Source organism: Anomaloglossus baeobatrachus, chromosome 3 (genome assembly GCF_048569485.1).
Source record: "Anomaloglossus baeobatrachus isolate aAnoBae1 chromosome 3, aAnoBae1.hap1, whole genome shotgun sequence".
Classification (NCBI taxonomy): domain Eukaryota; kingdom Metazoa; phylum Chordata; class Amphibia; order Anura; family Aromobatidae; genus Anomaloglossus; species Anomaloglossus baeobatrachus.
The window spans coordinates 683,592,961-683,644,805 of record NC_134355.1 but is presented as its reverse complement, the minus strand read 5'-3'; the positions used below and the strand labels follow the sequence as shown (position 1 = coordinate 683,644,805).

General features: G+C 45.2%; 1 protein-coding gene across 1 annotated transcript; it reads left to right on the top strand.

Moving 5' to 3' along the window:
- Positions 1 to 35,985: 35,985 nt before the first annotated feature.
- LOC142297423 (taste receptor type 2 member 7-like) lies at positions 35,986 to 49,007 on the top strand. The gene is made up of 3 exons (XM_075341651.1): positions 35,986 to 36,858; positions 46,777 to 46,922; positions 48,737 to 49,007. Exons 1-3 carry the CDS (start codon positions 35,986 to 35,988, stop codon positions 49,005 to 49,007), a joined length of 1,290 nt encoding a protein of 429 aa, XP_075197766.1.
- The last annotated feature ends 2,838 nt before the right edge of the window (positions 49,008 to 51,845 follow it).

The following is a 51,845-nucleotide window of genomic DNA, read 5'->3' as shown; positions in this document are numbered from 1 at the left end:
GATCTTGTCGGACCAAGGCTCCCAGTTTATGTCAGAGTTGGTCCAGTGTCTGTGGCGCACCTGTGGAGTACGAGCGATCTGAACGACCCCGTATCATCCCCAAACAAATGGACTTTGTGAACGATTCAACGGCACTCTGAAGAATATGCTGAGGGCCTTCACGGACCGAGATTCAGACTGGGAGAAGTACCTACCCCATCTCTTGTTTGCCTATCGGGAAGTTCCCCAGGAGTCCACTGGGTTCTCCCTCTTTGAACTACTCTATGGAAGAAAGGTCCGAGGACCCTTAACCCTGCTCAAGGAATACTGGGAGGGGCAAGTTGAAGATACAGGAACCCCTGTTGTCCCTTATGTCCTAAAGCTGCGAGAAACCCTGGCCCAACTTGCTAGTTTTGCCCAGAGTCATTTGCGTATGGCTCAAACCAGACAGAAGACATGGTATGACCGTAAAGCACGCTATTGGGAGTTTGTAGAAGGACAACAAGTCTTAATGATTGTTCCCCATCGGCAGAATAAACTGCAGACCACATGGGAGGGTCCCTTCTGGGTTCTCAAAAAACTGAATGATACCAATTACCTTCTTGCTTTAGATGATCAGGGGCTAAGGCAAAAGACTGTCCATGTGAATATGATTAAGGAGTACCATGACCGGAACATTCCAATGATAGCAAGCTGTCGGTTGGCTTCAGAAGATGGTCAAGAGGATGAGGACTCTCTACCTGATCTCGTGGAAGCAGCGAAAGCCCCATCCACTGTGGAACAGGTTCCCCTGGGAGATTACATGGACTCCTTACAGAAAATCCAGATGCTGGAAGTGCTTCAACAGAGACGGGCTGCTTTCTCATCCCAACCAGGTCGAACCACCGTCACCCAACATCATGTGGACACTCAGGGCATCCGTCCCATACAACTGGCTCCTTACCGGGTACCTGAATCAGTTCGAAACACCATGCAGCACGAACTGGAGGAGATGTTACAGCTTGGGGTAATCCAGGCCTCCCATAGCCCTTGGGCCTCCCCTGTGGTGTTAGTACCCAAGAAGGATGGGAGAACTCGATTTTGTGTGGACTATCGGCGACTAAACGACCATACCGTCAGCGATCCTTACCCAATGCTTCGTATTGACGAACTTCTAGACCGACTGGCTGGGTCCCGATATGTCACTACCTTGGATCTCAGTAAGGGATACTGGCAGATCCCTCTAACGGATGAAGGGAGAGAACGGTCCGCTTTTATAACCCCCTTTGGTCTGTATGAATTTCTAAGCATGCCTTTTGGAATGAAAAATGCCCCGGCCACCTTCCAGAGAATGGTGGACCAGATCCTCCGGGGATGTGGTGACTTTGCTTGTGCCTACTTGGATGATATCGCCATCTTCAGCCACACATGGGAGGAACATCTGAATCAAGTAGCCATTATTTTGGACCTGATTCTTGCAGCTGGCCTAACTATTCGACCCGATAAATGCCAATTGGGGATGGGGGAAGTCCAGTACCTAGGGCATAGAGTGGGAGGAGGGAAGCTCCGTCCTGAGCCTGCCAAAATTCAGGCTATTAGAGACTGGCCTGTACCCCAAACTAAGAAACAAGTTATGGCTTTTCTGGGCACTGCCAGTTATTACCGAAAATTTGTTTCTAATTTCAGTACTGTGGCCAAGCCTCTTACCGACCTGACCAAGAAAACAATGCCCCGGCTGGTGATCTGGACTCCAGCCTGTGATGAGGCTTTTAACCGGCTGAAGGACGCTCTGGTCTGCGATCCTGTCCTGGCTGCTCCAGACTACAAGCGGAGATTTATTGTGCAAACGGACGCCTCTGCTTATGGACTGGGAGCTGTCCTCAGCCAGGTGAATGCAGCCGGGGAGGAGCACCCCATTGCCTACCTCAGCAGGAAACTGCTGGACCGAGAAGTGGCCTATGCAACTGTTGAAAAAGAATGTCTGGCTGTAGTGTGGGCCCTTAGGAAACTAAGGCCGTATCTGTATGGACGGGAATTCACTGTGGTTACTGATCACAATCTCCTCACCTGGCTGAACAGTGTCTCTGGGGACAATGGACGATTACTGCGATGGAGCCTGGCTCTGCAGCCCTATAACTTTACCATACAATATAGAAGGGGCAGCCAACACCAAAATGCAGATGGACTGTCCAGGCAAGAGGAGCCTTGAGTCCTGTCAGCCATGCCTGCGTGTACTTAACCAGCGACCTGTAGAGGTCCCTAGTACGTACACAAGTTGGGAGGGGAAGGAATTGTCATGATGTATTTTACCTTCTCACTGTATTTGCTGTAATATACCTTCCCCCCATCTCCTGTGTCTCTGGGCCCATAATGCAATTATCTCTTGTCCACACAGCCAGGGGAACTTCTCATTGTTTCGTAAGCAGTGGATAACGTCAACTACACAAACCTGTAGACATCTCGGAGCCAACCTTCTAGAATCTTCTAGTGGGCCCAACCATTGCATAGACCCCTACCCTTGAGGGGCGGGCCCACGAGCTCAGACAATTCACTCCTGTTTCTAAATGCAGTTGGGAGCTGAGTTTTGAAGAGGAAGGGAGCGAGATCTGATTCTGCGGACAGATCTCGCCATCCAGTGGATTGTGTGGGATTTCTGGGACTCTGAAGAGGACTATTTCGTCGTGATCTGGCACTTTGGATTATCGAGAGGTGCCCCCGAATCTGTTTTATTTGGACTTGTCGTGTGCTGTTCCTGTATTCCTGTTAGTAAACCTGTTGGATCATCCTCGGCCTGTTGTCTCTCTTTGCTCTGATGTACACCCCGTCAAAAATAGAAACTATGCAAAACATGATCATGGGGGAAAGCAAAAAAGGTCTGTGGCGCCTCTGTTAGGCGTGTCGACACAGAAAATAGCCAGCTATCCCTCCGGGAAGGACCTAGCCGAGGAGTGGCTCTTTTTAAGGAGACCACCATAACCACCATATTAGGTGGCCCTTTAAGTCACTCTCCAACTCTTTGATGAGTTTAAAGATATGACAATGGAAATACCAAGGCCAGGTATCCATCCACAGACAGCTGTTTCGGGGTATTGACCCTCATCAGTGTGGAGTAGGATTCTGGCTAGGTGGGAGCCTAGTAGACCAGCAAGACAAAACAATCACTGATCTCGGGGATACCAGCCAGGGAAAATACTGCCGGCAGCCAGTAAAGGCGCTCAACACAGTGAAATGCTAGGTGCATTGCTCCCTGCGTGCATTGCTCCCTGTGTTGAGCGCTATTGCTGGCTGCTGGCAGTGTTTTCTCTGGCTGGTCTCCCCGAGATCAGTGATTGTTTTGTCTTGCTGGTCTACTAGGCATTGCTCCCACCTAGCCAGAATCCTACTCCACACTGATGAGGGGCAATACCCCAAAACAGTTGTCTGTGGATGGATACCTGGCCTTGGTATTTCCCTTGTCATATCTTTAAACTCGTCAAAGAGTTGGATATTGACTAAAAGGGCCACTTAATATGGTGGATATGGTGGTCTCCTTAAAAAGAGCCACTCCTTGGCTAGGTCTTTCCCGGAGGGATATCTGGCTATTTTCTGTGTCAAGACTCCTAACAGAGGCTCCACGGACCTTTTTTGAGTTGCATACTTCCCAGGGGGCAATGCACCTAGGTTTTTACTGTGTTGAGCGCCTTTACTGGCTGCTGGCAGTGTTTTCTCTGGCTGGTCTCCCCGTGATGATCATGAAGGAGACAGAGAACAGGTGCTATGTAATAGAGAAGTTTTTCTTCATTATTAAATGTCAGATATTATTATTATAGCATCACTAGCCAAAAATTATACATCCCTTAGATAGATCCTGTATTCAATTTTATCTTTAACAATGATATCAGAATTGTTTCTAGAGAGATGTTCACACCGGCCTAATATATTTTACTCTGTTTAATTCACTTGCTCAGTTTTTCTCTTAAAAAATATGATTGTTTACCATAGGATATTTCATATGTGGAAACCGCCGCCCCCCTTTTGTTTTCTTTTGATAAAAGGAAAAGGAAGGAATAAGAAAAGAAAAAGGAGAAGGGGAAGAAAGAAAAGGAAAAGAAAAAGGAAGGGGGGGAAGCCGCCAAACACCTCATTGATGTTTAGCAATGCAGTACAATTTTGAGTGTTTGTCATAGAAACCATTTATTAGACATGGATCAGGTGCCACGTAATAGAGGAAAACTATAAAAAAAAATTAGATATCTTTTGTACTAGACTTTGAGAGTGAGGGGTTTTGTTTTTTTTGTTTTCTTTTTCTGTTTTCTCCCTCTTTTCTCTCTTCACCTAAAGCCCGGTGTTATCATTCAGATTTTGTACCATTTTTTTTTGTTATTTCCATATATTCCGTCTATACTAAATGTTTTTAACATTGTTTTTTAACCTTGTACTTATTGATCTACTAACACATATGTTTTCGTGTTCAAACAATTTTTATTAAAGAATTTTTAATACAAACAATGAAACAAAACAAACAGTAACATTATACAGGGTACTCAATACATAGCAATATAGGTAAACAATAACGTATCAAATGAGTAAACCATCTTACCTAAGGGAAAGGGTGGGGAGTTGGGATGAGCGAGTAGTGAAATACTTGGACTCGCTATACTCGTAACGAGTAGGTCTTAATACTCGGGCACTCTATACAAGTAGCGAGTCATATGCAAGTCAATGGGAAATGCGAGTAATTGTCCGCTGGACCCTACAAAGCGGTCTGGGGACTGAGTAAAAGGCTGAAATGGATGCATGATTGTTTAAAAGCCGGGCAGTAAAAAGCCACCAGCTTTTTTTAAACAATCAGCTGATGCACGCTCCCCGCCCGGGTCCTTCGCTCCCTGGTGCTGCGCTCCGCGCTGCACTGTGCTTCGCTCCCCGCTACCTCGTGCTGCACTCCCCACCCGGTCCTAACTTAAGATCGGGTGGGGACGCGGCAGGGGAGCGAAGCACCAGGCAAAGGGAAGAGAAGCACCAGGCAATGGGAAGAGAAGCACCAGGCAATGGGAAGAGAAGCACCAGGGGGAGCGAGGCAGCGGGGAGCGAAGAACCCGGGCAGGGAGCGTGCATCAGCTGATTGTTTAAAAGCCGGGCGGTAAAAAGCCACTGGCTTTTTTAAACAATCATGCATCTATTTCAGCCTTTTACTCAGCCCCCAGACCGCTTTGTAGGGTCCAGCAGACAATTACTCACATTTCGCATTGGCTTTCATTGGACTCGCTACTCATAACGAGTAATTACAAAGATACTCGCGGAGTAACGAGTAGCCCGAATACCGTACTACTCAGCGAGTACCGAGTAGTAACGAGTATACTCGCTCATCCCTAGTGGGAGGAAGGAAATGAATGGGATGAAGGAAAGAACACTTTATTGGGCAGGAGAGGAAAAGAGGGAAGGGAGTGGGAAAGGGTAAGAAACAATGGAGAACTTTTATAATAATTCAAGTATATATAAAGAAGATAAAATGCTGAATATAAAAAAATCAAATTCCAGGCATACAACAAGTCTCAATTTTTATAGATTGTGAAGTTTAAATATAAGTTTAAGACATATATTTTCAATCATTGTCAAGCAATAACCGTGATTTCATTTTGCTCACACATGTTACTTGCCACAGGTGAGTTTGAATGAGAATAACATGCTTAAAACAAAGTTAATAACCCACAAACTTGGAAAGATACTGACAATTTTGCCCAGCTAATTTTTGGAGTTTTGGGTGAAGTTGTGTGAAGGGACTTTACACGCTGCGACATCGCTAATGCGGAGTCGTTGGGGTCACGGAATTTGTGACGCACATCCAGCCGCATTAGTGATGTTGCTGCGTGTGACACCGATGAGCGATTTTGCATCGTTGCAAAAACGGGCAAAATCGCTCATCGGTGACATGGGGGTCCATTCTCGATTATCGTTACTGCAGCAGTAACGATGTAGTTCGTCACTCCTGCGGCAGCACACATCGCTATGTGTGACGCCGCAGGAACGAGGAACCTCTCTTTACCTGCCTCCCGGCCGCTATGAGGAAGGAAGGAGGTGGGCGGGATGTTCCGGCCACTCATCTCCACCCCTCCACTTCTATTGGGCGGCCGCTCAGTGACGTCGCTGTGACGCCGCACGGACCGCCCCCTTAGAAAGGATGCGGTTCACCGGTCACAGCAACGTCGCCGGGCAGGTAAGTATGTGTGACGGGTCTGCGCGATGTTGTGCGGCACGGGCAGCGATTTGCCCGTGTCGCACAACAGATGGGGGCGGGTACCCACGCTAGCGATATCAGGACCGATATCGCAGCGTGTAGAGTAGCCTTTAGGCCTTGTACGCACGCTGTGGTTTTTTTCCATGTTGTTCCACATTTTTTTCGGGTGCAGTTTTGCTCCCAAAACTGCATGCATTTCCTTCTCCAGAAAAGTCTATGAAATTAAATTTTTGCTGTGTGCACGTTGCAGTTTTTATTGACTGCATCTTTGCCGTAACCACAAGGATGCAGGCTGTCAGTTCTTTTGGAGTTTTGTCCCTGCATTTCGGAGGACTCTCAGATCAATCCCTCGCTGACTCGGGATTGTCAGGGAATTGATCCCTGGTATCTGACTAAATGCCGGGTACCATAATCTGACGCAAAGGGATAGGGTCAAGAGCTTCATACTCACGGTTTAGCGGGTCGGCTGTCACACTGCTCCTGCTGCCTCACATTCTTCTTCCCGGGTCACTCATTAGGGTCATACATACTCCCTGCTGATCCTCCTGGATCTCTCTGCTGCATTCGATACTGTAGATCACCAGCTCCTCCTCACTATGCTCCGCTCTATCGGGCTCAAGGACACCGTTCTTTCCTGGTTCTCCTCTTACCTCTCTAACCGCTCATTCACTGTATCCTTTGCCGACTCCTCTTCCTCTCCTCTTCCCCTTACGGTCAGGGTTCCTAAGGGTTCAGTCCTAGGCCCCCTTCTGTTCTCTCTATACACAGCCACTATTGGACAAATGATCAGCAGATTTGTTTTCCAGTACCATCTCTATGCTGATGACACCCAACTGTACACATCTTTTCCTGAGATCACCTCTGCACTGTTACAAAATGCTACCGATTGTCTGTCCGCTGTCTCCAACATCATGTCCTCCCTCTATCTAAAACTGAACCTGTCAAAAACTGAACTTCTCCTGTTTCCTCCCTCTCCTAACCTTCCGAAACCCAATATTACCATTTCTGTGTGTGGCTCTACCATTACGCCCCAGCAGCACGCCCGCTGTCTTGGGGTTATATTTGACTCTGATCTTTCCTTCACTCCCCACATTCATTCACTTGCTCATTCTTGTCAATTCCACCTCAAAAACATCTCAAGAATTCAACCTTTTCTTAGCTTTGACTCTGCAAAACTCTTACTGTCGCTCTCATTCATTCTCGCCTGGATTATTGTAATTCTTTACTAATTGGTCTCCCTGTTACCAAACTCTCTCCTCTCCAATCCATTCTGAATGCCGCAGCCAGGATCATTTTCCTCTGCAACCGCTTCACTGATGCCTCTGCTCTGTGCCAGTCATTGCACTGGTTGCCTATCCGTTACAGAATCCAATATAAAGTTATAACTCTCACTTACAAAGATCTCCACGGTTCCGCACTCCCCTACATTTCCTCCCTCATCTCCGTTTATCACCCCACCCGTGCCCTCCGCTCTGCTAATGACTTAAGACTGACATCCTCAACAATTCGAACCTCCCACTCCTGTCTTCAAGATTTCTCACGAGCTGCGCCTATGCTCTGGAACACACTACCAAGAGCAATCCGATTAATTCCCAACATCCACACCTTTAAGCGGACCCAAAAAACGCATTTCTTTAGACTAGCCTATCACCTCACTGCCCTGATCTAATCTAGTCCCTTTCTGCCCTTCAAAAAATTTACCTCCAGTTCTCGTCCCCTGTACCAGTATAAATTCTCAACGAAGGGTTCATGCAGCTGCTTTTGAATACCCTATTAAATCGATGGCTGGACCATATATGACAAGCTTTTCTCCCCCCCATTCACCTTTTGTGTCTCCCCTATTTCCTCATAGAATGTAAGCTTACGAGCAGGGCCCTCACTCCTCCTGGTATCCTAATTTTGTTATTTTGTATTGTCACATATTGTCTGTACATGTCCCCTCTTAATTGTAAAGCACTGCGGAATATGTTGGCGCTATAGAAATAAAATTTATTATTATTATTATCATTATTATTACTGCTTATCCGGTGATTTTTTTGCTGTCATTGGTTGCAGTCAGATGAGCTCCCAGCCTGAATAAAAGCATGTTTGAGGCTTCTAATCACAGACACTAGTGGGCGGGTCTATATCGTATAGTAAAATAAATAAATAAAAAAATTGGCATAGGATCTCCCTATTTTATGATACCAGAACAAGTGAAGCCCAAAAGCTGGAAGATGGCATTCTCAGGCTGGGGATACCCATAGTTATTAGGCATCCTGAGCCTAAAAATATCAGCCAGCAGCCACCTGGAATTGTTTCATCTATTAGATTTGATAGTCTCGGCACTTTACCCAGCTCTTCCCGATTGCCCTGGTGCACTGGCAATCAGGGTAAACTAATGAGAGAGTTAATGGAAGCCTACAGCAGCCACTAAGTCCTAGTGACTCGCCCACCCCAGGGCTATGGGACACCCGGTGCCGGGCTGGACTAGTCCGGGGGTCGTCAGTGGTGGCGGGGCTCGACTCCATGACCCTGGCGGGAGTCAATTAATATGGTTTCAATGGGGGTGATTAAAGTTTATATTCGTGACGCCACCGGTGGTTTGCGGCTATTAAGCCGCCGCTGCTGTATGGGGCCTCTGGGGCTGGTGGAATGGCAGCTTGGATGGTCCTGCTCCCCACAGGTGGAACGGTACCCCGGGGCAACAGTTGGTGCTTGTAAGTGTCGATGTAGTGATGGAAGTCTATGCCGTGCAGATGAAATAACAGAGGCAACATCAGGGGTGCAGTTTCAAGTTGTTTAGTCACAATTCCTGGTTTATGGCGCACTGTGCCTTTGGACGGCTGGATCCCAATGTCAGGGACCTCCGCTGATCCCAGGTAGCTCTAGGAATAAAAGCCGGTGCACCCTTCTATTGTGTTCCTCTCTTCAGCTGACTTCTAAGCCTTGCCTTTCCTGGATGAACCTGGCTTGGCCTCCACTACAGCCTCCGGATAAGGGGCTAGCCTAGCTGGAACTTCACCCTTTTCCCAGAGGTTCTGCAGTGGGCTGTGGCCCTGGGCGCTTGCAGCCACCCTGGACCTCGGTTTTTACTTTTGGAATTGACTTCTCTTCCTCCAGTTTCTAGGGACCGTCCCCTGTCTGCAGCTTGATCCCTCCACCGAATGACTTTGTGGAACAGGCCACCAGCTTAAAAGCTTTACAGTGGCCCGGGAATCCCTTCTGCATTTCTCGGTCGTGGTGTCACCTGGACCTAACTGGGTCCCAGGGTCTTCACTAGGAGGCGTCACTTTCTCTGCTGTTTCTCTTCTCACTTCTACTCCTCTCAACTCACTCCGTCTCCTCTGCCTCCCGCAGACTAACTCACTTCAACTCCAAACTCTGTCTGACTTGACCTTCCTTGTTCTACTCTACTCTCGGTTCGCTCCTCCCACCTACCCAGTTGCTAAGCTCCCTCCCTATGGGAGCAGGAATGGGTCTTACGGCCCCCCAGCATGCAGCCTGGGGGGGTTGCTGCCACTGTCCCTGGTCCCTGTGTGTGCCTAGCAATGGGTGTAGTGCAGATTTGCTTGTGGACCGGCGTTTACTCCCTTCCTTACCCAAGATGGGACATCACACCGCTGGCTTGGGTGCAATGTTCCTGTGGCAACGGAAGCCTCAGGGGCGCCACACTAGATTAGTGATGGCAGGTGTCTATAAGAGACCCCATCACTAATCTGTAAGTGAAAGTAAATAAACACAAACAACGAAAAAATCCTTTATGTGAAATAACAGACAAAAAAAACACCATCTCTTACCACTTTATTAACCCCCCAAAACACCCCTGCAGGTCCTACGTAATCCACATGAGGTCCCATGACACTTTCACCACTGCTACATGTGAAGCTCGCAGCGAGTGCCATACAACACAACTGCCTGCTGTGAGCTTCATGCAGCAACTGATGGAGATGGAGGACTCTAGCTGTTCATGTTTCTCACTTCAGTTGTTGCGTGGAGCTCACAGTGGGCAATCATGTACTATGGTGCTTACTGTGACCTTCAGATGTAGCGTTTTTGCCATGGGTGTTTTTTTTTGGCCAAAAATGTGCATTTTTGTTGCCACCACAAAGATGTAACATGCGCACATAGCCTTACATTGCCTCTTTTTCTGTGCGCTCTTCCAATATCCAGATTTGTCTTTAAACCATATCCATGGAAGCATGAATTTGTTGTGAGGTTGTAGTTGTATCCTTTTTGCCATTAAGCCCATCATACTTTAGACTCTACATCATTATCAGTTAATGTTAGAAAGTAGTTGGATCACCTACATATATAATTATCTATCACCTGTCATTTTCAAATAATCACACTTGATATACAGTAGTTGCAAAGCATTATGGGAAAGCCTACACGGTCATGCTTGACATCATTACCCTTCTCTGAGTCTTCATCAGTGCATGAAATGAAGATGGGCAATTTTTTTTGGGATCACTGAAATTCCAACCACAAACTTAAGGCAATTCGACTCAATGTTGATCCTCAGCAGATTAAGTCACTGGTCTCATGTGGGAAGGCTGACTGTGTCTTATTGATGTGCCATTGAATCACAGACAGACAAGTCCTGGGACAAGAGAGTCAGTAAGGGTCAAATACCAGGAGAGCACGTAAAAGGTAAAAGGCAAAAGGGTAAGGTAATAGAATGGTCAGAGGACACAGTCTGGGGTCAGGAAGCAAAAGTCAGAATATGACAATGGCAAAGGTGCAATCCAAACAGTTAGGGGTACTTTGCACACTACGACATCGCAGCTGCGATGTCGGTGGGGTCAAATTGAAAGTGACGCACATCCGGCATCGCAGGCGACATCGTAGTGTGTAATGCCTAGATGATACGATTAACGAGCGCAAAAGCGTCGTAATCATATCATCGGCGTAATCCATAATTACGCTGACGTGACGGTCCGATGTTGTTCCTCGTTCCTGCGGCAGCACACATCGCTGTGTGTGAAGCCACAGGAGCGAGGAACATCTCCTACCGGCGTCACCACGGCTCCCGTAGGATGTGCGGAAGGAAGGAGGTGGGCGGGATGTTTACATCCCGCTCATCTCCACCCCTCCGCTCCTATTGGCCACCTGCCGTGTGACGTCGCAGTGACGCCGTACGACCCGCCCCCTGAATAAGGAGGCGGGTCGCCGGCCAGAGTGACGTCCCAGGACAGGTGAGTCCATGTGAAGCTGCCGTAGCAATAATGTTCGCTACGGCAGCTATCACAAGGACATCGCAGCTGCGACGGGGGCGGGGACTATCGCGTGGGACATCACAGCATCGGCTTGCGATGTTGCAACGTGCAAAGCCCACCTTAGTCAAAAAGCAAACTTTGAGGTCAGGTAACAAAGAACAGAGTAGCAGAACACTAAGCACAAGGCACAGACACCACCGAGCAAAGCTGTGACTTGCAATGTCTGACCATTGTCAGCCAGCTAAATAGCTAAGTAATCACTATGAATAGGTGACACATGGAGGAAACCTAGCAGACCCATAACACATATGAGTTCATAACAGAATCAAATTCCTACTGAGTGAATCTGCCTGAAACAACTTTTGGAATAGTCAATGATACCCAAATAATATTAAGTAAGTTGATCAGGGCAGTTTAGGACTGAATTATTTGAAGCAATCGTAGGAATTAATTCTGAGGACCCTATTTTCCTCTTTACAAAAACATTGCTTGTTCAGATTTGGCTATTCATTTTCTCAACCCCTAGCCTACGAATTTGCTGAGGCTCTCTAAAGTGCAATTCTCCTTTTATTCTGCCCCCATATTTAACCTCTTTGCTCAAAATTATGTTCAAATACTAAATGTTAGCAGGGGTGGAGTAAGAGCAGCGGAAGGAGCTTAGCTGGCCGGCTGCTATACACCAATCTCCGACATCTGAATTGAACTTTTGCAGGTGCATAAATGCACCAGATCCCATTGACAATCTGAAACATTATCATGGGGCAACGATGAAATACCTTGGCAGCCAGGGACCTGCTGAAGACCCTGTCATTACCCTATTGCTATTCCTATGAAGGCGAGCTTCAGGCTGAGCTTCAAAGGACACCTCAATTTTCACTATATTCTAAACAACTACGGCATTGTAGTATATAGTATAAGTGATTGAACAATTTCAGGTTCAAGTTTCCTAAAGAGACTAAAAAAGGTAAAAGTAAAAATAATAAAAAAAAGTTTTAAAAATATTAACATTTAAATCACCTCCCTTTACCTTACTAAAAATAAAGTTAAAAAAGTATCCTAGGTATTGCTGTTTTCACAAAAAAAGTGGTTTATCAAAATAAATAATCAATTCATTTATACAATAAACGCTATCAAGTGAAAAAAACAAACTCCAGAATTGTGATTTTTCAATCTCCATTAAGGATGAGTGGACCCCTGCATGTTTGAGTTTGTTGAGTTTGGCCAAACTGTAGTTAAAAGTTTGCTTCAATACCTGAATTTGACCCAATGGTCAATAAGTAACCAAACTTTGTTGATGTAAATGCTATAAAATGGTTATGGTAAGGGCTAGCAAACTGCAAAAGGAAGCTAATATAGGACTAAAGGGTGCTTTACACGCTGCGACATCGCTAACGATATATTTTCGGGGTCACGTTGTTAGTGACGCACATCCGGCGCCGTTAGCGACATCGCAGCATGTGACACCAAGGAGCGTCGATCAACAATCGCAAAAACGTCAAAACTCGTTGATCGTTGACACGTCGCTTCCTTTCATAATATCGTTGGTGGGGCATGCCGCTGGTTGTTCGTGGTTTCTGCGGCGTCACACATCACTATGTGTGACACCGCAGTAACGACGAACATCTCCTTACCTTTGTCCACCGGCAATGAGGAAGGAAGGAGGTGGGCGGGATGTTACGGCCATTCATCTCCGCCCCTCCTCTGCTATTGGGTGTCCACTTAGTGATGCCGCAGTGACGTCGCTATGATGCCGAACGCACCTTCCCCTTAAAGAACGGATCGGCGGTCACAGCGACGTCGTTGAAAAGGTATGTGCGTGTGACGCTGCCGTAGCGATAATGTTTGCTACGGCAGCGATCACCAAATGTCGCACGAATGACGGGGGCGGGTGCTATCGCTCGCGACATCGCTACCTATTGCTAGCAATGTCGCAGCGTGTAAAGCACCCTTTAGAGCAGGACAAGTGCCCTGCAAATAGAGTTGAGCAAGTACCTAACTATTCATACTCAATATACTCATAACGAGTACTGTAAAATACTTGCGTATTCATTCCGAATAGCATGTGCAATGCAGGTCAAAACTTGCAATGTAAAGAGTAACCCGAATTCCGCACTATTCGCTATTCGCACGAATAGTACGGCATTCAGGTTACTCTTTACATTGCGAGTGTTCCCCATTGTCTTGCACTGCTATTCAGAATAAATACGAGAGTATAAGACAGTACTTGTTATGAGTATAAAAAGTGCGAATAGTTAGCGACTCACTCAACTCTATCTGCAAACAAATGTGGATAGGGAAATGACTTAAATGGGTTCTACCACCATAGTAATCATTAGAGATGAGCGAACCGGTCCCGCTTCGGCTCGAGGTTGGCTCGTCGAACGGAGGTCCCGTTCGAGTTCGGCTCGTCGAACGTTCGACGAACCGAACTCGAACTGCATAGGAAACAATGGCAGGCAATCACAAACACATAAAAACACCTAGAAAACGCCCTCAAAGGTGTCCAAAAGGTGACAAACAACTCACAACACAACACAAACACATGGGAAAGTGACAAGGACATATACTCATGCGAAAACAAAACAGCTGGACAAGGAAAAAGAGGAGGACACACAGATATAGGCATGGCACGCCCTTCTAAAATCATGTAAAACACCGCAAGGTGACTCCAAGCGTAGTCTCCCTTTTTTTCCAAAAATTGGGCCCCACACACACCCACCCATTCAGTGGCAGCAGTTGTGCCCCAGTTGTACAATTCACAGCTAGATTTGCATCAAGCACATTCAAAAATACACCATACTTAACCGTCCCCAGGATGACTCCAGGGTAGGTAGCAAAGTTTTTGCTGAACCATGACTTGTTCATCTTGGCTCCTTTTAAAAAACACAGCAAGCAAGGGTTACTCCAAGTGGAGTCTCCCTTTTTTTCCAAAAATTGTGCCCCACACACACCCACCCCTTCAGTGGCAGCAGTTGTGCCCTAGTTGTGCACTTCACAGCTAGATTTGAATCAAGCACATTCAAAAATACGCCATAATTAACCGTCCCCAGGATGACACCGGGGTAGGTAGCAAAGTCTTTCCTGATCCCAGCTCTGTTCATCTTGGCTTCTTTTAAAAACACAGCAAGCAAGGGTTACTCCAAGCGGAGTCTCCCTTTTTTTCCAAAAATTGTGCCCCACACACACCCACCCATTCAGTGGCAGCACTTGTGCCCCAGTTGTACAATTCACAGCTAGATTTGCATCAAGCACATTCAAAAATACGCCATACTTAACCGTCCCCAGGATGACTCCGGGGTAGGTAGCAAAGTCTTTCCTGATCCCAGCTCTGTTCATCTTGGCTTCTTTTAAAAACACTGTAAGCAAGGGTTACTCCAAGCGGAGTCTCCCTTTTTTCCAAAAATTGGGCCCCACACACACCCACCCATTCAGTGGCAGCACTTGTGCCCTAGTTGTACACTTCACAGCTACATTTGAATCAAGCACATTCAATAATATGCCATAATTAACCGTCCCCAGGATGACACCGGGGTAGGTAGCAAAGTCTTTCCTGATCCCAGCTCTGTTCATCTTGGCTTCTTTTAAAAACACTGTAAGCAAGTTTTACTCCAAGCGGAGTCTCCCTTTTTTCCAAAAATTGGGCCCCACACACACCCACCCCTTCAGTGGCAGCAGTTGTGCCCCAGTTTTACAATTCACAGCTAGATTTGCATCAAGCACATTCAAAAATACGCCATAATTAATCGTCCCCAGGATGACACCGGGGTAAGTAGCAAAGTCTTTCCTGATCCCAGCTCTGTTCATCTTGGCTTCTTTTAAAAACACAGCAAGCAAAGGTTACTCCAAGCGGAGTCTCCCTTTTTTCCAAAAATTGGGCCACACAGACACCCCATCAGTGGCAGCACTTGTGCCCTAGTTGCAAACATGATGTTTTGATTTGCTTCAAGCACATTCCAAATCCACAAGCATTTACTCTCCCCAGGATGACACAGGGGTAGTAAATTCCTTCTGGATCCATGACTTGTTCATTTTGATGAACGTCAGTCTGTCCACATTGTCACTGGACAGACGCGTGCGCTTATCTGTCAGCACACACCCAGCAGCACTGAAGACACGTTCAGAGACAACGCTGGCAGCTGGACACGACAAAATCTCCAAGGCGTAACTGGAGAGCTCTGGCCATTTTTCTAGATTTGAAGCCCATATTGAGCAAGGCTCCATTTGCAAAGTCATGGCATCGATGTTCATTTGGAGATACTCCTGTATCATCCTCTCCAGCCATTGACTATGTGTCAGACTTGTCTCTGGTGGCCTTGCAAAAGAGGGTCTAAAAAAATTATGAAAAGATTCCATAAAATTGCTGTTACCAGCATCAGATACGGTCCTACTGGTACGGGTAGACTGTTGAAGATGACGAGACCGTCCCATGTTTGTCAAGTTACAACTGGGAGATTCACTCCCTGCACCTGCACGGTTGTTTGGTGGAAAAGCCGAGCTAAGATCGAGTAACAGCTTCTGCTGATACTCCTGCAATACGTGCATCCCTTTCTATGGCTGGAATTATGTCACAAAATTTGGACTTGTACCGGGGATCTAATAGTGTGGCAATCCAGTAGTCATCATCACTTCTAATTTTGACAATACGAGGGTCATGTTGGAGGTAGTGCAACAAAAAGGCACTCATGTGTCTTGCGCAGCCATGCGGACCAAGTCCACGCTGTGTTTGTGGCATAGAGGTGCTACCCGTTCTTTCTTCCTCTGACATCTCCCCCCAACCTCTTTCAACTGAAATTTGACCAAGGTCTCCCTCATCCGCTGAGTCTTCCATGTCCATGGACAGTTCGTCCTCCATTTCTTCATGTTCTCCTGCACCTTCCTCAACATTTCGCCTGCTACTATGCGCCCTTGTTGATCCCTGTCAACCATGGTCCCATGCCTGCTGCGTTGGTGATGATGAACGTCTGGACCTTGGTGATGTTGTTGTCCCTTGCGCATATGAATCCTCTTGTAGTTCCTCCCCTTCCTGTTGTCCCACCCCCTGACTCCGAATAGTGTTTAGCGTGTGCTCCAGCATGTAAATGACTGGAATCGTCATGCTGATAATGGCATTGTCAGCGCTAAACATATTCGTCGCCATGTCTAAACTGTGCAGAAGGGTGCATAGGTCCTTGATCTGAGACCACTCCATCAGGGTGATCTGACCCACCTCTGCATCTCGTTGGCCCAGGCTATACGTCATGACGTATTGCACCAGGGCTCGGCGGTGCTGCCACAGTCGCTGTAACATGTGGAGAGTTGAATTCCAGCGTGTCGCCACATCGCATTTCAGGCGATGAACCGGCAGGCCGAAAGACTTCTGGAGCGATGCAAGTCGCTCAGCTGCGGCGCTTGAACGGCGGAAGTGAGCAGACAGTTTTCGTGCCCTGTTCAGAAGGCCATCTAGGCCGGGATAGTGTGTTAAAAATTGCTGGACGACAAGGTTCAACACGTGAGCCATACAAGGTACGTGTGTCACCTTGCCCAGGCGAAGGGCCGCACCCATGTTTGCAGCATTGTCGCACACGGCCTTACCAGGCTGCAGGTTGAGTGGAGACAACCATTTATTAAACTCGGACCGCAGAGCTGACCACAACTCCTCAGCTGTGTGACTCTTATTCCCAAGACATGTCAAGCTAAAGACCGCCTGATGCCGTTGCGCTCTGCTGCCAGCATAGTAATAAGGGGTGCGTGATTCCTTCTGCGCAGTGAGAACGCTGGTGGCCTGACCAGGCAGGCTTGGGGCGGAGGTGGAGGACCCAGATGAGGTGGAGGAGGCAGAAGCAGTGGCGGAACTTGGACAGACAGAGGAAGGATTGACACACAAGTCGTGGGGACGGCAAGACTTGTGCAGCAGACCCTTCACCATCTATCACCATAGTTACCCAGTGCCCAGTCAGCGACATGTAACGTCACTGTCCATGCTTACTGGTCCAAGTATCGGTGGTGAAATGCACCCGTTCACACACAGAGTTTCTCAAGGAAGCGGTGATGTTGTGTGCGACATGCTGGTGTAGCGCGGGCACACCTTTCTTAGAGAAGTAGTGGCGACTAGGCATCTGGTACTGGGGCACAGCGACAGACATAAGGTCTCTAAAATCCTGTGTGTCCACTAGGCGGAATGGCAGCATTTCGGTAGCCAAGAGCTTACAGAGGGATAGAGTCAACCTCTTAGCTTTGTCATGGGTCGCAGGAAATGGCCTTTTATTTGACCACATCTGAGGGACAGAGATCTGGCTGCTGTGTGTAGACGGTGTTGAGTAGGGTGTCCCTGGAAAAATGCAGGTTTGTGAGGAAAGTGCAGGCGGAGACATGATGTTGCCTTCATCCAACGTTGGTGCTATCGATGTCTGAGAGAGCTGTACACACTCACTTGTTTCCCCTCTGCTAGGCCGCATTGCAGCACGGTGAGCTTCCCACTGGGACATATGATATTTATTCATGTGACGATTCATGGAAGAAGTTGTCAAACTGCTGAGGTTTTGCCCTCTACTAACAGAATCACGACAAATTTTACAGATCACATAATTGGGGCGATCTTTTTCTATGTCAAAAAAGGACCAGGCTAGGCAAGGCTTAGAGGCCATGCGACCTGTTGATCCACCCCGAATAATGCTCATAGGCAGAGTGGTGGCTAAGGATGCAGTTGTAGACGTGCTACCAGTGCTCCGACTCTGTCCAGGAAGGCGCAAGGTAACTTCGTCGTCGGTTGCATCCTCCTCCACCGCCTCTGTTGACCTCCTCGAGTGCCTGACTGGGGGTTGACAGTAGGTGGGATCTAGAACTTCATCATCAATTGTTGTGTTTGCACTCCCCTCCCCCTCAGACAGAGCCTCTTCTTGCCCTGACCGAATATTTAAGTTGTCATCCCAATCGGGTATCTGCGTCTCATCTTCATCAGTATGTTCCTCATTGTCTATAACCACAGGTGTTACAGTTTGTGACAAAGGGTCAACATTATGCTCAGAAACTTGGTCCTCACGGCCTGAATCAGAGTCACAAAGGTTCTGGGCATCACTGCAGACCATTTCCTGTTCTGTACTCACTGTAGCTTGGGAGCAGACCTCTGATTCCCAGGCTATAGTGTGACTGAACAGCTCTGCAGACTCAGCCATCTCAGTTCCACCATACTGTGCAGGGCTGATGGAGACTTCAGAGCTGGGAGAAAGCAAGTTTGATTGGGATGACAACTCAGAGGACTGGTGTTTTTTGGATGCGGTACTTGAAGTGGCTGAGAGGGCACTTGTTGGACCACTTGAGATCCATTCAAGCATTTTCCTTTTTTGGCCATCATCTACCTTTGTTCCTGTTGTTCGTGTCCGTAAAAAAGGGAGCACATCGGATTGTCCACAGTAAGTGGTAGACATCTTACTTTTGCTGGTAGATGGTCTATCTTCAGCAGATGATAATGGAGCTTTGCCACCTTCCCCACGGACAAAACCTATTTTACCTTTTCCAACACGCCTCTTCCCCTTTCCACCAGCATCTGTCATTTTGCCACTCATGTTGATTGCGACAAGATTGTGCACTTAAAATGTGGTAGTAAAAATTGAGAGGTGGTGTAGATTGCAGCGGTGGTCTAGCTTTATTAACAGCAGAATAATAAAGAATAAATATCCCTGACAATGCAACTACGGCCCTTAAACTGGCAGCATCAATTGCTAGTATAATGGCTTAGTTATAATGAGTTGGAGTGTGCAATGCAGGTAGAGGTGCTGCAAATGTCTTTGCACTAGTGTGACTAGACAAAAGTCCAATAGCCACGTTTAGGATGCCACTAGGTACACTGAGTGTTTGCTAGTATAATGGCTTAGTTATAATGAGTTGGAGTGTGCAATGCAGGTAGAGGTGCTGCAAATGTCTTTGCACTAGTGGGACTATAGCAAAGTCCAATAGCCACGTTTAGGATGCCACTAGGTACACTGAGTGTTTGCTAGTATAATGGCTTAGTTATAATGAGTTGGAGTGTGCAATGCAGGTAGAGGTGCTGCAAATGTCTTTGCACTAGTGTGACTAGACAAAAGTCCAATAGCCACGTTTAGGATGCCACTAGGTACACTGAGTGTTTGCTAGTATAATGGCTTAGTTATGAGTTGGAGTGTGCAATGCAGGTAGAGGTGCTGCAAATGTCTTTGCACTAGTGGGACTATAGCAAAGTCCAATAGCCACGTTTAGGATGCCACTAGGTACACTGAGTGTTTGCTAGTATAATGGCTTAGTTATAATGAGTTGGAGTGTGCAATGCAGGTAGAGGTGCTGCAAATGTCTTTGGACTAGTGTGACTAGACAAAAGTCCAATAGCCACGTTTAGGATGCCACTAGGTACACTGAGTGTTTGCTAGTATAATGGCTTAGTTATAATGAGTTGGAGTGTGCAATGCAGGCAGACGTGCTGCAAATGTCTTTGCACTAGTGTGACTAGACAAAAGTCCAATAGCCACGTTTAGGATGCCACTAGGTACACTGAGTACGAGGTACTGAAGTAAAGGGAGGCGACTGAAGATAAGTGTGGCATAGTTTTAACACAATCTCATAGTGGTGATAACTGTTTAATTTCATTAGGGATTTGTTGTCTGTGTTTGTCTGGGGTACTGTGAAAAAGCAAAAAAAAAAAAAAAAAAAAAAGTGTGTCTAGTGATTTAGTCAGTAGTATTAGCCACACCTGTTTCTAGAAGCTTCTAGCAGCTTCTAGTAGTCCTTGTAGAACTATATAAACCAGCCAGAGCAAGCAAGGTGCTGAGAGTGCGAGGTACTGAAGTAAAGGGAGGCGACTGAAGATAAGTGTGGCATAGTTTTAACACAATCTCATAGTGGTGATAACTGTAGCTGTTTAAGAAGAGAAGAGTCGCCGTAAGCTGATCGATTGCTGGGACTTGCCGGGTCTCGCTGTTTGAGGACATCGCAAAACCGCGCGCCTAACGGCGCGCGACTTTCGCCTGTCATACGCTACATCAGCATTATGGAAGAGAAGAAAATCCACATGGTCACCTGCAACACATGCTACATGTTTACGGATCTGCCGCACAAAAAATCCAACTTCACCTGTCAAAAGTGCAAACTTGTTGCCCTCTTAGAGGAAAAGGTGCAGGGACTGGAAGAAAGAATAGCAACTTTGAAGCTAATTAAAGAACATGAGGACTTCTTGGACGAGGCAGAAGCAACAATTCAGGATATGGAAAGTGAGAAAAGCTTCAGAACACATACAGAGGCTGAAAAGTGGGCACATGTGACCAAAAGAAGCCAGCGGATCAAGTGGTCGGCACCACCCACACAGCTTAGCAACCAATATGAAGCCCTCATGCTGGAGAACGAAAATGGCACAGCTCAGTATGATACCGTCTCTACAGGAGAAGACACAGTATCATCAAAAGAAGTTACTTTGTCAACAAAAGTAGAAACAAAAGACACTCAAAAACACTCAGGAGCAAAATGCAGTGCATCCAGAAAGAAAAGAAGAGTGGTAGTTATGGGCGACTCACTACTAAGAGGCACGGAGGCAACTATCTGCAGGCCGGACATAACCGCACGAGAAGTATGCTGCCTACCGGGAGCAAAAATCAAGGATGTGGCCAACAGGATACCAACTATCCTCGGATCCAAGGACGAATACCCGTTCCTATTGATACATGTAGGAACAAACGACACGGCAAGAAATGATCTACCAACTATTTGTGAAGACTTTGAAATTCTGGGGAAGAAAATTAAGGAACGGAACGTACAGGTTGTTTTCTCATCAATCCTCCCAGTCGATGGCCATGGTGTCAGAAGATGGAATAGGATACTAGATTTGAACAACTGGCTACGACGATGGTGCAGGCAGCAAGGATTTGGATTCTTGGACCATGGAGTGAATTACCTCTACGATGGACTTCTCGCAAGAGACGGGATACACCTCACAAAACCTAGGAAACACACGTTCGCCAGAAGGCTTGCCACACTCATCAGGAGGGCTTTAAACTAGAAGAAGAGGGGATGGGAGAAAAAACAGCAGACAAGAACATGCAACAGAAGGACAAACTAATCAAGGATACTAGATGCCGTAAAGAGGACCCAAGACAGGGTAATCAGAAGGAAGCTAAGAAAAGGGGAGCAAAACTTCTTTCCTGCATGCTGACCAATGCAAGAAGCCTGACCAATAAGATGGAGGAACTGGAGCTGGTAATGTATGAGGAGAAATACGACATAGTAGGAATAACTGAGACATGGTTAGATGATAGTTATGACTGGGCGGCTAACCTGCAAGGATATGAATTGTTTAGGAGGGATCGTAAAAAAAGGAAAGGGGGTGGAGTCTGTCTATATATAAAGTCCAGTTTAAAGCCCAGACTAAGAGAAGATATTCAAGAGGGAAATGAAGAGGTGGAGTCTCTATGGGTGGAGATACAAGGAGGGAAAACTAATAAAATCCTCATAGGGGTTTGTTATAAGCCACCAAATATAACAGAAACTACTGAAAATATATTATTGAAACAAATAGACAAAGCAGCAAATCACAATGAGGTGATTATTATGGGGGACTTCAATTACCCCGATATAGACTGGGAAACTGAAACCTGCGTATCTCAGAAAGGAAACCGGTTTCTGTCAGTAACTAAGGATAATTATCTGTCCCAACTTGTGCCAGGCTCAACTAGAGGGGCAGCCCTTCTGGACTTAATTTTAAGAAACAGGCCAGATAGAATAACAGACATACGAGTGGATGGGCACCTAGGGAATAGTGACCACAATATAATACAATTCCATTTGTCCTTTAGTAAGGTGCCTTGGAGGGGGGTTACAAAAACGCTGAATTTCAGGAAAGCAAAGTTTGATCAGCTTAGAGAAGACCTTCGCCAAATTGATTGGGACAATGTCCTAAAAAATGGGAGCACAGAAAATAAGTGGGAAATTTTTAAATCGGTATTAAACACCCACTGCGAGCTAGCCATACCATACAGAAATAAAAGGGCTAGGAACAGGAGAAAACCAATGTGGCTAAATAAGGATGTAAAAGGGGCAATGAATAATAAGAACAAGGCATTTAAAAAGCTAAAACAAGAAGGCAGCGAGGAAGCATTAAAAATATATAGAGAAAAAAATAAAATGTGTAAAAAACAAATATATTTAGCAAAAGTAGAAACTGAGAGACTCATTGCTAAGGAAAGCAAAGCAAATCCCAAACTATTCTTTAATTATATAAACAGAAAAAAGATTAAAATTGATGGTGTTGGCCCTTTAAAGAATAATGAGGGTAAAATAATAGAAAGCGATGTGGGAAAAGCAAATGTTTTAAATACTTTTTTCTCAACTGTGTTCACACAGGAAAACCATATGCCAGGGGAAATGCAGAGTGATCATGTAAATGCCCCATTAAGTATGACCTGCCTAACCCAGGAAGAAGTGCAGAACCGACTTAGTAACATTAAAATTGACAAATCACCAGGCCCTGATGGCATTCACCCTCGGGTATTAAGGGAGTTAAGTAATGTGATAGACAGGCCTCTATTCCTTTTATTTAAAGACTCTATAGAAACTGGGTCTGTTCCACTGGATTGGCGGCTAGCAAATGTGGTACCAATATTCAAAAAAGGGTGCAAAAGGGAACCTGGAAACTATAGGCCGGTAAGCTTAACATCTGTTGTGGGTAAAATGTTTGAAGGGTTTTTAAGGGATACTATTATGGAATGTCTCAATGTTAATAATTGTTTAACTCCATATCAACATGGATTTATGAAGGATCGCTCCTGTCAAACTAACCTGATCAGCTTCTATGAGGATGTAAGCTCTCACATGGACCGAGGAGAATCATTGGATGTCATTTATCTCGACTTCGGTAAAGCATTTGACACTGTCCCACATAAAAGACTGCTAAGTAAAATGAGAAAGCTTGGGCTCGGGGAAAATGTGTGTAGATGGGTAGGTAGCTGGCTTAGTGGTAGAAAACAAAGAGTGGTTATTAATGGTGCATACTCAGATTGGGCCAGGGTTACTAGTGGGGTGCCACAGGGGTCTGTATTGGGCCCCCTACTATTTAATATATTTATTAATGATCTGGTGGATGGTTTACAGAGTAAAATATCAGTATTTGCAGATGATACAAAACTATGTAAGGTAGTTAACACAAAGGAGGACAGTTTGCAACTACAGATGGATTTGAGTAAATTGGAGAATTGGGCTGAAAAATGGCAAATGAGGTTTAACACAGATAAGTGTAAGGTTTTGCACATGGGAAGGTGAAACAGATGCTACGATTACTTACTAAATGGGAAACTGCTGGGGAAATCAGACATGGAAAAAGACTTACGCATCTTAGTGAATAAGAATCTAAATTGGAGTGCCCAGTGTCAGGCAGCAGCCACCAAAGCAAATAGGGTGATGGGATGCATTAGAAGAGGTCTGGGGGCACGAGATGAAAACATCATTCTCCCTCTGTACAAATCACTAGTCAGACCACACTTGGAGTATTGTGTGCAATTTTGGGCGCCGGTGCTGAAGAAAGACATTACTGAACTTGAAAGGGTTCAGAGGCGGGCTACTAAAATAATAAATGGAATGGGTGCATTACAATACACGGAAAGGTTATCAAAATTAGGTCTATTTACTCTAGAAAAGAGAAGACTTAGGGGAGACCTAATAAATATGTACAAATATATCAGAGGGCCATATAGAGATCTCTCCCATGATCTGTTTGTACCAAGGACTATGACAAGAACAAGGGGGCATTCTTTTCGATTGGAGGAAAGAAAATTCCTACATCAGCATTGAAGAGGGTTCTTCACGGTAAGAGCGGTGAGGCTCTGGAACTCTCTTCCTGAGGAAGTGGTGATGGCCAACTCACTGAATGAATTTAAGAGAGGAATGGATGCATTTCTTGTTAGCAAAAGTATAGAAGGTTATAAATAGCATAATCTTACAGGTAGATAGAAGAGCGACCTAGATTATTAGAGGAATGGGGGGGGCTGCAATACCAAGACAGGTTATTAAACTTGGGGTTAGTTAGTTAGGAAAAACAAAGGCTTAGGGGGATCTAATCACAATGTATAAATATATGAGGGGACAGTACAGAGACCTTTCCAAAGATCTTTTTACACCTAGGCCTGCGACTGGAACACGGGGGCATCCGCTAAGTCTTGAGGAAAGAATGTTTAATCATAATCACAGATGAGGATTCTTTACTGTACGAGCAGTGAGACTAGGGAGCTCTCTGCCGTATGATGTTGTAATGAGGGATTCACTAGTAAAATTTAAGCAGAGCCTGAACGCATTTCTTGAAAAATATAATATTACCAGTTATGTATATTAGATTTTATGACAGGGTGTTGATCCAGGGAACTAGTCTGATTGCCGTATGTGGAGTCAGGAAGGAATTTTTTTCCCCATTGGAGCTTATTTGACACATTGGGTTTTTTTGCCTTCCTCTGGATCAACATGTTAGGCTACAGGTTGAACTAGATAGACTTAGAGTCTCCCTTCAACCTTAAAAACTATGAAACTATGAAACTATGAGTGTTTGCTAGCATAATGGCTTAGTTATAATGAGTTGGAGTCTGCAATGCAGGTAGAGGTGCTGCAAATGTCTTTGCACTAGTGTGACTAGACAAAAGTCCAATAGCCACGTTTAGGATGCCACTAGGTACACTGACTGTTTGCTAGTATAATGGCTTAGTTATGAGTTGGAGTGTGCAATGCAGGCAGAGGTGCTGCAAATGTCTTTGCACTAGTGTGACTAGACAAAAGTCCAATAGCCACGTTTAGGATGCCACTAGGTACACTGAGTGTTTGCTAGTATAATTGCTTAGTTATAATGAGTTGGAGTGTGCAATGCAGGTAGAGGTGCTGCAAATGTCTTTGCACTAGTGGGACTATAGCAAAGTCCAATAGCCACGTTTAGGATGCCACTAGGTACACTGAGTGTTTGCTAGTATAATGGCTTAGTTATAATGAGTTGGAGTGTGCAATGCAGGCAGAGGTGCTGCAAATGTCTTTGCACTAGTGGGACTATAGCAAAGTCCAATAGCCACGTTTAGGATGCCACTAGGTACACTGAGTGTTTGCTAGTATAATGGCTTAGTTATAATGAGTTGGAGTGTGCAATGCAGGTAGAGGTGCTGCAAATGTCTTTGCACTAGTGGGACTATAGCAAAGTCCAATAGCCACGTTTAGGATGCCACTAGGTACACTGAGTGTTTGCTAGTACAATGGCTTAGTTATAATGAGTTGGAGTGTGCAATGCAGGTAGAGGTGCTGCAAATGTCTTTGCACTAGTGGGACTATAGCAAAGTCCAATAGCCACGTTTAGGATGACACTAGGTACACTGAGTGTTTGCTAGTATAATGGCTTAGTTATAATGAGTTGGAGTGTGCAGAGGACAGGAGGGTACAGTGCCAGGGTTGTGGGGCTCTGGGTAGAGGAAAGGAAGCCTGCCTTTCTATTCCCTCCTAATGGGGAAATGCAGCGACGAAATCCCTGACCTTTGCTACACAGACGCTGTCGCTGTTTTCAGGACCTGTCACCTATGGCTCTGAGTCTCTGACCCTGCCGGTACGAGCCCTTAAAAGGACTAATGGAAAGTGCTATCCCTATGCTGTCCAGCGCTGTGTATACAGCAGTATCGGCGATAGGACTCAGTCAGGACGGAGCTGCGCCAGTGATGTCTGACACCAAGGACGCAGAAGAGATAATGGCGTCCTGGAGGAAAATGTCCGGTTTTATAATGCAGGGACATGTGACATGGACATCCTATCACACATGCCGTTGCTTCTCTGGCTAAAAGTCCACTTAGCTGTGTGTGTGTCTGGGATTGGCTGACATGCTGGCCCGCCCCACAAGACGCGCGCGCTTAGGGAAGGAAGACAAGGGAAAAAAAAAAAAATGGCGATCGCCATTATACAAACAGCAGTGATCTGAAGGCGCTGTTCCCGCACACTATACACTGAAATGTCATAATAGTGTGAGTCACAGAGGGACTTACACTATTACAGAGGAAAGCCAGCTAGGAATTAGCTGTTTTTTGGCTGCTAGAACCGTTCTCGAACGTTTCTAGAACTATCGAGCTTTTGCAAAAAGCTCGAGTTCTAGTTCGATCTAGAACAGGCCCCAAAATCACTCGAGCCTAGAACTGGAGATTCTCGAACCGCGAACCGCGCTCAACTCTAGTAATCATGCTTACAGAGGAAGTAATATATATCCATTTTTTTTTAATCAAAGAGTATACAATACCACCAATATATTTTATTTCTCAGCAAGGGCAGTAATAATTGAAACAGCCTTTAATTATTACAGTTAACCCATTACTTGCCAAATTAGAAGTTTTCTTTTTTTATTATTAAATGACAGATTTTTAATGAGAAAAAAAAATAAAAATGAAAATGAAATTTAAGCAAAATTAATGAATTTAATGAATGAATTAAATGAATTAATGATTAATGTTCTGTCCCCACTTAAAGGTGATTGAAGGCGCGTAGTTTTGAGAGGTTGTGATAATCTTACCTTTGTTTTTCCTATAGGTGAGGTAGACATGACCAGAGCGCTCCAGCGTTAAACATGCACATGCTGAGATAAAACAATGGTGGTTTATTTTCTCCAAAGGTTAAGGACATGCAGGAGTACAGCGGTCCAAGTACCTGGCATTGTGGTTCTCTTGTGATGCTTGTTTCTGAAGCCACTAAGGTCAGAAGACTTTGCTTTCAGTAGCTCCAATAAGGGGTGTGATTCTCACAAACTCTGGCTGGAACTGAAGATGCCAGGAAGTGATGCAAGAGAATCAGCAGACACTCCCATGGGCTGGACAAAAGAAACAGAGGAGCCGAAAGGTCTGACCAGTAGATGGCAGCAGAGACAAGCATGAAAAACATTAAATAACAGTTTTAGCTAAAACAATTAGGAACAGCACAATTAATTAATTTACTTTAATGAATTTTAAGCAAAAGATTAGGCGTCCCAAAAAAAGGAAATTGGTAGATTATAGTTTAAAAGGCCATAATAAAAACACACAATACAAAAAAAAATTACTCAAATAGAGCTTTCAGGCAGATTGGTTAAGCTTACACTACCCCAGGATTAGTAAATCCTATCCTATGGTCAAATAGAGTAAGGCGGCAGAACCAAGGTAGAAACAAATGCCCGACATGGGCTAAAACGCAAAAATCTCACCCAGTATTGGGATATTATTGTGTCCTGATGAATGAGGGGAGGGCTTATTTTTCAAGCTAAATAATACCCTAACACCAGACAATCCAGGGAATGAGGCTCCCAAAAATGGTCTCAACGCGTTTCATCAAATACTCATCAGGAGAGCAAGGGTTATTGTTTATAAAGACACTGGTCGCATCAAGCGCTCTGAGTTAGTAGGCAGGCAGAAGGATAAGGAGTGAGGCGGGAGTGCTGTAAGTGCAGTTCCGGCCTAATGCACTTGCAACACATTAGCAAACAATTTCAACTATGAATTTCTATAAGACAGCAAAATATTTTTTTTTACAAGAAAAGTAAGGATTTGCAGTTATCAGGAATATAGCGCCTGTATATACATGGCATTGGTTTGGGGTATAAAGTCATGATAACAGGTTTTCATTATCAAGTGCCATCCACTTAACGCACAAGGAACACGGTTTTTGCCAAAGAAGGACTTCTGCAATTTTTCGCAATACTTAAAACAGTGTGGTCATTTGCAAACACTTTTGACTGACAGATATGCCTTTAGGTGTAAAAAAAAATGTCACGTTGCACAACAAAGCTATAGGGAAGGACTTCCTTTATTTTATCCTTTGTAACTTTTTACTTTAGAAGTTTTCTCCTACCGCTATTGTTGAAAGTATGGTCAATCCATAGGTAACTGCTTTTAATAGACCTCCGTGGGATTGTTACCCTTAATCGCTTGTCATACACTAGTCCTCGGTCCATTGTACAGGTCACTATTTTTTCTCTGGTAAAAGAAAAGTGGTTACTTGACATATTTGCTCTCAAGAGGACCTCCATATAAAAGCTGCTCTCAATTCTATACCATTGTTATGCGGTGTTCAACGTTTCACTTGTTGAGTGTCATGGCAGCATCGGACTATATAGCATCAGACTGCGGAGTCTAACAAACAGCCTGGGATCACTTAGTTGCACAGATTGTGATGGGCGTTGGCTGTTTCTGGCTTCACTGCTCTCCAGTACAGCAGGAGTTTATTCCTGCTGGCTTGTGATCATCTGCTGGGAGCTCAGGCTGCTGATCCCACCAGTTCTCATCACCCATTTTAAGCTTCTGCATACTGGGGCTGAGTGCCGGATATAGCTTTTTGCTTCCTGCTTCCTGGTTCCTTTGGTTATCCAGTTGTATTGTGATCTACAAGGTGTAGTTCAGCGTTATGTGAGTCCTCCAGTTGTGTTTTTATTTTCTACCTTTTTTGCGTTACTCCACAGTTCTCATTCTGTCCCTCCTTTGTGTTTGAGTGCAGAGCTCATGAGTGTTCCTTTACCCTTCTCTGTGATTATTTGTGAGTTTTGGTTACTGAGCTTCCGGCCCCCTCCCTGGGTGGGGGGAATTAGTATCAGGAATTGGACAGGAGATAGGACTATGATTGAGGCTTGATCCTGGCTACCATCAAGTCTACCTTTGAGATACGGGACAGCACAGGGGTCCCAGTCTAAGGGTCAGCCTAGGGGCCCCTGTTCCATTCATACACCCCTGTGACAGCCATAGATAGATCCTAGATTTATGGTCACTGCAATTAAAAGCTTGGAGTTAAAAATCAGCATTAGGCAGAATACAGACATCCATGTATCATGAGTTTTTATAGTGAAAAAGTTGTACAAAATTTTATTATAAAGAAGATGAACATCCATTTAATCTAAAAGCATATTAAAACACCATGCCTATGCTCCGAGATAGGTAAACACAGAGGATAGTAAAAACAGAGGTAAACACCGCTAGGGATATGTAAAACAAATTACATGTTATGAGGGTACAGATGGCACAAAAATCATAATACCAGAATATAGTGTCTCCATTGTGGAGTATAATTACAGACAACATGAAGTCAGATCCCCTCAAAAAGGCTTAAATCATACCAAGAGGTAACGCTGGAGTAGGGCATGCATGAAGCAGCTGAATTCGGTAACAGGTCACTGGAACTGGAACCTCAAAACGCCCATCGCATGAGGGGAAAACCGCCGTGCTTGCATCCCTTAAGACGCTAGGTTTAAATGGATGTTCACTTTCTTTATAATAAAACTTTGTACAACTTTTGCACTATAAAAAGTCTTGTTCTTTTCTCTCAATAACATGGTTTTGAGTTTGTGCTGTATGTGGGGATTTGGCAGAATCGATACCCATATCCAAATTTGTATGGCGTTACGGAATTTTTTGCTCATCCATGTATCATGGTCTGAGTACGGACCACAATACATGGTGGACCGACCGCCTGTCTCCTGACTCAAATCTAACAGCCTCATTTACAGTGTGTCCACCCATATCCTGTCCACCACCATTAACTTGAGAATGGCGGCAGCTATAGGCATAGAAGTGGTGTCTAGGTATCGTAAAGTTGCCATGCACTACGCAATTAAACCATCTATAGCGCCACCTGGTGAAAAACAGCGGAGTTAGCATTTTTATCTCAAAAACAGAACGATATTGAGAAAAAAAGTGAATTACAACGCTGTAGGGCATCATCAATTCAATACGAATCGACACCTTGCATACAGAAATGCTATGATATGAAGCCCATGACCCCATGACTAGAGATGAGCCACCCTCTAGAGGCTCGAGTTCGGTTTGGTTCGTCGAACGGAGGCCGCGTTCGAGTTTGGTTCGGCGAGCCGTTCGACGAACCTCTCGAACCCCATTGAAACCAATGGGAGGCAATCACTAACACATAAAAACACATAGAAAACACCTTCAAAGGTGTCCAAAAGTTGATAAACAACTCCCAAGACAACACAAACCCATGGGAAAATGACAAGGACAAATACTCCTGCAAAAACAAAACAGCTGGTCGAGGAAAAAGAGAACGAGGCACAGATATAGGCATGGCATGCTCTTCTAAAATCATGTAAAACACAGCAAGCGGACTCCAAGCAGAGTCTCCCTTTTTTCCAAAAATTGGGCCCCACAGACACCCCTTCAGTGGCATCACTTGTGCCCCAGTTGCAAACTGGACAGGTTGATTTGCATGAAGCACATTCAAAAATACGCCAGCCTTAACTGTCCCCAGGATGACACCGGGGTAGGTAGTAAAGTCTTTGCTGAACCATGACTTGTTCATCTTGGATCATTTTTAAAAACACAGCACGAGGAATCCAAGCAGAGTCTCCCTTTTTTCCAAAAATTGGGCCCCACAGACACCACTTCAGTGGCAGCACTTGTGCCCTAGTTGTACACTTCACAGGTAGATTTGCATCAAGCACATTCCAAAATACACCAGCCTTAACTGTCCCCAGGATGACACAGGGGTAGTAAAATCCTTGCGGATCCATGACTTGTTCATCTTGATGAACGTTAGTCTGTCCACATTGTCACTGGACAGACGCGTGCGCTTATCTGTCAGCACACACCCAGCAGCACTGAAGACACGTTCAGAGACAACGCTGGCAGCTGGACACGACAAGATCTCCAAGGCGTAAGTGGAGAGCTCAGGCCATTTTTCAAGATTTGAAGGCCAAAATGAGCAAAACTCCAGTAGAAAAGTCATGGCATCGATGTTCATTTGGAGATACTCCTGTATCATCCCCTCCAACCATTGACTATGTGTCAGACTTGTTGTCTCTTGTGGCCTTGCATTGTATGGTCTAAAAAAATTATGAAACGATTCCATAAAATTGCTGTTACCAGCACCAGATATGGTGCTGCTGTTACAGTTAGACTGTTGATGACGAGACAGTCCCATGCTTGGCAAGTTACAACTGGGAGATTCACTCCATGCACCACTGGTGTTTGGTGGAAAAGCTGAGCTAAGATTGAGTAACAGCTTTTGATAATACTCCTGCATACGTTCGTCCCTTTCTATGGCTGGAATTATTTCACCAAATTTGGACTTGTACCGGGGATCTAATAGTGTGGCAACCCAGTAGTCATCAACACTTCTAATTTTGACAATCTGAGGGTCATGTTGTAGGTAGTGCAGCAAGAAGGCGCTCATGTGTCTTGCGCGTCCATGCTTTGTTTGTGGCGTAGAGGTGTTAACCATGCTTTCTTCCTCTGACATCTTCCCCCAACCTCGTTCAACCGAAATTTGACCAAGGTCTCCCTCATCTGCTAAGTCTTCCATGTCCATCGAGAGTTCGTCCTCCATTTCTTCATGGTCTCCTGCACCTGCCTCAACATTTTGGCTGCTACCATGTGCCCTTGTTAATCCCTCTCCCCCACCATCCCATGCCTGCCGCCTTGGTGATGATGAGGAATTGTCATGCTGATAATGGCATTGTCAGCGCTAAACATATTCGTCGCCATATCGAAACTAGAAGGGTGCATAGGTCCTTGATCTGAGACCACTCCATCAGGGTGATCTGCCCCACTTCTGCATCTCATTGGCCCAGGCTATACGTCATAACGTATTGCACCAGGGCTCGGCGGTGCTGCCACAGTCGCTGCAACATGTGGAGAGTCGAATTCCAGGCGATGAACCGGCAGGCCGAAAGAATTCTGGAGCGATTGAAGTTGGTCAGCTGCGGCGGTTGAACGGCGGAAGTGAGCAGAGAGTGACTGTGCCCTGTGCAGAAGCCCATCTAGGCCAGGATAGTGGGTTAAAAATTGCTGGACAACAAGGTTCAACACGTGAGCCATACAATGCACGTCTGTCACCTTGCCCAGGCGAAGGGCCGCACCCAGGTTTTCAGCATTGTTGCCCACGGCCTTCCCTGGCTGCAGGTTGAGTGGAGACAACCATTTGCGAAACTTGGACCGCAGAGCTGACCACATATCATCCGCTGTGTGACTCTTATTTCCAAGACATTTCAAGGTAAATACCTCCTGATGCCATTGAGCTTTGCTGCCAGCATAGTATTAAGGTGTGTGGGATTCCTTGCGCGCAGTTACAACGCAGGTGGCCTGACCAGGCAGGCTTGGGGCGGAGGTGCAGGACCCAGGCGAAGTTGAGGAGGCAGAAGTGTTGGAGGAACTTCGACATACTGAGAATTGATGCACAAGTCTTAGGGATGGCAAGACTTGTTCAGCAGACCCTTCTCCATCTATCACCATAGTTACCCAGTGCCTAGTCAGCGACATGTAACGCCCCTGTCCATGCTTACTGGTCCAAGTATCGGTGGTGAAATGCACCCGTTCACACACAGAGTTTCTCAAGGAAGTGGTGATGTTGTGTGCGACATGCTGGTGTAGTGCAGGTACACCTTTTTTGGAGAAGTAGTGGCGACTGGGCATCTGGTACAGGGGACTGCGATGGACATAAGGTATCGAAAATCCTCTGTGTCCACCAGGCGGAAAGGCAGCATTTTGGTAGCCAAGAGCTTACAGAGGGATAAAGTCAACCTCTTAGCTTTGTCATTGGTCGGAGGAAATGGCCTTTTATTTGTCCACATCTGAGGGACAGAGATCTGGCTGCTGTGTGGAGACGGTGGTGAGTAGGGTGTCCCTGAAAAACTGCAGGTCTGTGAGGAAAGTGCAGGCGTTGACATGATATTGCCTTCATCCAAAGTTGGTGCTCTTGATGTCTGAGAGAGGTGTACACCAGCACTTGTTTCCCCATCCAAACCAACTGACGACTTACCAAGCAAACTGCCTGTTGCAGTTAAAGTGGTAGAAGGTCTGCGTGTAAAACCAGTAGTGACAGCTATCCCCACAGTCATAGAAGATGAATAGCGCGCGGAGGAACTTGAAGGGGCAGACAGTGTTTAGCCCGCTCCGCTAGGCTGCATTGCAGCATGGTGAGCTTCCCACTGGGACTTATGCTTGATATTCATGTGACGATTCATGGAAGAAGTTGTCAAACTGGTGAGTTTTTGGCCTCTACTTATAGATTGCCAAAAAATTTTACAGATCTCATGATTTGGGAGATCCTTTGCAAGGTCAAAAAAGGACCAGGCTAGGCAAGGCTTAGAGGCCATGCGACCTGCAGAGCCACCCCGACTTGTGCTCAGAGGCAGAGTGGTGGCTGAGGATGCAGTTGTAGACGTGCTTCCAGTATTCCTCCTCTGTCCAGGAAGGCGCAAGGTAACTTCATTGTCAGTTGCATCCTCCTCCACCGCCTCTGGTGCCCTCCTCGAGTGCCTGACTGTGAGTAGACAGTAAGTGGGATCAAGAACTTCATCATCAAGCATTATGTTTGCACTCCCCTCAGACCTAACCTCGTCCTGCCCTGACTGAATAGTTAAGTTGTCATCCCAATCAGGTATCTGCGTCTCATCATCATCAGTATGTTCCTCATTGTCTCCACCAACAGGTGTTACAGTTTGAGAGTGAGGGTGTACATTATGCTCAGAAACTTGGTCATCACGGCCTGAATCAGATTCACAAAGCTTCTGGGCATCACTGCAAACCATTTTCTGGTCTGTACTCACTGTAGCTTGGGAGCAGACCTCTGATTCCCAGGCTATAGTGTGACTGAACATCTCAGTTCCACCATACTGTGCAGGGCGGGTGGAGACTTGAGAGCTGGGAGAAAGCAAGTGTGAATGGGATGACAACTGAGAGGACTGTTGTTTTTTGGATGTTGAAGTTGAGGTGGAGGAGAGGGCACTTGTTGGAGCACTTGAGATCAATTCAAGCATGTTCTTTTCTTTGTGCATCATCTACCTTTATTACAGTTGTTCGGGTCCGTAAAAAAGGGAGCACATCAGATTGGCCACGGAAAGTAGTAGACATCTTACTTTTGCTGGAAGATGGCCTATCTTCAGCAGATGTTAATGTAGCTTTCCCACCTTCTCCACAGACACAAACTTGTTTTCCTTTTCCAACACGCCTGTTCCCCTTTCCACCTGCATCTGTCCTTTTGCCACTCATTTTGTTAGCGACAAGATTGGCCACTTAAAATGTGGATGCAGCAATTGAGAGGTGGTGTAGATTTATTGACAGCTGAAGAACCAACACTGACTATCCCAGTCAATTTTAGTATGCCCCTAACTGTGGCAGCACAGTTTGCAAATAAAATAGCGTGGCAAAAGTGTGCAGGTGGGTACATCGCCTGGGTTCTCTGGGTCAGTGGACAGGAAAGGAACACTAACTTAGTATTCCAGACACTTTTAGGATGGCAGAAAAAGTGTCAGCTCTTTGGGCAAATAAAATAGCGTGGCAAAACTGGGCAGGTTGGTACAGTGCCCGGGTTCTGTGGGTCAGTGGACAGGAAAGGAGCACTAACTTAGTATTCCAGACACTTTTAGGATGGCAGAAAAAGTGTCAGCTCTTTGGGCAAATAAAATAGCGTGGCAAAACTGGAAAGGAAGCTACACTTTCTATCCCTCCTAATGATGAAATGCAGCAAGGAATTTCCTGAGCTGAGGTACACAGCCGCTGTTATCTAAAACTATACACTGCATTTGCATGGACCTGCCTAGCAGTTATGGCTATGAACGCCTGGAAATCAGCCCTGAAAAGAGCTGAAATAACAAGCAGACACTAAACTCTACAGCGCTGTGTAGCTTGCACTGTGACTATGGCGCACACAGCAGGATCGGCGGCAGCAGCGTGAGCGGTGACTGTCACCCACACGCAGAAGGCAGATAATGGCAGCGACAGGGAAAATTTCCGTATTTTATAAGGCAAGGACATGTGATATTCACAGCCTATGACACATGCCCTTGCTTGTCTGGCAAAAATCCACTTAGCTGGGTGTGTCTGTGATTGGCTGACATCCTGGCCCACCCCACTGCATGCACGCTTAGGAAAAAAAAAAAATGGTGATCGGCATTCTCTCAGCACCACAGATCTAAACCACGTCCCCCCCGCACACTATACACTGAAATTTCATAATAGCGTGAATCACAGTGACTCATACTATTACAGTGAAAAGCCAGCTAGTAACTAGCTAGGCTTTTTGCTGATCGAACCGTTATCGAATGTAACTCGAGCTGTCGAGCTTTTAGCAAAAAGCTTGCGTTCGAGTTCGATCTCGAGAACCCCCCAAAATCACTCGAACATGAAATTGGCGAACCTCGAACATCGAACATCGCTCAACTCTACAAGTTAATTGTGGTGGACAGGATATGGGTGGACACACTGTATACCTGTACCTGTAAGCCTCTTGTGTTCCGTTCACTAGACTATTTTATTCATTGTTTTCCTTACTTGGATCTTGTTTCAGGGATGTTTGAAATCGGCTTTCATGTTTAAAGTTGGTGAAATCTTGAGCGTGTTGTATAAAGATTCTCGTAGAGAAAATAATATAATTATTGCATGATACAAGTTTGTTTTTTTTTAGATCAGGAAAATAATTCAAGCATCTCTCCAGATATTTCCATACAGAAACTTAACAGCACTATTCCATTTACTATATTCAAATGTAACTATATTTTCTATTTCTACATTTATAGACAAATATTATGCAAAACATGAAACAAATAACACAATGTCTGGTCCACCCTGGTAGAAGCCATAGTTCATGTAGGAGATTTGGTGTTGTCTGTTCACGGAGAATCTGAGATTCCAGAGTACATCCCTTAAATTCAACATGTCTCCTGAAAAATTACTTATTTTATTTGTTTCCTTCATCATAGTCATCAATGGTTTCTTGATAAATGGATTTATTGTTACAGCAAACTTTTTTTGGTTGATCAAATACCAAACTCTTCCAACAGTTGACGTTCTTATTACCGGCTTGGGACTTGTGAGACTCATACTCCTAACTATGAATATGGAATATGTTTGTTTTTCTATATTTCACTGGTCTGCGTTTCATACTGGCAATCCCGAATATATTGCTACTTTTGGAAATTGTATGACCTTCTGCAGTCTGTGGTGGGGCTCGGTTCTTTCAGTGTTTTACTGTGTGAAAATCACAAACTACAGCAACCGACTCTTCATGAGGCTCAAGATGAGCATCTCCAAGTTGGTCCCCTGGATGCTCCTCATCTCACTGGTCATCTCCTTTCTATTTAGTTTGCCCTTTAGATGGGTTATGTTTTCTATTAAGGGTGTTAATGCGACTATCTATGGAAATATAAATACGGAAGTAAATGTAGTCCATCTGTTTGTTATCATCTTTTTTGGATCCATGATACCATTCACGGTGTGTTGTGTTGCCATTTGTCTTATCATTGTGTCTCTTCTACGTCACACCAGGAATATGAGCTCCGGTTTCAATGATGTTCAACGAGACATTCATCTCAGTGTCATTTGGAGCATGGTCTCTTTCCTTTTATTTTATGCTTTGTATTTCATTGCCAACATCATTGCAACTTTTACTATTAATATATGGGATACTATATATGGAGCAACTTGTGCTATTTTCATTACTGCTTACCCAAGCCTTCACTCTATCCCTTTACTTTTCAGCAACAGAAAGCTGAAAAATTTATTTTATGGTGTTCTTCGTTGCATTTGGGTAAGAAAACTAAAGCATCAAATTCCATAATTTTTCAAATTGTTTCTACGAATCACCAATTTTTTGGATATAATCTATTGGACCATATAATTGAAATAAACTTTAACGGGTGGGGGGGGGTCCAAAATTACATGTAAATTTAATGCTAAAAGACGCCACTTGCGGGGGTGGTGCTTGCCACGTCCAGGGAGGTTTTTTAAATGCAGTCATAGCCAAAAGTTTTGGCACCCTTGAAATTGTTCTAAGAAATGAAATATTTGTCCCAGAAAATGATTGCATTTACATGTTTTGTTATACACACGTTTATTTCCGTTGTGTTTATTGAAACAACACAACAAAACAGAAAAAGCAAGGCAAATTGGCCAAAATTTCAAATAATATCCCAAAAATGGACCAGACAAAACTGATGGCACCCTCAACTTAATTTTCGGTTGCATGTCCGTTGGAATAAACAACTGTAATCAATTGCTTTCTATAACCATCAGCAAGCTTCTTACTCCTCTCACCTGGAATTTCGGACTCTTCTTTTGCAAACTGCTCCAGGTCTCTCATACTTGTAAGGGCACCTTCTCCAAACTGCAAGTTTAAGATCTCTCCACAAGTGTCAATGGGATTTAGATCTGGACTTATCGCTGGCCACTTCATAACTCTCCAGTCCTTTGTTTCCATCCATTTATGGAAACTTATTGAAGTATCTTTGGGGTTAGTGTTCTGCTGAAAAACCTATGACATAGGATACAAACCCAGCTTTCTGACACTGGACACTACATGGCCATCCAAAATCCATAGGTAATCTTCAGATTTCATGCTGACTTTCACACAGTCAAGGCACCCAGTGCCAAAGGCAGCAAAACAAAACCCAAGATATCACTGAACCTCCACCATATTTGATTGTAGGTGCTGTGTTCTTTTCTTTGTAGACCTCATTCCATTTTTAGCAAACATTAGAATGATGTGCTTTCCCAAATAGCTCTATCTTGGTTTCATCTGTCCAAAGATGCTATTCCAGAAGGATTTTAGCTTGCTCATGTTTTGTCAGACTGCAGTCTAGCTTTTCTATGTATCTGTGTCAGCAGAGGGGTCCTTCTGGGTCTCCTCATAGCATTTCAGTTGATTCAAATGTCCATGAATAGTACATGCTGACACTGATGCCTGTGAGCCTGCAGGACAGCTTGAACTTTTCTGGGGGCAATTATCCATGATTCAGAAAATCCTGCATTGCAAATTTTCATAAATTTTTCTCTGCCATCCACGTCCAGAGAGATCAGCTATTGTGCCATGGATTGTAAACTACTTCAGTATGTTAGGGTACTTAGACAAAGGAACATCAAGATCTCTGGAGTTTGGCTTGAAACTTGAGATTGTTGATTTTTTTCAACAATTTTGGTTCTTAAGTCCTCAGATAGTTCTCTTCTTCTCATTCTATTCTCTTTGCCCTGTGTGGAGCACACAGACACAACACAAAGATTGAGCATACTTCTTTTTATCTAGTTTCATATGTGATTTAATTTTGTCCACAATTTTGTCCAGCTAATTTTTGGAGTTTTGGGTAAACTTGTGTTAGGCCTTATGCGCACGCTGCATTTTTTATGCATTTTTCCACATTTTGGTCCTTCCCAGCAAGTGTATGAGATTTCATCTTTGCTGTGCACATGTTGCAGTTTTATTCGCTGCAGCTTTGTGATGACCACAAAGATGAAGAATGTGAATTCTTTTTGCGTTTTGTCCCTGTGTTTTGGAGGAGTGGCAGATCAATCACCTGCTGAGTCTTGGACGGTAGGGGATTGATCCCTGGTATCTGGCCAAATGCTGGGGACTAGAATATGATGCAAAGGGGTAGGATCAAGTGATTCATACTCACCGATCACCGGGGCGGCTGTCACACTGCTCCCGCTGCCTCTCATTCTTTTTCCTGGGCTGCTCATTGGGCTCATATATATTCACTGCTTCTCCTGCCCACGGGTGACTGTGATTAACTGCAGTCAAACGAGCCCCCAGCCTAAGTGACAGCGTGTCTGAGGCTTCCAATCACAGATGCCGGTGGGTGGGTCTATATCGTACGATAAAATAAATAAAAGACTTGGCGTAGGATCCCCTATATTATGATACCAGCACAGGTAAAGCCTGACAGTTGGGGATGGTATTTTCAAACTGGGGATACTCAAGGTTATAGGGCACCCCCAGCTTAAAAATATCATCCAGAAGCTGTGATAGTCTCGGCACTTTACCCAGCTCTTTCCGATTGCCCTGGTGCAGTGGTAATCGGGGTAATGAGGTAGTTACTGGCAGCCTACAGCAGCCACTAAGTCCTAGATTAGTGATGGCAGGGGGCTATGAGAGACGCCATTATTAATTTGTAAGTTTAAGTAAATAAACACAAACACCAAAAAAATCCTTTATTTGAAATAAAGGACAAAAAAAATCACCCTCTTTCCCCACTTTATTAATCCCCTCAAACACCCCTGCCAGTCTGGCGTAATCCACATGAAGTCCCACGACGCTTCCACCACTGCTACATCTGAAGCTCATAGTGAGATCCATGCAGCAACTGAAGTGAGTGGTGTTATCAGTGGTGACATCACTTAGGTTAGCCACAGCTGGAGTCCTCTACTTGTGACAGTAAATCACCTGAGTGACTGAAGTGAGCCGCGCGATCAGTGGTGACGTCACTCGGGTGATATGCGGTCACAGCTGGAGTCCTCCAACTGTGACTGCATATCACCCGAGTGACGTCATCGTTGTTTGCGCAGATCACTTCAGTCTCTTGGGAGATTTGCTGTCACAGGTGGAGAACTCCAGCTGTGACCGCATATCACCCGAGTGACGTCACCACTGTTTGCGCGGCTCACTTCAGTTGTTGCATGGAGCTCACAGCTGGCAGTCATGTTCTATGATGTTCACTGTAAGCTTCAGATGTAGCATTTTTGCTGCGGGTGCTGTTTTTGGAGGCCACAAACGTGCATCTTTGTGGTCACCAAACAAATGCAATGTGTGCACATAGCCTTAAGTTGACTCTTTTTGGATGTTCTTTCAATGCACACAACATAAATATACATGTGTATGACAAAAAATGTATAATTGCAATTATTTTCCGGGAGAGAGATTCATTTTCTTGAAAAATGTCAAGGTTGCCAACACTTTCGGCCATGATCGTTTAAGTATATTTATTATTTTTTATCAAGCGAAACAGTTATGCTCTTAATATCCAGATTTGTCTTTTAACCTGATTCATGGAAGCATGAATTTGTTGTTAGAGTGTGTTTTTATCCTTTTTGCCATTCAGCCCGTTATACTTTAGACCCTTATACAATGTCAGTTAACCTAAGAAAGTAGTTGAATCCCCTACCTATATAGTTATCTATCAAATCCGAGAACAAAAAGAGGGGGGGAGAATACCCCATAAAGTGTTTCAAGGAACCACTAAGAGTCATAATTAGGTGCAAAAATCATTAACAATCTTTATTAGATACAAAAAGATCCAGATAAAATGACACCAAAGTAGTGATCCAAAGGTTTAAGAACAATTATATATATACGGCCAAAATATAGATAAGTTATATAATGACAAATCACAAGCAGAGGATGACAGATAAACACTGACCACCATATATTATCATCCAAGAGAGAAGATATAAACATAATGACCATTCTGGTCCGTAACACTCTATAGTAATCTCACAGATATGTACATATGGAGGAAAATCATCATGATTCAGAAAGACAGCAAACAGATGTCATAATAGTGCCGTCCTGGAATTTCGCACTGCCCTGAAGAAGATACGAAACGCGTCGGTGTGCGGTGGCGTTCCAGTCTGTTGAGGCATCACCATGAGTAAGTAAATGATGCAGGTTACTATTGTCCACATGTGTCTCCACAAGGAGTCTTCTCTCACATGTGTGAAATGATTATGCAGTTCCCTCTCATGGTGACTCCTCTGACTTGATCGCCCCCTTGTGTTCTCTGGGTTTTTATTCTCTTACCTGGTTGTATTTATAATTGTTCTTAAACCTTTGGATCACTACTTTGGTGTCATTTTATCTGGATCTTTTTGTATCTAATAAAGATTGTTAATGATTTTTGCACCTAATTATGACTCTTAGTGGTTCCTTGAAACACTTTATGGGGTATTCTCCCCCCCTCTTTTTGTTCTCGGATTTGATATATGCCTTATGAGGGGTCTCCTATATACAATGTGTAACTGGTCTGCAGGTGTCCTATCCTGTTCTATATAGTTATCTATGATGACTTGTTATTTTCGAATAATCACACTTGATATACAGAAGTTGCAAAGCATTATGAGGAAGCCTACACGGTCATGCTTATCATCATTACTAGTGATGAGCGAGTACCAAAAAGCTCGGGTGTTCGAGGCTCAGGCCGAGCATCCCAAGATACTCGTGTACTCGGCCCGAGCACCGAGCCCAATGTTATCCTATGGGAGACCTGAGTATTTTTCACAAAAGTCTCAGAAGAGTGCTCAAATGACATGGCAACAGCATGGGGAAGACCCCTTGAAGCATTTATCACTCAAAAGTCACAGCTGTGAACAATTTTGTCCGCGTTTTACGCCATTTTTACGGACTCACCAGAAAACCTTCCAAAATGACACCAAAATGAATTTTCATGGCGGAAATGTTAAGGGAACATACCCAATAGTGAGATAGAGCTGGTGTATGTTACTTTTTGAGATTAATACATGAAAGATTTTACGTAAAAACATTGTGTGGCACTCCGATGTCCAAAACGCACGTTTTGTGCTTTTTACTAGCGATGTCGGTCATTTTTTTTTCATTCTATCTCCCGTCGGTCGGTCTCGCTCTGTCGGTCTCTCTCTGTCTTGTCTGTCCCCCTCTCACAGTCTGTCTGTCATTCTCCCCCCTCTCTCTTACTTACCGTTCCCCGATCACTGCCGCGGCGCTGCACAGCTGTTCACTAAACTCCGGCGGCTTTTCCTCTTTTGAAAAAGCCGGCCGCTCATTAAACAATCTTGTATTCCCTGCTTTCCTGCTTTTCGGCGCCTATGATTGGTTGCAGTGAGACACGCCCCCACGCTGAGTGACAGGTGTCTCACTGCACCCAAACACAGCAGCCGGTGTGTGTGTGTATACTGTGCAGTGAAATAAATAATTAAATAATTTAAAAAAACGTCGTGCGGTCCCCCCAATTTTAATACCAGCCAGATAAAGCTATACGGCTGAAGGCTGGTATTCTTAGGATGGGGAGCTCCACGTTATGGGGAGTCCCCCAGCCTAACAATATCAGTCAGCAGCCGCCCAGAATTGCCGCATACATTATATGCGACAGTTCTGGGAAGGTACCCGGCTCTTCTCAATTTACCCTAGTGCGTTGGCAAATCGGGGTAATAAGGAGTTAATGGCAGCCCATAGCTGCCACTAAATCCTTGATTAATCATGTCAGGCGTCTCCCCGAGATTCCTTCCATGATTAATCTGTAAATTACAGTTAAAAAACACACACACCCGAAAAATCCTTTATTAGAAATAAAAAACACTAACAAAGTCCCTCATCACCAATTTATTAACCCCGACAAACCCTCCATGTCCGGCGTACTCCACAGGCCTCCAGCGTCGCGTCCAGCTGTGCTGCATGAAGGTGACAGAAGCTGCAGAATACACCGCCGCTCCTGTCAGCTTCACACAGCAACTGAAGACAGCCGCGCGATTAGCTGAGCTGTCACTGAGGTTACCTGGATCCAGCGGTGGCCGCGGGTGACCTCAGTAACAGCTCACCTGATCGCGCTACTCACCGCCGCACCGGTCAGCTCCACGCAGCAACTGAGGTGAGCATAGCAATCAGCTGAGCTTTCACTGAGGTTACCTGGATCCAGCGGTGGATGCAGCGGGTAACCTCAGTGACAGCTCAGCTGATCGCGCTACTCACCGCCGCACCGGTCAGCTCCATGCAGCAACTGAGGTGAGTAGCGCGATCAGCTGAGCTGTCACTGAGGTTAATCGCGGCCACCGCTGGATCCAGCGGTGGCCGTGAGTTACCTGACTGACAGCAGCTGATCACGCTACTCACCTCAGTTGCTGTGTGAAGCTGACAGGAGCGGCAGTGTATTCTGCAGCTCCTGTCACCTGCATGCAGCAGAGCTGGACGCGACGCTGGAGGACTGTGGAGTACGCCGGACATGGAGGCTTTGTCAGGGTTAATAAATTGGTGATGAGGGACTTTGTTATTGTTTTTTATTTCTAATAAAGGATTTTTCGGGTGTGTGTGTTTTTTAACTGTAATTTACAGATTAATCATGGAAGGAATCTCGGGGAGACGCCTGACATGATTAATCTAGGATTTAGTGGCAGCTATGGGCTGCCATTAACTCCTTATTACCCCGATTTGCCAACGCACTAGGGTAAATCGGGAAGAGCCGGGTACAGTCCCAGAACTGTCGCATCTAATGTATGCGGCAATTCTGGGCGGCTGCTGACTGATATTGTTAGGCTGGGGGGCTCCCCATAACGTGGGGCTCCCCATCCTGAGAATACCAGCCTTCAGCTGTATGGCTTTATCTAGCTGGTATTAAAATTGGGGGGACCGCACGCCGGGTTTTTTAATTATTTATTTATTTATTTTACTGCACAGTATAGACACGCCCACCAGCTGTTGTGATTGGGTGCAGTGAGACACCTGTCACTCAGCGTGGGGGTGTGTCTCACTGCAACCAATCATAGGCGTCTGTGGGTGGGGAAAGCAGGGAATATGAGATGGCTGTGTGCAGAGCACAGCGCGCCCGCCGGTATAAAGGCTCGGTCACGCTGTGCAGGCCGGCCAATCACTGCAATTCCACAACTAACAGGGCTGTGGCATTGCAGTGGTCTGCCAGCAAATCCCTGCATGAGGGCTGGCTCTCAAAAGAGCGCCAACATGCAGGGATGAAGACCATGAGTACAGCACGAGTATCGCGAAATTACTCGGTACCCGCCGAGTAGCCCGAGTACAGTGATACTTGTGCGAGTACCGAGTAGTAACAAGCATACTCGCTCATCACTAATCATTACCCTTCTCTCTGAATCTTCATCAGTACAGGAAATGAAGATGGGCAATTCTTTTTCGGGATCACTAAAATTACAACCAAAAACGTGAGGCATTTCGACTCTAAGGGCCGCTTTACACGCTACGACATCGCTAAAGCGATGTCGTTGGGTCACGGAATTTGTGACGCACATCCGGCCGCTTTACCGATGTCATTGTGTGTGACACCTATGAGCGATTTTGAATCATTGCAAAAACGTTCAAAATCGCTAATTGGTGACATGAGGGTCCATTCCCAATTATCATTGCAGCTGCAGGTATGATGTTGTTCGTCGTTCCTGCTGCAGCACACATCGCTATGTGCAACACCGCAGGAACGAGGAACCTCACCTTTCCTGCGGCCGCTGACAATGAGGAAGGAAGGAGGTGGGCGGGATGTTACGTCGCGGTGACGCCGAACGGACCAACCCCTTGAGGGAGAGATTGTTCAGCAGTCACAGTCACGTCGCTGAACAGGTATGTGCGTGTGACGCTGCCGTAGCGATAATGTTCGCTACGGCAGCGATCACCACATATTGGCCATACGATGGGGGTGGGTGCTATCGCGCTCGACATTGCTAGCAATTGCTAGCGATGTCGCAGCGTGTAAAGCAGCCGTAAGTTGATCCTTAGCAGAATAAGTCACTGGTCTCTACTGATCATGTTCTAAGAAGATATTCAGAAAAGAAAAATTGTAATGTAATATTTATTACCTTAACTGACCCTTTTTCTCACTCCCCACTGCTCTCCCTACTTTCATCTGCTGTTAAGCTTTCCCAGTGCCATTATTATTACTAGGCACATGACAAGAAGAGCAATCCTCAGCTGATTTCACTGAGATGACTACACACATGGGTGCTCCAGTGAGTAATGTTGAAAACCAGGATACATACAGTGTATTTTATTGAAAAGGGAGAAAATAAATTCATAAACAACTGATTAACTTTGTGGAAAGTAAGAGGAAGCAACATACTGCTAGCAATTCAATATGGCAGAAGGTCACTCCTGTCTTGACTGATGGAGCAAACCATTGATCGTAATCCAATTCCTATTAAGTAAACACTCATGTGATTGCGTCCCCATTCCTATGTTATAAACCGCTCTGTTGGACCCTGGCTTATCCTTAGTACATGAAGATAATAAACAACTATAAAGTGATGTTTGCTAAATCTCTTGTGAAGTCTGTTTGCTCATTGCTCATCTTCTTAGGCCCCTTTCACACATCAGTTTTTTGCCATCAGTCACAATCTGTTTTTTCGACGGATCGACAGATCCATCTCAGATTGTGGCTAAACTGATGCGATGGATCCGATTTTCGACGTATCCGACTAGCTGTGGGCACAATAATAAATTGGAGCATGTTCAGTTAAAAAAAAAAATTAGTTGCCGGATTCCGTCATTTGACGGATGACGATGGATCCTGCACCCATAGGCTTCTATTCTACCAAACAACAGACGGTGACGGATCAGTTGCTGTCCGTTTTTTTTGACGTACAGAAAAACTGTTACTTTGGCTGTCATCTCCGTCCAACGACAAACATTTTTCGACGAATCCGTCGAACATCGGATGAAACATGAGGCCACCCGTCAAAATCCGTCGCTAATACAAGTTGATGAGAAAAAAACGGATCCAGCAGCATCAGTTGCCGGATCCGTTTTCATCAAAATTCGACGGATTGTGACTGACGACAAAAAACTGATGTGTGAAAGGGGCATTACAGTCCACGATAATGTACTGATAATATAATACTTGTTGTATTTAATACGCGGCCAAGAAAGGATTTGTAATTTTTCGATAGTTATTTTTTAGAATGTATTTAGAAACGTTTTCCACTGCTACATTCAAATCTAACTATATTTATTATTTATAGATTTACAGGCAAATCTTATTCAAAAAACAAATTACCCAACATCTATTCCACCCTGGTATGACTGGAGGACATCAAAGATTCAGACTGACTTATCCATAATGCAAGTATCAGTTATGGTGTTTGCTGCTTACTGATAATATAAGATTTCAGATAGAAGAACACAGAACTTTATGATGTTTCTTCAAACATTACTTATTTTGTCCATTTTTGACTCTTATTCACTGTTGGATTACTTTTAATCGGACTTATTGTCATTGTCAACTTGTTTTGGTGGATGAAATGTAACATCTCTTCAAGCCCTTGACTTTTTATGACCAGCTTTGGTCTGGTGAGGCTCATACTTCTAACTATACATATGAAACAAATTTGTTTTTTATTTTTTGGTTGGTTTTTGTTTCAAATCAACAGTCCTGAATATATTGATACTGTTACTATGTGTATGATATTCTGCAGTCTGTGGTGGGGTTCGGTGCTTTTTGTCTAATATTGAGTGAAATTTGCAAATTACAGCAACAGAATCTTCACGAGACTCAAGAGGAACATCTCTAAGTTGGTGCCCTGGATGCTCCTCATCTCACTGATCATCTCTTTTTTTTTCAGTTTGCTCTATAGATGGATTATGTTTTCTATTCCGGATGTTAGTGATGCAATTGGAATTGAAATCAAGGAAATAAATGTAGTGATTATGATTAGGGATGATCAAATACCTCAAATATTCGGCTTCGCAAATATTTTCCGAATAGGTCACCGCTATTTGACTATTCGCGAATATTCGATGCGCAATGTAAGTCTAAGAGAAACCCGAATAACAACTATTCAGAACTATTCGGGCTTCCCATAGACTTGCATTGCGCATCTAATATTCACATAGCGGCGACCTATTCGGAAAATATTCGCAAAGCCGAATATTTGAGGTATTTGATCATCCCTATATATGAACATTTTTTCTGCTGGATCAATATTATCATTCATCATATTTTCTGTTGCCATTGATTTCATCTTTGTGTCACACCAGAAACACAACAGAAATATGAGCAGTCGCAATTCAGGCAACAATGATGCTCAACGAGACATTCACATCAGTGTCGTTCGGGCATTCTTTTTTTCTGTAGTGGTATGCACTGTATTTCGTAGCTCACATTGTGATAACGTTATACGAAGGTATGGTGAACCGTCTATTTTAATCATTTTCAAGTGCTTCATGTACACCTATCCAGTATATCTCTGATATACTTGGTTAGGATAACTAAAGCATCAAAGCCTTTAATTGCTCCTATTGTAACTTCTGTGATGACATTAACTATTTCTCTAGATGCAATTTATTTGTTTTTTGAGTTAAACTGAATTTAAGGTTATCAATGTTTTCAATGTCTTTTTGTTATTGTAGTAAATGAAGAAAAAAATATTATTTCAGTAGTTTGTCTGTTAATGTTATCCTCTTATTCCAAACTGTGATAAAATATAGTCTATTCTCCCAGGAGATGCCCTGTTTTCCTCCTAAACTCATACTTAGATGCACAGAAACTGTTCTTCCCTGTGGACATGATGGATGCTAAGTCCTTCTGTGGCGGCCTGGACAAGCCAGGACGTCACAGGTACTACAACAACACACCCCACACCCCGGTTAGGCACATCAACCGCACACACAAATCCTTGTTGCCTCCCTCCAGGGGCTGATGTCCACACCAGGTGGGGTGGAGCCAGGCGGTTGGCCCCACCCACTGAGGAGTTCACAGTCCTGGAGGCGGAAAAGGAGTTGAGATGAGTTTAGGGAAGTGGTAGTGGAGGAGCAGACTGACCATGTCCAGGTATGTGGCCCGGGCACATACAGCAAGGTTGGCAGACGGTGGTGGCCGTCTGCAGGAGCGGCCTATCGACGCGGAACCATAGACCCGGGGTTGGGCGGTGGCCCACCGGTACCGAACTGGGGAGCGAAGAGAAGCCAGCACAAACTGGCAGGGCCTGCGGACCCCGACCAGGCTGGGAGTCGCTGTTAAACTGGTCAAATCCATTAGCGACGGAGCGACGCTCGAGTCCCCGGATCCGGCCCACCGCTCGAGTCACCGAGCAGCCGCAGCAGCAGCAGCCGGACCCGAGCCGCAAGCGCGGGCGAGCAGCGCACCCCCCGCCCACGACACTTCTATCTCTAGTAAACCCTTCTTTCCTTCAGGCAGCAAAAAAATGAAGAAAACATTATGAAGAAAAACATACTTGCTATAGTGCTCAAGAGGGATGGGTGCCAGCTAGATTCCAAGGTTAAAGCGGTTATGACAGTCTGAACAGTCATGTCGGGGAGAGATCTAAAGGCCACGTATCACTAAGCAACATCACTAGCAACATCGCTGCTGTCGGTTTTTGTGACGCAACAGTGATCTTGCTAGCGACGTTGCTGTGTGTGACATCCAGCAACAACCTGGCCCCTGCTGTGAGTTCACCGGTTGTTGCTGAATGAATGTACTGGACCATTTTTTGGTTGTTGGTGTCCCGCTGGGCAACATGTCTGACACCATATCAACAACGAGCAACTGCGTTGGCAACTCAGAATTCAGCGATGCAAGCGTGGTTTTGCCTTTTCTTTGCAACGCCCTCTTCAACTCCGATTGGTAGACTAGCCACGACTGCAGCTTTGCTTGTCCTTTGTTCACAAGCACATACTGCTTTTTGGATCATACTAGAGACCTCCAGGCTTGCATGCTGGTTAGCGTCTCTTAAGCTATCCAGGCTTCTGACTTCCACATCGTTTCATTTTCCACCTTCTGATAGTTATATTCCATTTTCTTGGTAGGTATAATTTGGGGTCTTGTTTGATGTAACTGTATTCTGCATTGTGTTCATGCTTCTACACTTGCAAGCCTATACTGCTTGGTGTCAGTATCCATTTTGTCTTTCTGTTGCATTTTATGTGTGTGTGCAATTATAATAATTTTGTTATTGTTTTGTTGATACTTATCTCATTTTAACATTTTATTTTGCAGTTTGCACATCATGAACGACACCGATCGTGCTGTAATGGTTGCTGCATTGCTGATTGAGGCAGCTCGGCAAGAAGATGAGGCACAGATGCATTCCAAACGAAGGCGTCACATGTGGGCCAGAGAGTGGCTACTGAAGAGGTCCCAATTCTCCCACATGCGACTAGCAAGAGAGATGCAGGAGAAGAATCCTCATGATTTTCGGAACTATCTGCCCATGTCAGAGGAATCTTTAAAATTGATACTGGAGAGTGTCAGGCCATTTATTCAATGACAGAATACACGAATGCGTGCTGCTGTCCCGGCAGAGGAAAGATTGGCCATCACGCTACGATTCCGGGCCACTGGACGCTCACTGCAAGACTTACATTTTTCGGCAGCCATTTCAAGGCCCCTACTCAGTATTATAATTCCGGAGACATGTAATGCGATTGTCTGCAGTCTCAGGAGCTACATGCAGTTTCCCAAAACAAAAGAGGAATGGATAAAGATTGCCTCAGATTTTCACCAGCTTTGGCAGTTCCCTAACTGTGGTGGGGCTTTGGACGGGAAACATGTGCTGATCACCTGACCATGGAACAGTGGATCCTATTTCTTCAATTACAAGGTCTATTTCAGCATCATTATGATGGCCCTTGTTGACGCTAATTCCGATTTTATAACTGTTAAAGTTGTCATGAATGGAAGGGTTTTCGATGGTGGTATTTTAGAGCACACACGTTTTGGAGGGAAATTGGACAACTGTGAACTGAACTTACCACCCAACTCTGAGACTAGAGACAACCTTAATTTTGTATTTGTCAGCGATGAAGCATTCCCTGTTGTGAATGTTAGTTATGTTTTGGCTGCTGGGAGGCTCCCTCTGGTGGCCAGGAATGGTTTGGACTTGGACCAGGTGTGTTGTGCAGTGGGTGTTTCCTTTGCTAACTCTCTGCTTATTTAAATCCTGATCTGATAGCAGGCGAGGCCGGATGTCAGTTGTTCTTTGTATCACCAGCCTGCTTCATTCTGCTCCACACCACATCTACCCCAGATAAGTGCTTGCTCTTTCTTTAGTGTTCGGTTCTTTTGCTCTTTTCTGGGTTTGTCTTTTTGGACTCAGGGGCAGCGCTCAATTTGATGGATTTTGGGTTTGCTAGGGATTGTGGTTTCCCCATGGTTCCTTTCAAACTCCTATTCCTTTAAGATGCATTGATGCTACCCCTTTGGCAGAACATAAACCCCAATTTTGGACCCAGGTGCCTATGAGAGTTGCACCAGCGCATAAGGAAACTTGAACATTTTTAGTATTGCATAATCTACTGGATACCTTGGTACTGGGATTTCCGTGGTTGCAGACCCATAATCCAGTTCTTGACTGGAGATCCTTGTCAGTAGCTAGTTGGGGTTGTCAAGGTTTGCATCAGGACCTTTCCGTGTCGTCCATGTCTGCTCAGGCAGTTGATGTTCCGGCCTTCATGTCAGATTTCCGTGATGTATTTAATGACCAGGAATCTGATTCTCTGCCCCCACACCGGGACTGTGACTGTGCCATTGAGTTGGTGCCCGGTTGTAAATTTCCCAAGGGGCGGATTTTCAACTTGTCTGTGCCCCAACATGATGCCATGCGGTCATACATCAGGGAATCATTGGAGAAGGGGCACATTCGGCCCTCCTCTTCTCCTTTGGGTGCCGGCTTCTTCTTTGTTGCTAAGAAAGATGTTTCATTGAGGCCTTGTATTGATTACTGCCTTCTTAATAAAATTACGGTCAAATAACAGTACCCTTTCACTCTGATGTCTAATCTGTTCTCTAGAGAGAAGAGTGCAAAATGGTTTACGAAATTGGATCTCAAGGGTGCGTATAATCTCATCCGTATTAAGGAGGGTGATGAATGGAAGACGGCTTTTAATACTCCTGAGGGGCATTTTGAGTACCTAGAGATGCCTTTTGGACTCACTAATGCCCCCTCCGTCTTCCAGGCCTTCATGAATGATATTTTTCGAGACCTTATTGGTAAATTTTTGATTGTTTATTTGGATGACATCTTGATTTTTTCTGATGATTGGGACTCTCATGTTGGGCAAGTACGGGCTGTTTTTCAGATACTTAAGGATCATGCACTGTACGTTAAGGGGTCAAAGTGCCTCTTTGGGGTGCAAAGGATTTCCTTTTTTGGCTTCATCTTGTCTCCCTCCGCTATCGAAATGGATCCGGTTAAGGTTCAGGCTATTTACGACTGGGTGCAACCGACTTCTCTGAAATCCCTGCAGCGGTTTTTGGGGTTTGCTAATTTTTACCGTAAATTTATAGCCAATTTTTCTGCCATTGTCAAACCTCTGACAGATTTGACAAAGAAGGGAGCTGATGCTGAGCATTGGACCCCAGAGGCAATTGTGGCCTTCCAGGAGCTTAAAAGGCGATTCACTTCTGCCCCAGTTCTGCAGCAACCTGATGTGTCTCGCCCATTTCAAGTTGAGATCGATGCCTCAGAGATCGGAGCAGGTGCTGTTCCGTCTCCACGAGACGCTACTTCGGGTAAACTTATGTGACGCCCTGGGCAAGCCAGGGGTCACAGGTCATGCACCATCACACCCTACATCCCAGTTAGGAACACCAAAGCTAAACAAAATCCTTGTTGCCTTCCTCCAGAGGCTGGGGTTCACACCAGGAGGGTGGGCCAGGCGGTTGGCTCCGCCCACCGAGGAGGACACAGCTCTGGAAGCGGGAAAACCCAGGAGTTGAGCCCAGGCAGGGCAAGAGGGAAGTGGTAAAGGAGAAGTGGAAGAAAAGTGACAGAAAGAAAGCTGCAGAGAGAGTCCAGCTGTGTGCAGGACAGGGTCAGCAAGGTTAGCAGCAGTGGTGACTGTCTGAAGGGGTGGCCGTTGGAAGTTCCTGGAAGGACCGCGGACGGGTAGTGACCCGGCGGTCTGGAGCAGCGTACCAAAAGACAGTCAGCACCAGGGCAGGGGCCTCTCGGACCCCGGCAAGGCTAGGAGTCGCCGCCAGGGCACCAGTTTCTGAGGGCCAGCGCTTGCGGGCAAAGAGTAGAGCTCCTCCGGTCCAGCTTGAAGCCGGGGAGCGGGTTACCGGTGGGAACCCATCGCAACCAACAGACAACATTAGGTGCAAG

Coding starts and splice junctions, on each gene's coding strand:
- LOC142297423 (XM_075341651.1), top strand. CDS start 35,986: ATGTCTCCTGAAAAATTACTTATTTTATTTGTTTCCTTCATCATAGTC. Junction 36,859..46,776: donor GTGTTCTTCGTTGCATTTGG/GTAAGAAAACTA, acceptor GTGTCACACCAG/AAACACAACAGAAATATGAG. Junction 46,923..48,736: donor TGTGATAACGTTATACGAAG/GTATGGTGAACC, acceptor TTTATTTTGCAG/TTTGCACATCATGAACGACA.